Source organism: Larus michahellis, chromosome 19 (assembly GCF_964199755.1).
Source record: "Larus michahellis chromosome 19, bLarMic1.1, whole genome shotgun sequence".
NCBI classification, from domain to species: Eukaryota; Metazoa; Chordata; class Aves; order Charadriiformes; family Laridae; genus Larus; species Larus michahellis.
In genome coordinates, this window is record NC_133914.1 from 866,368 (window position 1) to 924,464 (window position 58,097).

Here is a 58,097-nt window from a genome sequence, read left to right on the forward strand (position 1 = left end):
CCGGGGCTGCCCCCTCGCTGACGCTGCCCGGCAGAGCGGTGCCAACACGCGCGCGGTGGCCTCGGCCTCTCTGGAGCCGCACTCCGGTCCCACTTAATAAGGCCACTGCGTGCATTATTTTATTAATGAGTTATTAAAAAGCTATCCACGGCAATGCTGCTGCGTACCAGGCATGGTGTCCAAGAAATATGTACTTCAACGATTGCTCGCCCCGTGCCAGGGTCTCGTGGCAGGTGGGGGACACACCATGCTGTCGGGGTGCCCGTATACCCCCAGCACATCACCCTGGGCTCCTCCGCTGAGCAGCTGGCCTGTCCCCGTGGTGCTTGGGGCCACCAACAATAGGTACGAGGCTTTTTATAGCCCTGTCTGGGCAGAAGCTGTTTGGTGGCTCCTTGCCCAGGTTGTGCTTGGCCGGCTCCGGCGGGTGAGCCGAGGGCAGAGGGGGATGCAGCAGTGGGGGTCCGCTGCTGCGGGGTGGGAGCCGGGTCCGCCCTCTGGTGGTTTTGGGGTAAAGTCCCCAGTCCGTGCTGCACGGTCCCTGGCCTGGGGGCTGCCTTGGCACAGCCTGGGTCTCCGATGGCTGTCCCCGCCTGCAAGGTGGCAGCTAGGGACATGGACCAGCTGGGACGCTGCTCCCATGCCAGCTGGGGCTGGGAGCAGGTCACTGGCCCCCACGGCACAGCAGAGAGCCGCAGCAGCGTGCCTCCCGGTAAGCATCTGTCTGTCCGTCTGTCTCTCCCCAGGGCAAATGCCATAGGATGACCGCTGCTGGTCCCCTCTTACTGGCTGTGATATCGTCTCTCCTGTGGCTCACGCGGGGCTTCGACCCGGCTCCCAGCGCCTGCTCCGCTCTGGCCTCCGGCGTTCTCTACGGCTCCTTCTCCCTCAAGGACCTCTTCCCCACCATCTCCTCCGGCTGCTCCTGGACCCTGGAGAACCCCGACCCCACCAAGTACTCGCTCTACCTCCGCTTCAACCGGGAGGAGCAGGTCTGCACCCACTTCTCGCCCATGGTGCTGCCGCTCGACCACTACCTGGCCAACTACACCTGCGACCCCCGTGGCGAGGCCGCCAGCCCCCTGCCCGCCCGCCAGGAGGAGGAAGAGGAGGAGGAGGAGGAGGAAGCCGAGCTGGAGCTGTGCGAAGGCGCCGGGCCCTTCACCTTCCTCCATTTCGACAAGAACTTTGTGCAGCTGTGCCTGGCGGCCGAGCCCGAGGCGGCCCCCCGCCTCCTGGCCCCCCAAGCCCTGGAGTTCCGTTTCGTGGAGGTGCTGCTCATCAACAACAACAACTCCAGCCAGTTCACCTGCAGCGTGCTCTGCCGCTGGCTGGAGGAGTGTCTGCAGGCGCCCGGCGCCCGCCGCTGCGGTTTCACCCACGCCGGCTGCAGCTGCCAGGCGGAGAGCCCGCCGGCACCCCGCCGCAACGCCACCCGGCACGCCGCCCGCACGCCCGCCACGCCGCCCGCCGCCGGCTGCTGCCCCACCGACCTGCATTCTGCGAATGCCAATGACTTCCACCTGCCCGACGTCCCGCACGGTGAGTGGGGCACCAGGAGGGGGGAGCCCCAGGGAGGGGACCCTGCCCTGTGCGTGCTTCCCGGGGGGCTGTGCGCGGGGCAGGGGGGCTGCGCCGTGGGTGAATCCTGCCCGTCTGCGCTCGCCAGGGCAGGAGGGTGCACATCGGGCGCTGTGCATGGAGCAGGGAGGCTGTGCCATGGATGAATCCCGCCCATGCACGCTCCCTGGGGCAGGAGGGTATAAATCAGATGCCGTGCATGGAGCAGGGAAGCCATGGGAAGGATGAATCCTGCCTGTGCACGCTCCCTGGGGCAGGAGGGTGCAAATCGGGTGCAGTGCATGGAGCAGGGAAGCCGTGCAAAGGATAAATCCTGCCTCCGCACGCTCCCTGGGGCAGGAGGGTGCAAATCGGGCGCTGTGCACGGAGCAGGGAAGCCGTGCCATGGATGAATCCTGCCTGCGCACGCTCCCTGGGGCAGGAGGGTGCAAATCGGGTGCACGGAGCAGAGGAGCCGTGCAAAGGGCAGATTGTGGCCGTTCACGCTCCCCGGGGCAGGAGGGTGCGAATCGTGCCCGGTGCACGCTCCCGGCTCCAGGTGCCCCTCGCCCACACGATGGCCGGGCTCAGCAGAGCTGCAGCTCGCTCTGCGCTGGCCGCGGGCCGGCCGGCCCTGTTAGCCCTGCTCCCCGCTACGCTGGCCCCGGCTGTTTGCCACGGCTGCTCCGGCACAGCCCGCGCCGCCCCGGGGCCTCGCTCGCCGCCTCCCCGGCACTGGGGCCGCTGTGCGCCTGACCGCGAGCCCAGAGCAGGAGCCCTGTCACTCTGCATTGGTGGAGACGTGGAAAACAATTTGCAGGTAAAATGACCCTTTCCCGTGGCAAATTACCCTTGACTGCTGCAGCCCGGGCGCTTGTTATTCCAGGCAGGATGTCACGGCACGGCGGCACGGCACGGCCGGGCTATTAACCAGGCGGAATGAAGCCATTTGCTCGTTACGGAATTGCAGAAACCTCGAGTGAAGATAAAGCAGCCGTGCTCGCCTGCACCCTGGGCAGCGGGGTCGGGCTGCCCGTGGCGGGGAGTCGCCTCGCCCAAGCGCTCCCGTCGCCTGCGGGGTGTCTCTGCCGAGCCCAGCGAGGCGATGCAGGGGTTGGGGGACACATCTGGCCAGCTGTTCCTCCTGCGCCAGCCCCGGGTGATGCACGGGGAGGAGCAATCCCCAACTTAGTTGTGCAGGGTCTTTATCCAGCAGATTAGGTGGTGGTGATGGGCTGTGGGTATATATATATATAATTTCATTGGGCTTTAGCATTTATTCCAGGACTAAATGTCATTACGGGCAGATCCCCCGACTAAATCCCTGGTCCGTTACAGCTGCAGGGTTATAAATCGCCTCATCCCAAAGGGAGCTGCTTGAGCTGATTTTATTTGGTTTTTTCTTCCTTTTTTTCGCCTTTCAATGGAACTCTGCATGGACGATTAAGAGCTTGGTGCCGGGTTCAGGTGCCATCCCTGAGCTCAGCCTGGCTGGATCTCTGCCCGGGGCGCCCAGGGATGCTGCCGGGGCTGACACTCGCCGTGTCCTGGGGCTGCTGGCGTGGAGCGGGGCTGGAGGATGCCCCATTCCATCGCTTCCGAAGGCGTTCTGCACCGCCTCGTGGCTGGTTTGGTGGGGGTCAGCGATGCCGAGGATGGCTCAGAGGGAGGATGCTGGGCCAAGTGCTGGAGACGGGGGTCCCCATGGGCCTGGCACAGGCGGGCACCGAGCTGCCTGCCGCCTCTCCGCAGACCGGCGTGCCGACCGGCTGCAAAGGCGAGAGCGCGAACTCCTGCTCCTTCCCCAAATTACATTTGACATTCAATTAAAACCTGGAGGCGCCCGGAGGTACAATGTTATTGCGGCGCCGGAGCCGCAAGGGTAATGCGCTGCCTCGGCCGCCCCGCGTGCCGCACCGCTGCCAGCCGGCGCAGCCCCCGCACCGCCGTCCCCCCCGGCCCTTCGCCTGCATCACCGCGGCCGGAGGAGCACAGAGCGCCCTTCATGGCAGCGAGGGGGGGGTCCCGGGCTCCCACCTGGCTTTCCCTCCTCCCCGGGGTGGAGAATGGCCGCCTTTCAGGGTGGCGGTGGCAGGCAGGGCTGAATGGCGCCTGTGAGCCCAGCCTTGGCGGGCGCCCAGCGCTGATCTCACCGGCTCTCCTCCGCCGAGCGCCGCAGCAGCCCGGCGACGCGGGGGTTGGCACCCGCCCAGCCGCTCCCGGGGCCTCCCCGCTCCCAGCCACGGCGGTGGCACCGGGGTCCCCGGCCCCCCCCCATGCCGTCCCCTCCATGGCGCGGCTCTCCCATGGGGCAGGGGCATGTGGCTGGGGCTGGGGATGTGCATCCCCCGTGCAATGCGGGTCCACGTGGGTGTAAAGCACGGATGGGCGTGGGGTTGAAACCTTGTGGGGTGACATTGGGCACATTGCAGGCATGCAAGGGGGATGTCTTTGAAGGTACAGCCCCACAGAGATTGTAGCTCTGGGGCCAAGCGGTTCCAGCTCTGGGGCTGCGTTTCCCCAAACCCGTCACCCTTCAGAAACCAGCCGCCGCGGAGGTGATGCCAGGACGGGGTCACTGCTGTCAGCTAGCAGGGACATGGCTGGCCTCGGGGGACATCCTGGGGTCCCCAGAAGAACCCCCCCTGCCCTCGCAGCCCAGCAGCCGTGCCGTGGTGCGGGGCGCTGGGGGACCCCCGGGGCAGGACGGGGTGTGGGTGCCGGGGCAGAGGGTGCCGGGCATGGCCGCAGCCGCCCTGCGGTGACGGCCAGGGATTTAGTGCTCTCAGAAGGAAATTGAATTTGGTGTCTCTGTCGAACACAGCCGGGGAGAGCGCCCTCGTATATCCTCAGGATTTATGGTTATCCCCGGGCGCTCGCCGTGACGCGCGTAATTCTGCCGTGCTGCTCAGGGGAGCGGGCGGCCCCATGGGAGCTTGGCCCCACAGATGGACAGACCCCCCCAGGGTAACCCCTCAGCCTCCCCGGGTCGCCCTGTGCCACGGAGAGGATGCGCGGGGACAGGAGCTGAGGGTACCTGGCTGCACCGACGGTGACGGCGAGGGACGGGCCCCGGCAGGGGTTACGGCAGGTTGAAGGCAAAAGTCGGTAAATTTGGGTCTGGTTTACAGCACTAATAAGTGTCAGTGCAGGCAGCGCTCCCTGCCTGGGGCTCCTATATCATCTCGGTGTGTTGCAATGGGAGCCGCAGCGTGCCCAAAGCGTGGCTGGGGGCTCCCCCGCCAATGCCAGGTGTCCCCTGTCACCTCCCTGCAGCCCCCTGGGGACATGGCCGTGCTCAGCCGGCAGTGCCGGGGCAGCTCGATGAGGCGGTTGTGGCATCGCTGGCTGCTCTCCTGGCTGGCACAGCAGTGGGGTGCCCATGGTGTTTTGGGGTGCCACGTGCCCAGGGTGGCATCGATGGTGCCCGGGTGACCCCTCACTGTTTCCCGCTGGCACACGGCATCCACTGTGCCGTGCCCAGGGCGAGCACTGGGAACTCCCCCGCGTCCTGCCCGCAGGTTTGGGGACAAGGGACCCTGCTGCAGGGCAGGGAGGTGGCCCGGGGGGTGTGGGGGAGGCTGGGGAAGGCGTCCCCCCTGCGCCCGCAGCCGCACCTCCCGCCGAGCCCTCCACATGCCAGTTAATTTCACGCCAAGTGCTCTTGATGGATCTCTTGTTATTTTTGGTGAGCCGAGCCATAAATTTGTGCCACCTCACTGCAGCAAGCTGTTAAGTGGGGACAGGCTGGGAGAGCACCTCTGCCCAGTGCGGCGGGGGCGCGGGCACCCTGCCCGCTCTGGGGACACGGCTCCCTGGGTCGTGCTCCAGCCGCAGCCCCTGTGATGGGGGGAGTGACGTGTTTGGGGGAGCCGTGACACATTTTTGGGTGTCTGCGAGCGTGCTCAGCCACGCTCAACCATCTCTTGCCCTCGGGGATGCCACGCAGTGCTCAGCGTGGGGCCAGGCATCCCTGTATCCCCCCTGCAGTGCTCCTTGACCCATGGTGGCCCGTCCCCATCCCTGTCCCCTGCCCACTCTCACTGGCACGCTTCTCTCTTCCAGGCAATGCGGTCGAGGAGAACCAGAAGGTGAAAACCCAGTGGCCGCGGTCGGCGGACGAGCCAGGCGTCTACATGGCCCAGACAGGTACCGGCGCGGGGACAGGCACAGGGTGCTGGTGGCACTGGGCTCGGGGGCCTGGCCATGGGCAGGGGTGATGGAGACGGAGCGACTCCCCTTGCTTCCTGCCCACAGACGGACTTAATTTGCTCCATTTATATATTTTTCCTTTACACCTTCTTCCGAGGGTTGTAAAGCAAAAGAAAAAAACCAAACCATTAATTGTTTCGTTCAAATGTATTTATTTGGCAAATCCATCTGGGTAATTTGAGCGCGCTGCTCCCCCCTCCCCAGCCCCCCTGATTTATGGTCGGAGGGCTCAGAGGCGAGCGGGAGATGGATGAGCCCCGGGGCTGGGAGAGGAGCTGCGCTCCGTGTGCCTGGCATGCAGATCTGCTCCCGGCCACGCTCGGGTGCTCACGGGGATCCTGCACCGTGTCCGGACCCTGCACCACGGGGGGCTGCTGGGCAGGGTGTGGGGTGACCCGGGGGGGGTGACACAGGCTGGCCCCGGCGTCCCCGTGTGACGCGGAGCAGCCACCCTGCTCCGGAGCCTTCACCCTGCCTGTCTCCAGGACAAATTGTCCCCTTCGGAGCCCTCCTCCGTATATTCCTTTTTAATTTAAACTGATGGCCTTTTCTTCCTGGCCTGTCCAATAGCTTCAGAGACATCATCAAGCTTAATAAGAGCTGGGTTGTTGTAAATGTCAGTGCTGCGCCTGGGCGGGGAGAAGGAGCCGTGCCGGGCTGCCCACGCTGCCCCGGCTGGATGCTGTCCCCCGCGCCGGGTGCGATCCCGTGCCCTGACCCCTTCTTCTGCGCCCCACTTACATCCTCAGTGTCACAGAACGAGGGAATGGTTTGGGTTGGAAGGGACCTTAATCCAACCCCCTGCCCTGGGCAGGGACATCGCTGTCACCCGTGTCACCTTGTCCTCATCCCTGCGCTCGCGGGCGCTGCCTGGCCGCTTTCCCGTCCCCCGTGGGTGCTCCACTCACGGGACCTCCCCCGGCCTCCCCGGGGCAGCGGCCGTCTCTCAGGCTGGGTGTCTCCCGCAGGGGACCCGGCGGCGGAGGAGTGGTCCCAGTGGAGCGTCTGCTCCCTGACGTGCGGGCAGGGCTCCCAGGTGCGGACGCGCTCCTGCGTCTCCTCGCCCTACGGGACTCTGTGCAGCGGGCTGCTCCGGGAGACGCGGACCTGCAATAACACGGCCACCTGCCCAGGTACAGGGGGGACACGGGGACACCAGGGAGGGGGGCTTCGCTGCCGGCTGGGGGGTGCCCACCGCTGGCTGGGCTCTGGTCGGTGCCCGAAGCGGGCGGGCGGCTGGGGAGAGTGGGGAGGTGTGTTGCTGGGGGGTCTCTGGGGGTGTGGGGTGTCTCGCAGGCCGGGGGGTGCTGGGGGTGTATGAGGAGGGGGGGTGGCTCTGCGGCGATGCTCTCGTGGAAGCAGGCGTTGCCCATCCCGCTGTGTCCGGGCATCCCTGGAGCTCCTGCTGGCGTTGCCCCGTCGTCTCATCTCCCCAACTCTGCCAGCTCGTGGGAAACCGAGCCGGGGGAGGCGTCTGCAATGGGTGCCCGGTGCCCCATCCCATCCCATCCCATCCCACCCCACCTCGCCACTGCTGCTGCCGGGGGTTTTGCCCTGGGAGCAGCTCAGCTGGCAGCCCTCTCCATCCTCCCTCCCAGCAAACTCCCGGCTTGCCCAGGGTGCTCTGAGGCTTCGTGCTGGGGGAGAAGTGGGGGCTGGAGCTTGCGCCAGGGGTCCCGGGGCCGTGCAGCTGCCTGGGCCGGCGTGGTGGGGGTGTCCCCACTCGTGCGGGGCAGGAGGGGCTTGTGCTGCCTGGTTCTTCACGGCAGGTCGTGGGCAGGAGTGGGCAGGCAGGACACTGGGCGTCTCACTGGGCTCTACACTGGCCCGTTTATCCGTGGTGGCATCCGTGTATCTTGCGTGGGACGCAGGAATTGGCAGGGCTTTGGGGTGCTGCCGCAGTGGCCAGGCTGCCCTGTCCGAGCCTGGGAGGCTTTGGGGGCTTTGCACCCCCAAAACACACGTGTGCCCGCTCCCCTCCGTACTGGGGAGCGCAGCCCTGTCCCGGCACTCCAGGGATGTCGCATCTCATGGAGGAGCATCCTTTATCCTAAAGGATATCCTAAAGCCTGTGTGCTGTGCGGGTCGTGCTCCCTGCCCGGGTGAGCTGAGCTCCCGTGGGTGCGACGTGTCTGAGGGGTGGCCGTGGCCAGCGCTGGGGCGAGCTGGGCTGTGCGTGGGGGCGGGGGGACATGTGCCGCCAGCGCTGAGACCCCAAAGGGGAGGCTGGAGCCGGGCAGGGAGCGGCACGGCTGCCCGCTCAGGGCCCTTGTGGTTTGGGCTCGGGCGTGATGGTGGGGCAGGCGATGCCGGCGGGACACAGAGAGGAGCCGGGCACCGTGCCTGGCTCTGCTGCGGAGCCCTGGCGCGGGGCACGAGGGGTCTGCAATGGCCAGGACCCCTCAGTGCCAGCAGGAGGAGGAGGATGCTGGAGCCCCGCGGGGCCGGGGGCGTGCGGCGACGGCGCTGTGCTGTGTTGCAGTTCACGGCGCGTGGGAGGAGTGGTCCCCGTGGAGCCTGTGCTCGGTGACCTGCGGGCGAGGGGCCAGGACCAGGACGCGGCGGTGCGTGGCCCCGCGGCGCGGAGGGAAAGCCTGCGAGGGCCCCGAGCTGCAGGCCAAGCCCTGCAATATCGCGAGCTGCCCGGGTCAGTACCTTCCTCTCCCCCTGCTCCTCCTTCCCCCCGGCAATGCCAGGTGACGGCACCGGCCGAGAGCCAGGGCCGAGCTCCCGGCGCGGGGCTGCAGCGCTGCGAGGGATGGGTGGCACCGCCGTGGGGACCCGGGACAGCCCATGGGCACATGGGTGCTGTGACATGGGGTGCATCCTCCTGTCCCCGCTGGACACCCAGGTGGAGAGCCAGCTCCATCGGCCATGCGGGGGGCTCGAGCTCCTGCCACGGGCAGGGGAACAAGCCTGGGGTCCACGGAGGAGCTGGCTCCTTCCCTCCCCATTTTCTGTGTCTGGTGTCCCTGTGGCAGGCACAGCGCTGGCACTGGGGTGGCACAGGGATGTCATGGGGCACCGGGGAGGTGGCTGGAGGCGGCAAAGGGGGATGGCTGTGGGGTCTGTCTGTGCGCGGGTGGCAGTGCCGTCTCCTTCCCTTCCTCCTGTGTGTCTGGGGTGGCTGCGGTGGCGGCTATGGGGTTTCTGCAGTGGTGGCCAGGGATGTCAAGTTGGGGCTAGCATCCCCGTGGCGACCCCACACGCGGCGCGGGGAGACCAGTGGCGGGCTGGGAGCAGGAGAGAGCACTCTGTGCACCCCCTCTGCAGCAGCTCCGGCAGGGATGTGCCATCCACGGCACGTGGGTTTTCCCGTGGCCGCTCCAAGAGGTGCTGCTGGAGCAATGAACGGTGATGGCAGCTCCTTCCCCCCATGCCCTGCTCCATACAGCGGGGGCTCCCGGGTTTGGCAGGGAGCAATGCCAGGGCTCCCGGGTTTGGCAGGGAGCGATGCCAGGACTGCTGGGTTTGGTGTGGAGCAACGCTGGGGGCTCACGTCGGGTCCCACGAGCGTGGCCGCACGGCAGGCTGGGCGTTGCGGTGCGGCAGGAAAGTAGGAGAAATCACACAGGGTGCGGGGGCCAGTCCTGGTGACAGTCCCCCCGGCTGGGACAGGGTTCGGCACTGGCTGTTGAGGTCGGCATGGGAAGAGTTGGCACGTCCGTAGGCTGGACCCGTTGCACGGAGAGCCCGTCGTGGGTCGCGGGGAGCTGGGGCTGGGCGCCCAAGGGGCCGCCGGCCGGTGGGGGCTGACGCCGCTCTCGCTTGTCCCCGCAGTGGAAGGGCAGTGGCTGGAGTGGGGCGCCTGGAGCCGCTGCTCCGTCACCTGCGCCAACGGCACGCAGCAGCGGACGCGCAAGTGCAGCGTCTCAGCCCACGGCTGGGCCGAGTGCCGGGGGGCCCACGCCGACGCCCGGGAGTGCTCCAACCCCTCCTGTCCCAGTAAGGCCCCGCGCGCTGGGGGGGAGCGGGGGGGACACCCACGCGTGCCGCTGGCACCGCGCGTCGGGGCACGGCCCAGCCATGCATCTGCCACAAAGCCGCTGCGGTGTCACCGCCGGTGACACGAGGGGGCCGGCAGCCCCCTCCGCTGCGGATGCGGGTACGGGGGGAGCAGAAGGCAAAGAGTGATGCCGGGGATCAGCAGTCGCCCCCCTTGTGCAGCCACATCCCAGCTGGAGGAGCGGGGGATTCGTCCCATGCCCTCACCCCTCTGTCACGCTGGGGGGACCCGTCTGTGCCCGGCGGCTGCGGGTGCCGGCGTGCTTTGGCCGTGCCAGCTCTCCTGCGTGCACGTGGGGCAGCTCCTGGGGCTGGGGCCGGCACTGGGGATGGGGGGACAGCGGGCAGGGGGGCTGTAGTCAGGCCAAAGGATGGACCCCGTCCTCACCCTGTCCTTCCGCCCCATCCTTGTCTTGTCCTTCGACCCCCGGCGTCGGTGGCGGGCGCAGAGGGAGGCGAGTGCTGCGCCACGGCCGCCGCGGCCACCGCAGGGAGGTCTCGGCTCTGCCACGCGCCGAGGGTGCCCTTGGGCTGCCGGCGGGGGAGCGGCCGGTGGCTGTGCGGCGGCGCTGGTCTCATCGGAAAGCGATTTAAATCATCGATCCGTGGATTTCATACCCTGCGGGGCTCTCGATTCGCGGCGTGGGGGGGATCACCCCGCTGGGGCGTGACGGGTGCCGCTCGCCATGCCAAGATGGGCGTCCCACGGTGTCCCCCTGTCCCCGCAGCCGACAGCAAGTGGGGCCCCTGGAACCACTGGAGCCTCTGCTCCAAGACCTGCGACACCGGCTGGCAGCGGCGCTTCCGCATGTGTGAGGGCACAGGCGTGCAGGGCTACCCTTGCGAGGGCACCGGCGAGGAGGTGAAGACCTGCAACGAGAAGAAGTGCCCAGGTACGGAGCACCCCAGCGCTACCCCGGTGCCCATCGCCCTGCGTCCGGGCGGCGCCTGACCCCCCCCTCTGCCCCCCCCAGCCTACCATGAGATGTGCAAGGACGAGTACGTCATGCTGATGACCTGGAAGAAAACGGCCGCCGGGGAGATCATCTACAACAAATGTCCCCCCAACGCCACGGGTGAGGGGCGCGGGGCGAGCACCCCCAACCCCCCCACGCCCCGGAGCAGGGCAGGGGATGGCGGGTGGCATCGGGGTGCTGGGCAGTGCCGCCTGTCCCCGGCGCGCGTGGGGGCAGTTCCCACGCCCGCACCAAACCCCATTCTCCCGCGCAGGGTCCGCCAGCCGCCGGTGCCTGCTGAGCCCCCACGGCGTCGCCTACTGGGGGGTGCCCAGCTTCGCCCGCTGCGTCTCCCACGAGTACCGATACTTGCATCTCTCAGTAGGTGCCCGCTCTGGCGCGGCCCTCCCCTCCCCATCACCAGGGGTCTGCTCTGTCCCCAGCCCCTGCCGTCCCCTCCAGGGCAGGGAAACCCAGCAGCTGCCTTGTTTCATCGGCAGCCCATGTGGGGAAACTGAGGCAGGGCTCCCCGGGTAGGGCTGGGAAAGGGGACCCCGTCCTGGAGCTGGACCCAGTCCGAGCTGCGCTCCCGTGGCCTCGCGAAATGGCTCTTGGGGTGGGAGGGAACCCCCAGACCCCCATGTCCTGCTGCTGCCCTAATTAGCGCTATTAGCTCTGCGGAGTCCCCGCTGCCCGCGCTCCCGGCATGGCGAGGGACCCGGGGACACACAGCACTGCTGGGGGGTGCTGGCGGCCAGCTGACACCAGTGTCCCCCCCCTGTGCAAGCTGCGGGAGCACCTGGCCAAGGGGCAGCGGGTGCTGGCGGGCGAGGGCATGTCGCAGGTGGTGCGGAGCCTGCTGGAGCTCATGGCCCGCAAGACCTACTACAGCGGGGACCTGCTCTTCTCCGTCGAGATCCTGCGCAACGTCACCGACACCTTCAAGAGGGCCACCTACACCCCCTCCTCCGAGGACGTGCAGGTAGCGGGCGGGGGACGGCGAGGGACGCCCCCGGGGAGGTGGCGGCGGTCGGTCCCCCCGTCCCCAGCCCCGCTGAGCCCCGTCCCCGCAGCGCTTCTTCCAGGTGGTGAGCTACATGGTGGACGCGGAGAACCGGGACAAGTGGGAGGACGCCCAGCAGGTGAGTGGCACATGGCACGGACGGGTGCCGGGGCAAACGGCTTGTCCCCACCGTGGGGACGCCTCCCAGCGGCTGCAGAGCTGGTCCCTCGCCCGCAGGTTTCGCCCGGCTCCGTGCACCTGATGAAGGTGGTGGAGGACTTCATCCACCTGGTGGGGGACGCACTGAAGGCTTTCCAGAGCTCCCTCATCGTCACCGACAACCTGGGTGAGCGGTGGGACAGGCGCGGGGCCTCAGCGGGTGCAGGGAGCCGGGTGGTGACACCTGCTCTGCCCTGCCAGTGATCAGCATCCAGAGGGAGCCCGTCTCCGCCGTCTCCAGCGACATCAACTTCCCCATGAAGGGGCGCCGGGGCATGAAGGATTGGGCCCGCAGCTCCGAGGACAAGCTCTTCATCCCCAGGGAGGTGCTGAGCCTCGCCTCCGCCGGTGAGGCAGCGCTGGGGCCGCGGGGGCCAGCACACTCTGCACGCCTGTGCACGCGTGTGTGCGCGCACTTGCGCCTGGGGTGCTGCAGGGGCGTGCACGTGTGTGAGCGCACATCTGGGGCTGGGCACACGTGTGAGTGTGCACATCTGGGAGCATGCGTGTGTGTACACATGTGAGTGTGCATGTGTGAGTGCACATCTGGGGCTGGGCTAATGTGTGAGTGTGCACATCTGGGAGCATGCGCGTGTGTGTACATGTGTGGGCGTGCACATGTGAGCGCACATCTGGGGCTGGGCACACGTGTGAGTGTGCACATCTGGGAGCATGCGTGTGTGTACACATGTGAGTGTGCATGTGTGAGTGCACATCTGGGGCTGGGCTAATGTGTGAGTGTGCACATCTGGGAGCATGCGTGTGTGTACATGTATGAGTGCACGGGTGAGCGCACATCTGGGGCTGGGCTAATGTGTGAGTGTGCACATCTGGGAGCATGCGTGTGTGTAAATGTGTGAGTGCATGTGTGAGTGCACGTCTGGGGCTGGGCACATGGAGCGTGCGTGTGTGGCGCAGCGCACATTCACACACATGTCTGCGCGTGCATAGCCGGGAGTGTGCACGCGTGCGCATGGGAACGCGTGTGAGCTTGCATGTCTGGGGCTGCACATGTGTGTGAGTGCACATCTGGGAGTACAGGCGTGAGAGTGCACATCTGGGAGCGCACGCGTGTGAGCGTGCACGTGTGCGAGCACGCAGGCAGCCTCCTGCGTGTGTCCGTGTGTGCCGTGCCTGCGTGTGTCCGTGTGTGCCGTGCCTGTGTTGGGGAGGGGGTGCGTGTTCCCTTGCGTGTGTTGGGGACACACGTGTGGGCTCACGTGTCCGTGTGTGCTCGCTGAGCCCACGCGCGTGCCAGGCACTGGATCACGGCGCCCTTCTCCCTTCTCCTCTCTCTGCAGAAACGGATGAGTCGTCCCACTTCGTCATCGGGGCCGTGCTGTACCGCACGCTGGGGCTGATCCTGCCCCCCCCCAGGTGAGTGGGGCTGCCCGCTGTCCCCCCATGCCGTGTCCCCGTCCCTGTGACAGCCGGTGCCCCTCCCTGCAGGCCCCCCCTGGCCGTCACCTCCAAGGTGCTGATGGTGACGGTGCGCCCGCCGACCAAGCCCGCGGAGCCCCTCGTCCTGGTGGAGCTCTCCCACATCATCAACGTGAGTGTCCCCCTCCTGTCCCTTCGCATGTCACCTCTTGGTCCTGTGTGGGTCCCACCAGCCCCTTCACCCCCGGGTGCTGAGAGCCACATAGGGGCTAGCAGCTCCCAGCCGGTGGCCACAAGCACTTGGCTCCTTGCCTGCGGTGGGGACGTGCCAGCGCCGGGGGAGCCGCCGGGTCCCCAGGGAGGTCCCCACGGGCCGATCACCTTCTTGGGGCTGGGAGCAGGGCAGGGGGCAAAGCACTAACTGTCCCTCTGTCCGCAGGGCACGTCCCACCCGCAGTGCGTCACCTGGGACTACTCGAGGACGTGAGTGGGACGGGGGGGAAGGGGGGGACAGGGACACCCCGGCCATGCCCTTGCTGGCGGGCGATGCTGGGCGCAGGGGCTGGGCTGTCCCAGTGCCCTGTCGGTCCCCGGGGGGGTGGCGGGAGGGACGGGGAGCGGGGCCAGTGGCTGCCCATGGCTGAGCCCCTCTGGCTGCGGGTGAATTGTGCTGCCACGGGATCGATGTGCCTCCGCGTGACGCCGGGGACGGACGCCGCCAGCCTGCCAGATGCAATTTGTTAGCGCGGAGCCCGGCGCTCTGGCAGGAGCGAGGGAAAGTAGGACACGGCGGGGGGAGCGGGGGGCACTGCGGGGCGAGGGGGTGGCAGTGCCGGGCTCCCCCCACCCCAGGTGCCCATGGGGGCCCTGCACCTCGGGGTCGCTGCTTCCAGTAGGGCTCCCGTGCCGACGGGGAGGCGTGTGGTTGTGACGAGTGCGCCAGGTCTCAGCCTGGCCCCGGGGGAGCTGCGTCCCCAGCTGTCCCACAGACCCAGTTCCCGGTTTCCCCGCCTTGCTGGGAGCGGTGGTTGCTCTCCCCGTGCGTGGCCAGCGTCCCTGCGGGGCACCCCGGCCCGGCTCCCTCTGGGGAGTCCCCGTGTCAGGGGGGGTCCCTGTGGCAGGGGGGGTCTCCATGGCAGGCAGGGAGCATCACCCACTCCCGGGCAGGTCGGGCTTTGGGGGCAGCATGTCTCTGCTGCGTGAGCCACGGCTCGTGCTGGGGGGGACATGGGTGCCGGGGGGGGGGGCCCTGGCACTGCCCTGTCCCCCCTCCATCCCCACTGCCTCTCCCACACCTGGCCCCCTCCTTCTGCACTTTGCCCCCCCCCCGCCCCCCCTCCACCTGGGTGGGATGATTAAAAATCAAGCCTTCGTGTTGCTCCGCTCCCCAGGGGGATCAGCGCCGGGGTGGGCGGGGGCAAGCGGGGCAGGGATGGCTTCACCCCCCCCGCCATGGGCTGGGGGGATTGACCTGTCCCCTGGCAGCGCCCCCTCCCTCTGCCTGCCCCCAGGCAGGGGCCAGCAAAGGGTTAAGTCGGGAGAGGCGCGGGGGGCTGCGTGTGCGTTTGATCATTTCAAATTGCTCTCCCTCGCTCTCGTCCCATTAATCAGGGATGCTGGCTTGGGAAACTGGGACACGGAGAGCTGCCAAACCCTGGAGACCCTCCCAGCGCACACCAAATGCCAGTGCCGCCAGCTCGCCACCTTCGCCGTCCTCGCCCAGCTGCCCAGAGACCTGGTAGGGGACAGGATGGGGACAGGGACACGCTGGGGACACGGGCCGTGGAGGGGGGGCGATCCCCGGGCTGTGGGGCCTGGCCGAGGTGGGGGTCCCGGGGGAGGATGGGGATGGGCAGGGGCTGCACCTCGACGGGGTGGGATGGGCACTGGGGGGGTGAGGGGGGTGCCTCCCACCACCCAAAAGAAGGGCTCCTGCACCCCCTGGCACCCCGAGGGTGGGCGTGGACGGGCAGGGGGCTGCCGCGGTCGAGAGGGCTCGATATGGGGCATCGCTGTGTGCAAGGAGGGGGGGGGGCAGCCCCGGGCGTCCCCCCACCGCATTGCTATTCCGCCCGCGTCCCCCGTTGGTATGGAGATGGGCATGGGTCCCCAGGAAGGCGCCTTGGCTGCGTCACCGCGGCCACCGACCCCCCCCGGCACCCGGGGGTCCCCAACCGGGGGGGTGGAGGGGCCCAGCGCGGGGCAGGGGGCTGGCAGGGAGCAGCCATGGGGGGGGCCGGGCTCAGCCGCTCCCACCCTGTTCCCCACCAGGCCATGGACCCCTCGGGCACCCCCTCGGTGCCGCTGATGATCGGCTGTGCCGTCTCCTGCATGGCCCTGCTGACCCTGCTGGTGATCTACGCTGCCTTCTGGAGGTGACCCGGGGACAGCTGGGGACCCGGGGGGCACCTGGGGCACGAGACCGTGTGGGGAGGGCGTGGCAAGTTGGGGGGCAAGGTGGGAGCAAAGGCTCAGCATCGATGTGATTAAACGCAACGTGGCGGGAAGAGAGTGACCCTGGTGGCTGCCGGGTGGGAGAGGTGCCTGGGCTGCCTGGCACTGTCCCTGGCCCAGGACAGCACCCACCCGCCAGCACCGGGCAGGGGACACGGGACAGGGACGTGGGACAGGCTGGCACCCCGGCCCCACGCTGCTCCTGCCCGCAGGTTCATCAAGTCGGAGCGCTCCATCATCCTGCTCAACTTCTGCGTCTCCATCCTGGCCTCCAACGTCCTCATCCTGGTGGGGCAGTCCCAGATGCTCAGCAAGGTGGGTGCCACCACCGTGCCCCCCTCACGGGGTCCCCGGGTGGGCGAGGGGGCTGTGGAGGGGTCCAAGCCTTCTTTTCCCAGCCGGTCGCCTCGTCCCTGCTGGCTCCCAGCAGCAGATTGGATTTGGATTAACTCGATCTCGGGATTAAATCCTTTGCGCCAGCGGTTTTGACACAGACCTTGCCGGGACGCGGGAGTTTAACCGCCGCGTGGCCGCGGTGGTGCCACCGTGCCTCCCCGTGACGTGCCCGCGTCCCCGCAGGGCGTGTGCACCATGACGGCCGCCTTCCTCCACTTCTTCTTCCTCTCGTCCTTCTGCTGGGTGCTGACGGAGGCCTGGCAGTCCTACCTGGCGGTGATCGGCCGGATCCGGACACGCCTGGTCAGGAAGCGCTTCCTCTGCTTGGGATGGGGTAAGAGCCCAGCAGCGCTGGTCCCAGCACGGGGTGGAGGGGAGGAACCACGCATCCCCCCTACCCCGGCACCCCCCCAGGGTTATCAGAAGGGGAAACTGAGGCACGATGGAGGAAAGCAGACCCCGGTGTCTTGGTCCCTTTGACGTGGCACCTTCTGACCAGCCAGACCATGGGGAGCTGCCAGAAGGACCCCATCCCTGTTCCCATCCATGGGGGCTGGCACAGGGGTGATGCTGGGGGGGACAGCGATGCCACCCCCCTGCAGCTCCAGCCTCATCTCCCCTCTCCAGGGTTGCCAGCCCTCGTGGTCGCAGTCTCCGTCGGCTTCACGCGGACCAAAGGCTACGGGACGGCGAGCTAGTACGTGGGGACGGGGGGACACGGGGACCGCTCCAGGCTGGCAGCAGTGCTGGGAGCAGGGGATGGGGACAGGGGATGTCCCCTCTCCATCAGCCCCTGACACGCCGCGGTCCCCTGCAGCTGCTGGCTCTCACTGGAGGGCGGTTTGCTCTACGCCTTCGTGGGACCCGCTGCTGTCATCGTGCTGGTGAGCTGACCCCGAGCATGGGACCCCCAAAAAGCCACCTCGGTGCGTGGCAGCTCCTGCCAGCCCCGGCTGGCGAGGGCTCCGTGCCTGGCCCTAACCCCGGCGCCGCTCTCGCCCAAGGTGAACATGCTGGTTGGCATCATCGTGTTCAACAAGCTCATGTCCCGCGATGGCATTTCAGATAAGTCCAAAAAGCAGCGAGCTGGGTAAGTGCCCTGCGCCCCGCGGGACTGTCCCTGGGGCTGGCGCGGAGCACCCTGTCCTGCCGCAGGGCATGGCGTGGGGTCTCCCCCGGGAGCGGGCTGAGGACGGGGCAGACTTCACCACACCAGTGGGCAGCAGGGGCCAAGCCTGGGGCAACGGTAGCCTCTTGTTGGGGGCTGCTGGAGAGGCAGTAGCTGGGGGGTGGTCACCCCCACACCTTTCCCCAGGGAAGGGGGAGCCGCGCGCTGCGGACCCCCCCTCCCTGCCGCCAGCGGAGGGGGCTGAGCCCTGCCCGCCCCGTCCCGCTGCCACTTGGCCACCCCCGCTCGTCATTAACAACTGCTGCCGCCCTCGACTAACCCGGCTCTCTCTCTCTCTTTCTCTTTTCCTTCTCCCATTTGCTTTTTTGCCTGTGTCCGTCCATCCATCCATCCATCCGTCTGTCCGTCCATCTGTCTGACCTATCCCCCCCGCATTCCCTGCCATCCTGCTGTCCCACCACCTTTGCTCCCTCCGCCCGCATCCCCGCGTGGCCCGGTCCTGGCCGCGGGGCGCCGGGGGGGTGGGGGGGCCCGCGTAGCTCCAAGCCCCCCCCCTGCGGCAGCCTGCTGCTGAAATGCACCAAGTGCGGCGTGGTGTCCAGCGCGGCCATGACCTCCGCCACCGCCAGCAGCGCCATGTTAGTGCCCGCCACGCGCCCGCTTCGCCCCCCGCCCCGAGCACAGCCGTGGACCCCACGGAGCGGGGGAGTTGGGTTCTGGGTATCGCCCCAGGGTGGGGGGACGGCCTCTGAGCTGGGGGTCCCACGGGCAGGGCGAAGGCTGTGTGCTCGGGGCGGCCGCGGGGTGCGCGTGTCCCACCGCGGCCATCACGTCTGCATGGCATGGCTTCCCGCAGGTCACGTCATCTCCGGGGTCGGGGCGCGGGGGGCTCAGCTCCTCTTCCCCGGGGCGGCTTGGGAGCGGGGAGGGCATGAGGGGCACCGCACCAGGGGCCACGGGCCAGTCCTGGCCCCGGGGGGCATCCCCGGGACCCTCTTCCCGGCATGCGAACCCCCCACGGGTGCTGGCAGAGGGCTGGGCTGTCACCACTGCCACCCTGCCCAGCCGAGGTCCCTGCTCCCAGGGCTTTAGTTGCAGCAGAAGCAGCCCCAAATGCACTGCTAAAAAAAAAAAATAAATCCCCTTTTCCACTTTTCTTGTGGCTGTGGGAGGGTGACGGTGACCCTGTGTCACCCCAGCACCCTCACTGCCTGTGCGGGGTCGGGGACAGGCGTGCCTGGGCCAGCTCGGTGGCACCGATGGCTCAGCCTGGGGTTGCGCCGGGGCTGCGGGGGGGAGAAGGAGCCCATGGGCCACCGTGCCCTAAGGCAGGCAGTGCCCCAAGCGCCCACCCTGGGGACACCGAGGAAGAGGGGACAGCGGTGGGGGCCTGGCGGGGCACACAGCCTCTGCAGGGTGCTCGGGTCTCCGTGCCGCACATGCACGGTCAGCCCCGGCCACGCTCGGGGGGCTGTGGGCGATGCTCGGGGGGCTGTTGCGGGGCAGCCCTGGCACAGCGGGCTCACCCCGGCCCCTCTCTCCCTGCCCCAGGGCATCGCTGTGGAGCTCCTGCGTGGTCCTGCCTCTGCTGGCGCTGACCTGGATGTCGGCCGTGCTCGCCATGACCGACCGGCGCTCCATCCTCTTCCAGGTCCTCTTCGCCGTCTTCAACTCCGTCCAGGGCTTCGTCATCATCACCGTACACGGGTTCCTGCGCCGAGAGGTGGGGTGGCCCCGGAGGGGTGTTGGGGAGGGGGGGGGGACCCCTGGCCGCGGAGCCGTGACCGGCTCTGTCCCCGCAGGTCCAGGACGTGGTGAAGTGTCAGATGGGGGGGTGCAGGAGCGAGGAGAATGAAAACTCGCCCGACTCCTGCAAGAACGGGCAGGTGCAGATCCTGGTGAGTGCGGCGGCCCCGGCACGGGCTGCAGCGGGCACCGGCGGGGCCGGGCAGGGTCCCCCTCGCCAAGCCCCTGCTCCCCGGCCCGGCCAAGATGCATTCATTTCCCCGTCTCTCCCTCTCTCTTTCTCTCCTCTCTCTCTCTCTCTTTCCCCTCTCTCTGTATTTTTATAGACAGATTTTGAAAAGGACGTTGACCTGGCGTGTCAGACAGGTGAGGTCCCCCCTGCGCTGGGGACGGGGGTGTCACTGTGCCACGCTGGGGAGGGACAGGTGGCGTGTGCCGGGGTGGGCGTGATGCCACCGTGCAGGGGGTCGGTCCAGCCTCCCTGCCCTCCCGCGGGACCCCCCCGGGGCCGGCTCTGACCCCGCTCCCGGCCCACAGTGCTGTTCAAGGAGGTGAACACCTGCAACCCCGCCACCATCACGGGCACCTTGTCCCGCATCTCCCTGGACGGGGACGAAGACCCCAAGCTCAACACCACCTCGGAAGGCGGCCTGGGCTTCTCCAGCCTGCCGGGGAACATCCCTCCCGCCAGCATCCTGGTCCAGGTCCCCAAGATGACTCCCAACGTGGTGGCTGGCTTGAGTGAATTGGGCGACCCGCCGGCGCCGCAGCTCAGCCTGGAGGCGCCGGGTCCCGTCTACCTGTGCACGGAGAGCAGCCTGCGGCCCCTGGAGTACGGCTGGCTACGGGCCCCCGAGCCCCCGCGCGAGAGCGACTACATGGTGCTGCCCCGCCGGACCACCAGCCTCAAGCCCTTCCCGCGGGACGAGGGCACCTTCAGTCCCGGCGCCGAGGAGGGGGGCCCCGGTGGGACGGGGTGCCCGGCGGCAGAGGGGGATGCCTACCCTGGCTTCGTCACGATGGACCACGTCAACGTGAACTTGAACCAGCCCTACGGGACGGTGAAGGCTCCCTACAGCCTCCAGTTCAAGCAGCATCCCACCGTCCGGCAGATCCTGGCCTCGGAGCTGTCGGAGCGCAGCCGCACCATGCCCCGCACCGTCCCCGGCTCCGCCATGAAAGTGGGGTCCCTGGAGGTGAGCGGGGGGCTGGGGCGCGAGCGTGCCCGTGGACGCGTGCGCGGGGAGGGAGGTGTGTGGGAAGGGGTTGGGCGAGCGTGCAGCGGCGTGCGTGCATGGTCAGGGTTGCATGAGTCGCCCCCGTGGCTCGCTGCTCGGCATCCCACCCTTCGCTTGGTGGTGGGATGGAGAAGCTGCACGTCCCCCCGGCTCGGCCGGGAGCCCCGTGTCTCCAGCCGGGCTCCGTCCCCGCCAAGTGGCATGGCTTAGGGCTGGCATGAGCACCCCCTCTGCCCTGCTCCCCCCACCTCCCGGACCTGCAAAGACCTTTCCCTCTTCTTCTCCCTCTCCTCCCCTGCTCCTGTCCCCGCCTGTCCCCTGCCAGAGGAAGAGGTTGCGATACTCCGATTTGGACTTTGAGGTAAGCCCCGCCACGGCAGTGGGTGTCACCGTCGGGTGCCATCCGGGGACTGAACCACCTTGTCCCCGGCTGCCTCTGGCTCACTGTCAGCAGTGCAGCAGCCGAGCTCGGGGGAGTTTTATACCAAGCAATAACGAGCGTTGGCTCTTGATTAAAACACCGGTGCCAAGGGGAGTGTTGCAGCGGGCCCTGCGCTCGTCTGCCGCGGGATGGTGGGGGGACGGAGGGGACAGGGACGGAGGGGGCTGTCGAGGGGCACGGGGCTGTCCCGCATGCTGACGGTCCCTGCTCTCGCCCCGCAGAAGGTGATGCACACGCGGAAGCGTCACTCCGAGCTCTACCACGAGCTCAACCAGAAGTTTCACACGCTGGACCGGTACCGGGCCCCGGCTGCCGGCTCCTCCAAGGTGAGGTCCTGGAGGCCCCATCCTGCCCCGGCACCGTGGTTTAACCCCAGCCAGCAACCGGGACCACGCAACTGCTCGCTTATCCCCCCCCGGCCCCGGTAGGGCAGAGAGAAGAGGGGAGAAAAGGAGGGGAAAAAAACTTGTGGGTTAAGGACAGTTTAACAGAACAGAAATGGAAGAGAATAATAATGATAATTATAATAACAATAGTAAAGGAGTATACAAAATAAAGTGATGGAACACCAATTGCTCTCGCCACCCGATGATCCGTTGCCCATCCCATCCCAAGCAGCAATCGCAGATTCCTGCCCCCCGGCCAACCCCCATGTGTACACTGAGCATGAGCGTGGTCTGTGGTACGGAACGTTCCCTTGGCTGGCGGCTTGGCCTGTCCGCGCTCTCCCTCGGCTTCTGTGGGAAGCTGAAAAAGTTCTGGACTAACGCAAACGCTACTTAGCAACAACCAAATCAGTGTGTGTTATCAACATTGTTCTCATACTAAATCCAAAACACGATAGTTACTAGAGAGGAAATTAACTCATCCCAGCTGAAACCAGGGCACCCCAGTCTGCTCCCCCGCATCCCTCCACCTCCCGCTGCGTGGACCGGGGCATCCCGGGGAGGACGGGGCATCCCGGGAGGGTGCTGGGGCTGAGCGCTGTGGTTCTTTCCGCAGCGAGAAAAGCGGTGGAGCGTCTCGTCGGGCGGCGGGGAGAAGAGCGCGGCCAACGTAAGTGCCTGAGCATCCCTGGGGACTGCCCCGTCCCCTCCTGCATGGGACCGGATTGCTCCAGCCCCCTCCGGAGCTGGGTGGAGGGGGGGTGGCAGTGCCTGGCCCATGGAGCCGTGCACGGCCACGCACCCCGGCCGCTTGCTGCAGCTGCCCCTCGCCCCGCAGGATGCGGCCGGCCCCGAGGAGCAGCAGCAGCAGCCACAGGCGCCGCCGGCGCCGCCAAAGCCGTGGAGCACATTCAAGGCGATGACGCTGGGGTCCCTGCCCAGCGCCCAGCGGGACCGGCTGGAGCTGCGACGCGCCGACTGGGAGAGCCCCTGCGCCGGGCTGGATGCGGCCGACGGCGACTTCCAGACGGAGGTGTGAGCCCTGCGCCCGCCGCCGCCATCGCCCCGGCATGGGACCAGCCAAGACGCTGGGTTTGCTCCCTCCTCCTCGGCGGCCGGCGTGGGGGGGTCCCCGCCTGGCCGGGGTGGGGGGTCCCCGCGGAAGGGACCGTGCTCCTGCCGCCTCTCGCCCGTCCTCGCGCGGTTTCTCCTCCCTGCCACCCTCCGGATGCGGGTGTGGAGGGGACACACGCACCCACCCCCCCCCGCCACGCTCACCCACCGATCACGCCTGCACCCCCCGGGCCAGGACCGGCCGTCGGGGCCGGCAGATCTTCGTTCTTTTTCTACCGGGATGTTTCTTCACGCCGTGCACCGTGTGCACGCGAGCGGCCGCCCACCCGGGGCCGGGCTGCCCTCGCCCCCCCCCCCCAACCCCGGGTGCCATGGCCGCCCCTTCCCAGCCCTCCCCACCCCCCCCACCCCACGGGGCAGGTGCTGTCGTTGTTGGAAATAAAAGTTCACTCTCTGTTGGTGCCGTGGGGCCGCGGCCACCGCCTCGTGCTTCGTGTCGGGGGTCCGGCCGGGGAGGGGGGTGGCTGCCACCCAGTGGGGACCCCCAGCCCGTCTGCTCCCGCCTGGTCCCCTCCCTCCCCAGTCTGTGTCCCCGCGGGATCCTGCTGGCCGGGGCTGAGCCTGCGCCCACATGCTGCCTTGCAAATGAGCGTCTTATCACGGGAGCCAAGAGCAGTAAATTACATGGTAATTAATCTATGAGCAAATTAGTAACTTCGGAGGCAATTACTGCGCAATCTGCAGAGGCATGTAATGTGGGGTGCCTCGCGCTGCTGGAGCATCCCTGGCACAGCCGGAGCTGGGCGTTGCAATGCGGGTGCCTCTGGGAATGGGGCGCTGGGGCAGGGGAGGCCGGCAAGCGCGGCAGTGGGGCCAGGAGCCACGGCCATGGATGCCGGGCTCGTGCCGCACCAGGCAGAGCGGGGGCAGGACTCGAGCAGGGGCAGGGCAGAGCTGGAGGAGACGACATCTCTGCATCGTGGCTCTCCGCATGCCAGGGACTAAGGAGGTGTGTGCTGTGGGAATCCACGGCATGCATCAGGCGCTCGGCTCACCGTGGCACCGACACCCTCTCGCCATGCTGTGCCGTGACGTGCCGGGGAGGGCCGTGTGGCCACTGCAGTGGTGGGAAGTGTGCCCTGGGTGCCGGCTATTGGTTCTCTCTGGGAGAAGCCACCAGAGCTTCCCCGCGGGCTCGTTTTGGTGAGGACAGGCTGCGGGCGAGCAGGCAGCACCCTCCGGCACTCACGTTTCGGGCAGGCGACTTTCCCACGGGGATGAAGCTGGTGGGAGCCGTGGGGCCGGCAGCGACCCCCAGCTCCTGGGGGATTCCAGCACTGCCGAGACCTCCGGGCAAAGGATGTTGCCCAGTTTGGACCAGTGGCCTCCAAGGTGCTGGTTTGTTCCTCCTCTGCTCAGCACCCTGCAAGCCCCGGGCACCCCGAGCCCCCTGGGTGCTGGGGGTCAGGGGCACGGCCAGCCCCCGCCGCCCCGGGCAGCTGCGCTTTCCTCTGCTGCAGCATCAATTAGTCCTCATCAGCGCAGGCCCGGGGCCGCGCAGACGGGATTGCGAGACGAGGCATGAAATTAGGCAGCGTAAAGGGGAGCGTCATTAACCCAACCCGCCCGGGGAGCGTGGGGCTGCCAGCGCCCGCAACGGCTCAACCAGCGCTGGGGGGGGACCGAGCATCCTCGCTGGGGGGGCCCTCGCCAGGGATGAGCCGTGCCTGTGCCCGGGGGAGAGGGGACCCCCAGGGGAGACAAATAGGGGTGCGGGGCCAGGGTGCTGCAGGAGAGGATCATGCATTTGGGGGTGCTGTGTCTGGTGGGGGGGCAGAGGGGTGGCGAGGCTGGGATGAAGTGCCCCAGCTCAGCCCGGTCGTGCCACCGCTGCTGCGTGGCCGTTCCCTCCCTGCTCCCGGCGTTCTGCCCGCTGCCGGCACCGCCACCCCCGCGGTTTCCCACCGGCTCCCTCAGCCTCCCAGTGTCTCGCCAGAAGCTCACTGGTTCCCACCGGCGTGGCGCCCACGGCGGAGCAGCGCCGCAGGGAGGGGACAGGAGATGCTGCTCCCAGCCCCAGTGCAGCCGTGATGGGGCACCGGGGCAGGATGCAGCCCCTGGAGTGGGAGGTCTCTCCCCGGCCTCCCAGGCTGAAGTGCTAACTGCACAACCCAGTTCATCCCAGCACCGTCCAGTTCAGGTCTGGGGGGCGGGAAGAAGTGGGCTGGGGGCTGCAGCACAGTGATGGGAGTGGGGAGAGAGCGACCACTCTTGGAGGAGGCGAGGGAAGAGCCAAATTCTTCCCCCCCACACACCATTAGAGTCGTCTCAAACCAAGCAGAAAGGGGAGAGGGGGGGTCCTGGCCCGGCACAGCCCCCTCCTGCCCCCAGGTTTGCCAGCACTGGGCTGGTGCCAGCCCCAGTTGTGCAACAGATGCTGGAGCCACGGTACAGGGGGGTCGACCCGAGCGTGGGGGCTTCGGCAGCCCACGCTGAGGGGGGACAGGGCTGCAGGAGAGGCGGCGGGTGGGTGGCAGGGCCCGGCACGGCGTGGGGCTGCCGTGGGGCTCGGGCTGCGAGGCTGCGGGGGAGTGCTCCAGGAGCGATGCTGTGGGTCGGGGGTACTGTCCCCTCCCCGGGGATGCTCGCCCCCCGCCTTGGCCCGTCTGCTAATTTTGCTAATAATAGCAGCCGCGTCCTCTCGCTCCAGTTGCTGGGAGCCTCCACGCACTGGGATCCCCCTGCCCCGTGCTCCGGGGGAGCCGGGGCCAGCTCCCTCCTCTCCCCCCCCAGCCAAACGCAGCCAAAAGAGGCAGCGTCAGGGTTTCCTGGGGCATCTGTTGGCAATTAGCAGCTTTTATTACTCATGGAGACGCCATATGCGGTGAGGGAACGGAGCCTGAGCCAGAGGCGCAGGCTTGCGGCGTGCTCCAACGCGGGGGGGGGACGGGGACGGGGGGCCAGCCCCCAATCCTGCGGGTCCGGGATGCGACTGGGGGGTACAGGATGGGTCCGAGGAGGTCCGAAAGCTCTCGAGCCATTTTCCATCTGCAGTTTCCATCTGAGCCAAGCTGCGCCCCCCTGCCTCCCCGTGCCAAAAATGTTCGGTTTGGGGGGCGGAAATGATGGAGAAAGCGCTCTGAGGCTGCGCGGGGGGACGGCGAGCTGCGCCGCTTCGGCATAGGATTTCCTCCAAAAGAGGCAAAACTGCTGTTTTAACACCACGGAAACAAACGGGCCCCGTCAAGCTGGAAAGAATCCCCGCGGGCGCTTTCCTTCCCGGCGAAGGCTGGAAGTGGGGGGGGAGAGGATTTTGTGCCTAAATTGGTGCAGAAATAAATGCTGAACCGCCGAAATCCTCGCCACAGGAATTCCCTCCCTCCTGCTGCCCACTGCCAGCGCTGTCGGCAGCTGCCTGCGCGCTGGCAGAGCCCGGCCGGCGTCACCCCAGCCCTCACCCCCCCGGCAGCGGTGGGTCTGGGGGGGGCCCCCACTTTATCCCAACCGCCACATGACGCTCGGGGTCGGAGGCAGTTTGTCTCCAGCCCGAAAATTGCCGGGCTCTGCTCCGGCTCGTGTTTCTTGGCAGCCGGCACGGCTGTTTCTTGGAAGCACAGCTTGCCTCCGCTTTTTCCGTGCTGGGTCGGTGGGCAGGGGCCGCGGGAGCCAGTTTTCCATCCCGCCCCGCTCCCCCCCCACTTGGCATCACTCCAGGGGATGGGGGACAAACTGCTCCCCCCCTTTGCATGGTGCTGGGGGAGCAGGATCCGGCCCCTTCCCTCCCCCCAAGACACGGATCCGGGCACCGGCAGAGCACGGGGAAGCAGGAGCTGAGGTTTCCACGCCGCGGCTGTTCCTGTGCTCCCAGGGCTGTGGGGTCCCTTCATGCCACTGGGTTGGGGACAACCTGTCCAGGGAGCGCCCTGGCACATGAGGGAAACTGAGGCAGGGGAAGAGCAGCGGGAGGGAGAGGTGCAACCCGCCCAAAGCGATTCACAGCTGAATTTGGGGGCCCTGGGAGCTGCTGGCTGTTAGCAAGGGGTCCAGCTTGAGGGCGAGGGGCGAGGCTGCCCCCGGGCTGGGCTGTGGGGCCGGGTTGTGGGGCCAGGCCTGGTGCTGGGGGAACCCGCCCCAGCTCACCCCACCCCTGAGAGGCACAAACCCCACTCGTGCTCACGCACGGGGATCGTTGCTGCTGGGTGGCCGCAAAGGAAGAACAGCTCGGGGTGAATAATTGTCCAATAAACAGGAATTATAAAAGTTTCGCTGTATTTCGTACCCACTTGCTTTAATTACCCTTAATTACTACAGCAGACAACTCGCAGGAGAATCGAGTGCTCTGTCACCGCATCTCGGGGGCTGTCGGCTGGATAAATGGCAGAGTCGAGCCGCTCCTCAAAAGCAGCGTCGCTTGGTTTCCCCGTGACAGCTTATTTACCATGGGCTGAATAAACATCAGTTGTTAATTAGAGCGCGTTTACTGAGATGCATGCGTCCCTAACACACGTTTGTACAGCCTCAGTGTAAATAGATTCATCACAATTTGGGAGGAAAGCGGCTGAGCAGGGACCCGGCGGTGCTGGGCATCCCTCGGAGGGTGGACAGAGGGATGGGGACATGGGGACACTGTGGCTGCTTTACATCCCCCAGACCCAAACTTGCGCGGGTCAGGTTCTGCCCTGGGTGGGCCAGCTCCCTGCCTGCAGGGGCTTGGGGTGGCCCGGCTCGGGTGGGCAGGGGACACTGGCACGGAGCTGGGCAACCAGGCCCCAGGGGCAGCGGGGCCGGACGCTGTGCAGAGGCAGTGTGAGCCGGGACGGGTGCCGGATGCCTCCGGGACTCGGCGGCGCTGGCAGGGTCCCGGTGCCGCTGGAGGGGCTGGTTCAGCTCTGGAACATCGTCATCTTTGCTGCTGGGGACATGGGGGAACCTCCGCCAGGCGCAGGCAGCGTTCCTGCCACCGGCAGCGGTGCCAGCGGGAGGGATGGCGGCGGAGACCCCAATCCGGGGCTCTGACCCCAGGCACGGACTGTCCCCAAGCCCCCAGGCACTGGGTACATCAGCTCCGTGGCACGGCGGGGTCTGGCTGCCCCGGTGCCGCGGGGTCTGCTCGGCCGGTGGAGGAGCATCCCTGGAGGGACACCGCAGTGTCCCTTCCCACAGTGGCAACCATCCCGGCCAGCGATGCGATCGCCGGTGCCAGCACCTGGGTCCCCTCTGCTCCCCGGGGGGAGGAGGAGCAGGTCCCCCGCTGCTCCTCAGGATGGACGGCAGCCGGGGGACGGCGCTCACGCCCATCCCGGGGATCGGGGCGCAGAGGGTCCCCTCCTCCGGGGGGGGCGGGAGGGGTCCAGCCCCGGGGGGAGGGGAAAGGCGGTCTGGGGAGGGCGCTGCCGGAGGAGGCGCCCAGAGGGGTGGAGGAGGAGGAGGAGGAAGGCGGGGATGGGACGGGCGACGGCTCGGGCGCCCCCGGGTTGGGGAGGCGGAGGGCGGGCGGCCGCCGGGGGGCGGCTGGGGCCCCCCCGGAGGGAGGCGGGGAAGGCGGCGGGGGCGGCGCGGCGGAGCTCCCGGTGTCCCGGAGCTCCCGGTGTCCCGCCGCGCTCCCACCCTCCCGGACCCGCCGGACCCGCGGCGCCGCCCGCTCCCTCCCCGCCAGCCCCGCGCCCCCCCCGGCCCCGCCGAGCCCCGCGCAGGTGAGCCCCGGGCCCGCCCCCAGCCCCCGCCGGGCACGGGGAGCGGGGCAGAGCCCGACGGCACGTCGTGGGGGCGCGGAACGGGGGGTTTCCCCGTAATTAATCATAATTCATCACCGCCCCGGGGCGGGCGGGTCGGGGACGGCGTCCCGGAGCCGCGGGGACCCGCCGGTGCGGAGGGTGCGGGGGTAGGAAAGGCGAGGAGCCGCCGGGGGTGTGTGGGGTGCAGGGGTGGGGGCAGGGGTGGGGGCAGGGGGAGCAGGGTGGGGGCAAGAGGAGCAGGGTGGGGGGCAGGGGGAGCAGGGGTGGAGGCGTGGGTGGGTGCAGGGCGTGCATGGGGGGAGCAGGGTGGGTGCTGGGGCAGCAGGGGCGAGTGCGGGGGGGAACAGCGTGGATGCATGGCGGGGTGCAGGGGGTGGGTGCAGGCGATGCCGGGTCTGGGGAGCCGGGTAGGCGCAGGGGTTGTGCAGGAGGTTGGGGGCGGGGGGGCTGGGGTGCAGGCAGGGCAGAGCTGGGGGGTGCAGGAGAGCTGGGTGCAGGCAGGGCAGAGGCAGGGCTGCCGGTCCCAGGGGTCCCCGATGGCTGCCCGTGGGGACGATGGCGCAGGGATGCGTGTCCCACTCGTGAAGCCGCCAGCAGAGCCGAGCGTGTCCCGTCTGTCACGGCGCCCGTCCCCGGCTGCCTGCAGCCCTGCCTTGCTTCGTGGCAGGAAGCAGGCAGGAGGGAGGCCAGGTTGGGGTGACCTGCAGGGCCTCGGGCCACCCCGGGTCCAAACGGGACCAGGAGATCAAACAGGAGGGAGCAAGACCTTCCCGGGGGGGGGGGCTGCCTGTGCAGGAGGCACCCGGTTCTGCTCTGGGGCACCACATCCTCCGCGTTTCCGGGTGTTTGGAGTAAATCTGGGTGCTGGGGTTGGACTGACCGGTGAATGCCGGGATGCTGGGGCTCGCTCTGTGTGCTTGGGCTGGGTTCGGAGCAGACGGGGGATCCTGCAGTGGGTGGGGGCCACACTGACCACCCAAAACCTGCTGGAGCCATGGCTGAGCATCAGCTCCGTGCTGGTGGCTTTGCTGGCAGTGTCCCAGCGTGGGTGAGGTTGGGGGACACGGGCCGGTGCCCACCACATGCCTGTCCCGCTGCTGCCTGATCTCTCTCCCCTGCAGGCAGCCGTCTTGGCCCCGAGCTGCTGCCGCGGGCACCATGAGGGGTCTCTGGGCCCTTGCACTCGCGGGGCTCGTCAGTGCCTGCGAAGGGAAGGAGCTGACACCAGCGGAAGGTAAGGGACACCGGGAACGAGGGCTTGGGGTCTGCTTGGGAGCGACCCCCTCCTTGCCTGTCCCTGGGGAGGGGAGGGCTTGGTCAGACCCAGGGATCGTGGGGCAGAGGTGGCCGGGGGACACCGTGAGCCGTGCCAGGTCCCCACGTGCCAGGACCACATGCAGGAGCGTACTGGTGGCCGGAGCGGCGGCTGCGGACCTCGGCTCCCGGCTGAGCGCCGGCTGCCCGGGCTTTGGGGCTTTGCTCAGCATCCCGTGCGGGCAGGGGGCCAGCGAGAGCTGAGCGAGCCCTGCCGCGGGGAGCCAGCCCAGGGACACCCCGCCATCACCCCCGCAGTGGCCGAGCACTGGGAACGCCCCGTGGCCCAGACCACGCTCGTAGAGGGAGCGGGCTTGGCCACGCTCCGGCCGCAGGGCGCTCGCTGCCAGCTGGCGGCAAAGGCAGAGCCGTCCGCTCCGGCAGCGTGTGCGGGAGCCGGGTCCGGGTGGGAGCGCGCGGGGGCTGCTCTGTAGGTGAGCCAGGAGCGCTCGGGGCGGTGGCGAGGATGCACAGAGCTCCTGAGGGCGTTTTGGCCTCTGGCTGCGAGGTGGGAAGAGGTTTGGCCATGGGGCATGCCAATGGTGGAGGGCGCAGGGCTGTCACCATGACAGGGGGATGATGACTGAGCCCATGGGGGTCCCAGCCAAGGTGTCCCTGGCTGCAGGGCCGCTGTGTGGGGGTCCCGGCGTGGGGCTGGCCGTGGTGCGGGGCGAGCTGGAGGCGGATGGCGGGGAGGAGCCGCTGGCAGCGGAGCCGTGGTTGCATCAGTCTTTGTGGGGGTGGAGCGGTGGCTCATTCCGGCAGGGCCCGGGGGCTGCCTGGCTTCATGAGGGACCCTGCGGCCAGCACCGGCACCCATTGTCCCATGTGACATGGCCTCCTGGCTCCCAGCCCTTCGTTAGGGAAACGAGGGTTGGGGAGATGAGATTTTCTCTTTGGGGCAGCGCTGGGGCCGGGAGAGGCTTCAAAGCAGCTCGCAGCCGGGGTGATTTATGCTTTGCTTTCCGCCCCCTGCCCCGCCGCGGATGATCTCACTGCCGACGGGAGGGAGCTCTGCCCCCGGCCGCGACGCGTGCCTCTGGGGCTGGCTCCGGTGTGGCAGCCCCCACCACTGCTGCCGTGCTGGGGGGTCCCGGGGGCGAGGGGCAGCTCCCTGCGCTGCCGCTGGCCGTGTGCGAGCGAGTGGTCAGCCTGGGGGAGAACCGCTGTGGTGGTCCCAGGCTCTTGGGCAGAGGCAGAGGTGGGGATTGGGGCCGCGGGGGCCAGAGACACCCCCCAGGAATGGCCGAGGGCTGGGGAAAAGGCAGGTGAATCGTCAAGGGCCGTCCCTGCTCCAGGGCTGGTGTGCACAGAGACAAAACAAATTCCTCTTTCGATACCCCCATGTTTCCTCCTCTGTCTCGCACCTCCCAACATCTGGCAGCATCCAGCGGAGGTGGATTGATGCTGCTAAAGCAGTCATATATCAGCACAGTTGCAGACAGCACCAGCATCCCCGTGATCGCGACTGACACGGCATTTCCTGCGGCTCAGCCTCTCGCCGTCCCCTGGCCGGGCCGTCGCCCCTGTCCCCTGGGGCCACCAGGTCTGAGGATGCCACCAGGAAGGGGCAGGAAGGCCAGTGGGCAGCGCTGGGTGCCATCTCCTCGCCTTGGGTGTCCACGGCGCCCATCCAAGTCTCCTGATGCCGATTCCAGCCGCGGGGCTGTTTTGAGGCAAAACACGCAGCAACTGGGAAAAGCATTTCACCTGGTGAACTTGCTGTGGGAGGTGGCCGGGGTCCAGCTCTGAACTCACCGCCCGTCCCTTCCATCCCTTCCGTCCCTTCCGTCCCTTCCATCCCTTCCAAACCTGCTGTTTGGCTCCTGCCGGGCTGTTTGCAAGGAGCCGGCGCTGCCGTGGGAGCCGTGTTTGCTGGATCCGTGCTGCCCCATGGCTGCCAGCAGCCTCGGGAGGTCGGGGGAGCCGGGGTGAGCTCCTGGCAGCACCCCGAGACCCGCTTGGTCTCAGGGAGCTCTGCGTGGTCCGACCCTGCTGGTACAGCCTCCCTGTGCCCCTGGGGACACTGCAGTGACATGCTGATTTGCCTCACAGGGGAGCCATGCCCGCAGCTCTGGGATGAGGATCTGGTTGGGGACAAGTATGAGAACATAACGGGTAAGGAAAGCCCCCCTCGCCCTGAGGATGGGGTCCTTGTGCAGCCCTGACTCCCCGGGGATGGGCTCTGCACCCTGCCCGGAGAGCGTCAGCCCTCCCAGGTCTCCCCTCCTCCGCTCTGTCCTGCAGGCTTTAACCTGATTAAAAGGTTCGACCTGCTGAAGATCTCCTCCATCAAGAAAGTCCGCAACCCGCGGGGGCCGGTGGTGCTGCGGCTGGGCGCCGTGCCGCTGGTCCAGCCCACGCAGTGAGTACGGGTGGCTCGCGGGGTGGCCCTCGGTGGCCAAAGCACCACCGGGCACCGTCCCCATGTGTTTTAAGGATGGAGCCTTGGCAAAACTCGTTAGGCTTTGCCCTTAACTCACGCTGCAGAGGCCAGGCAGCTCCGCGGCACCCGGGGGGGACGCAGAGGTGATGGTGATGCGGCCCCAGGGCTGCCCAAGCCACCTTCCTCCTAGAAAGTAAATCACGGGCTGCGGCGGCTCAGCTGGGTCGTGGCCAGCCCTTACGCAACCGGGGCTCTGGGGCTGCTCTGTGTCTGCTCTCCTTGGCTTGGCAGGCGCTCGCCGGGGTCTAGACAGGCTTGAAGCGCTGCACAGCTCCGCGCAGGCTCTGCTGGGTTCGCCGGGGCCGCGAGGGTCTGCTGGGGGAGGCACTCAGAGACCGGTCATCGGCTCCACTGTCTCCGGCACGTCCTGCCCGGCCGTGCCCGAGGTGCTGGCAGGGATGCTGCAGCGTGGCAAGGTGGGAGCAGGTCCACGTCCTTGGGAGATGTTCCTGGAGGAAGCGGCTGCGGTTTGCACGCCTGCCCGCCTCCACACTGCCTGTCCCCACATCGCCCCGGGGCTGGCAGACGGCTACGCCGGGCACGGGGCTCTGCCGAGGGCGAAGGAGACCCAGCCTTGGCTCCCGACCTGGGCAGCCAAGTCCTTAGATGGCTTCGAGATGGCGGATGCTCCAGGCTGGTGTTGCTCTTGGCCGGGTGCCTGCGGCAGCCCAGAGCCAGCCCTGGGGAACGCTCAGCCCAGGGGTGGCCCCAGCAGCTGGGTCGCAAGCTCCATGTGGGCACCCATGGGTGCACCTCCACCCCGGCCCCACTCCCCGGTGTCCCATGAGGGCAGCCCCGTGCCCTGCAGAGCGCAGAGGGGACCAGCGGCTCTGCCTCGCTCCTCGTGCCTTGGTCCAGCTCCAGAGCGGTGGCTTGGAAAATTGCTGGTGTGGTGGAGCTGAGGCCGGGAGCACAGCGGAGCCCGAAGCAAGTATTTCCAGTGGTTTACCGGGCTGCGGGCGAGCTGGGCACGGTCCCACCAGGGAACGGCTGCCATGCTCCCCGCCGTGCCAGGCGGGAGCAGGCTGCCATCAGCAGCGTCCCCTGCCCGTCCCCTGCCCGCCGCCTGCGTGGGAGCGTCCGTCCTGTGGGGGCAGGGACGTGTTTCTCGGCTGCCTGTGGACAAAATCCAATATTGTGGTTATAAGTGCGTGGCCCCATGCTGTAGCCGCCCTGGGAGGACTGTCTTTGGGGATGCGCGGTGGAGATGGTGGCTGTGCCGTGGGGCAGGGGATGGGGACGGCGGCTGGGGGCGCGGGGGCAGGCTGGGCTGCCCGTCTGCGCAGGGATGCTCGGTCCCCTCTGCCATGCGCGTCCAGCGGGTGCGAGGGGTGCGGGGCTGAGCTCTGGGGGCACGGTCTGAGCTCCCCATGGCGGGCCAGGACAGGAGGAGGCGTCTCTGCCGTCTGCCTCGCGTTCGGCTCCTGTGGTGTAAATGCCGGCGTCTCCGGCAGCCCCAGCCCGCCCGGGCGTCCGAGGCACAAACAGCTTCGGGTCCAGGCGCTGCCACTTGGAGCTGGGGCTGGATCCACCCCAGTGACATCCGCAGTGCCACCGATGGGGACAGACCCCACGGGACCCAGGGGGGCCGTTGGGGTGATGCTGCCAGTGGGTGCCATGTGGGTGGGGGTGTCGGGGCCGGTGCTGCCGCCGGCCTCGGTGCGAACACCAGTGTTGGAGCTCGGTGCAGGGTCCGGCCGCCCCTGACGCCTGTCCCCGCAGGCAGGTGTTTCCCCGCGGGCTGCCCCCCGCCTTCACCCTCGTCCTCACCTTGCTGCTGAAGAAGAACAGCACCGGGGAGCACTGGTACCTCTTCCAGGTCACCGACCGGCAGGGCTACCCCCAGGTATGGCCCCGGGGTGGCGGGATGCGCCGGTGGCAAGGGGACGGCCGGGAGCCGTCCCCGAGCGCGGTGTGGTCCCCTCTCTGCCCAGCTCTCCCTGGCCGTGCACGGCCCCGAGAAGAGCCTGGAGTTTCAGGCCAGGGCGCCGGGGGCCACGTTCGTCAGCGCCGTCTTCGCGGGGAAGGCCGTGGCGTCCCTCTTCGACGGGCGGTGGCACAAGGTGGCAGTGGCCGTGCAGAGCCGCGCCGTCTCCGTCCACCTCGACTGCGCCTCGATCTCCTCCAAGCCGCTGGCAGCCCGGCGGGCACTGGCCCCAGAGGGCAATGCCTTCCTGGGGCTGGATGCCGTGCGCGGCACCCCGGTCCGGGTGAGTCCCCGCGGGGGCGCGGGTAGGCTCTGCCGGGGGCGCAGGGTCCATCCCTGCCTGCCCCTCACCTGCCGCCCCCTTCCCACTGCAGTTCGACATCCAGCAAGCTCAGATCTACTGCGACGCCGAGCTGGCCAGGCAGGAGGGGTGCTGCGAGATCTCGGCCAGCGGGGTGAGTCCCCCCCGAGCCCCCACCCCGGTCCCAGCCGGGCCCTGGCATTGCCCTGCACCATCAGGGTTTTCCCCAGAGGGGAAACTGAGGCACGGCGAGGGCAGGTCTCTTAGCCAGAGCTCCCCTGTGGGTCACCTCGTGCTTGCGGTGGCCGGGGACACAGGGCAGCTCTCCACCAGCCCTGGGACATCACTCAGTGCCTGTCCCCGTGGCCAGTGCAGGGCACAGTGCAGGATTCATCCCTGCCCTGAATCACATCGGATGCTCAGGCAGGACTGGGGGTCCCGGCTCTCACTCCAGCAGCCCCCCATGAGCCCCCTCTCTCCCGGCAGTGCCTCACGGAAGCGCCCAAGACCCGTCGGCAAGCTGAGCTGATGCAGAGCAGCAACCTCATCGAGATCTCCCCGCAGCCCGAGGGCCGGGTGTACACCCGCTGCTTCTGCCTGGAGGAGCCGCTGGGCGCGGTGAGCTCCCGCGTCCCCCGCCAGCCCGGCATGGGCACCCATCCCGGTTCCCCCCAGGAGCCTGGCAGAGCTCCCCATCCCGGTGCGGATGCTCCCGGCCCCGCGGGGTGGGCAGCACTCGGCTGCTGCGCCCGGCGTCTGCTGCTGCCGAGCCGGCAGCCACGTTGCTCCAGCCCCCGGAAAAGCCCTGCCTCACATTTTCCAGCACGCCAGGCTCGATGCAAGGGGAGGGAGGGCAATGGCAGCGGCCAGACGCCGGGGAGTGAGGGGGGGGCGCTCCTGCAGCCCCAACGAGGGTCTGCACCCACTGAGCTGCCGGCTCAGGGCTCAGCTGGAGGCGGGTTGCACCCATGGGTGCCCCAGGGGATCACCCAGGATTGCCCAGGGGTGATCCTGGCAGGATAACCCAGGGGTGCATGGGGAGATGGCACCCATGGGTGCCCTTCTCTCTCCACAGGAGCCAGCGAGGACCTCGGGGAGGACCAGCCTGAAAGGAGATCGCGGGGAGAAGGTGCGGGGAGGTGGGAAAGGGTGTCCCAGCCCGGCTGCCCCCATCCCGGGACACTTGGCTCTGCTCCCCTTCCTCCCACCAGTGCCGGGGCTGTGCCGGGAGCTCTGTCCCCGTGGCATTCAGGAACTTTCTGCTGCCGGCAGAGCTGCTGGGACGCCTGCAGCAGCGTCTGCTCTGCTCCCCCAAGCAGGAATTGAGGCCCCTCTAAATTCGCCGCCGCTGCTGGAGCGATCCCAGCCGTGGCCAAGGGCCTCTTTGTTCCCTCTGAGCATGTTCAGAGCTCTGCCGGAGCTGGGAGGCGTCTCCAGCACACCCTCTGCCCCGTCCCCACATGTCCCCGTCCCCCCGGGGCTGCTGTGTCCCCGCCGTGGGATCCTGCTGGGCATCCCAGGGGTGCAGACTGGGTGTCGCGGCACAGGGGCTGTGGCGCTACAGGGGCTACGAGCCTGCACGGCTTTTCTTCTCACTCTCTGCTCTGCATCACTTCCCCACGGGGTGACTGGGGTCCCCCCGGGGACACCCAGCGAGGGGGTGAGGTGTGGGGCTGGCCCCGGCTGGGGGACGGGAGGCCCAGGGGGGCTGCGCTGAGCGGGGTGTGGGCAACCCCATCCTGCCCGGTCCCAGTCCCGTGGGAGCAGGCTGGAGCGGCTGGTTTGGCTCCGTGGAGCTGCGGTCAAGCCACAAAGCCGCAGGGAGAGCAGGGTGCCAGGCCAGCCGCTCTGCTCGCCTCCCTGGGGACGCGGCAGGGGGGGAACACGCTCTCCCGGCTTCCCTTCCCCACCCCGGGCATCCCCCTGTGCCCGCGGGCACCCCGGGGCTGGTGGGGAGGGTGCTGCTGGGGGAGCCCCCTGGGGTGCCCAGGGCAGCGGGGCAGTGGGTGCTGCGGGCGGTGCATGGAGCTGGTGCAAGACGCCATCCCCGTCTCTTCCAGTGCCCGCCCTGCTCGCCGCAGACGGCCTCGGCAAACGTGAGTGTGCCGCCGGGCAGCACCGGGCTGTGCTGGCGGGAGGAGATGGGGACCCCGACCCGTCTTGCTGGGGCTGGGGAGCTGGGGCTGGCAGAAGCCACCGGGGTGGTGGCCCGGGGGTGTCACCTGTGGCTCTACCATCGCCACAAGCCCCCTGTGATTCGTGACTCCTCCTGGCCTGGGGCTGGGCAACATCTAGCTGCGGGGAAGGTCTCAGATCCCTTCCAGATGTGGCCCCATTCCTATGGCAACCTCTGGCTGGAGGCGGGGGGCTGGTGGCAGTGGGGATGGTGGGTGTTCGTGACCCCACGTGCCCCATGGGGCTCCCAGGGTGGCACTTGGGGACAGGGTGTTGGGAGGATGGGGATGATGGTGGAGACAGGGCTGTCTCCTGCTGCTGTTTGGAGGCAGCGTGTCCTTGCGGGGCTCCGGGCGCTGTGGGACCCCTTCCTCTCTCTCCCTAGGTCACGCTCGGTCCCCCCGGTCCAAAGGTAGGTTTGTCACCCCCCAGGACACATGGAGCCCACTTCCAGCAGGGATGTGGCCACACAGACACTCGGCTGTGCCCGGAGCATCCCTGCCTGGGAGCCATGGGCCCTGCTGTGGGCATACATGGACGAGAGGACACCCGTGCCCCATCTCGTCACCCGCACCCCCGCTCTCTTGCAGGGTGGGAAGGGTGAGCGTGGCCTGCCTGGCACCGCCGGTGGCAAAGGGGAGAAAGGCGACCGCGTGAGTGTCCCCAGACGTGTCCCAGACAGGGACCCCCTGCCCTGGGGATGTTCCCTGCGGGGGTCCCTGATTCCCGGGGGTCCTGCTCCCCCCGTGGCCCCCCATGCTCTGCTATGGCCGGTGCAGGCAGAGCCCCTGAGCCGCCTCCCCCTTCCCACAGGGCGCTGACTGTGTGCGCACCCACCCCGGTGGCCCCATGCAGGTGAGACCCTCCCCGCCCCACATCCATGTACCACCACCCCCCGGCTCTGCTACCCACCCCTCACCCCACTCTCTCCTCCTCCTCCTCCCAGTGCGCCGAGGGGCCGCAGGGCGAGAAGGGGCAGCGCGGCGAGGTGGTAAGTGATGGCGGTGGATGGGGTCGCGGCATGGGGACCCACGGTGACACCCCCACCCCACATCTCGTGTGTGTTCCGGGCTGGGACATGGGGGTCCAGCCCCGAGGGGACAGCTCAGGGGGTGGTGGTGGGGTGAAAGGAGCGGTGGGGTGAGCAGGAGGGAAGCCCTCCATGAGCCCACCCGTGGGCACCCACTTTACCCCGCTGTTCCCATGCAGGGGCTCCCGGGGGCGGCCGGCGCTGATGGGCAGAAGGTAAGTCCAGACCCATGGCGGGTCCTGGCATTGCAGTGGGGACAGCTGCCCCGTGGGTCCCGGGACGGCGGCAGAGGTGCCAGGACCTGCCAGTGCCCACCCAGGCAGCAGGCATTGATGGCACGGGTGACATCCATCTGTCCTGCAGGGCCAGAAGGGTGAGAAGGGCGACGGGGGACTGCAGGGCAAGCCGGGACGCCCGGGGCGTGATGTGAGTAGTGCTGGTCAGTGCCTGCGCACCCCCTGGGGCACCCCCCGGGCACTGGGCTATGGCCGCTGGACCAGCCCACGCCATGGCGTGCACGGTGCTGCACGTGCTGAGTCTTCACACCCCGCTCCCCCCCCGGCAGGGCCGTCCCGGAGAGATTTGTGTGGTGGGTCCCAAGGGGCAGAAGGTAGGTGGGGGCTCAGGGGCGAGTGGGTGGGAGCTGGGGCACCCGGTGGCAGCGCTGGCACTGACATCCCCCCCCCCGCCTTCCAGGGTGACCCTGGCCTCGTGGGGCCCGAGGGGCTGGCCGGCGAGCCAGGGCCACCGGGGAAGCCAGGCTCTCCAGGGATCGGCTTTCCAGGCAAGCCGGTAAGGACCCCCGTGCCACGGGGCTGTGCCCAGGCAGTGTCCCCGTCTCGGCATGCGATGGCCACGGGTGGGCATCACCGCAGGAGGGGGCGAGGTGCCCCCCCAGAGCTCTGTGGTGGGTTTGGCTGGCTGAGGCAGCCAGGCAGGGCTAGCGCCATCCTCTCTTCCTTTCAGGGAGACCCTGGTGGCCCCCCAGGTCCTAAGGGAGAAAAGGTGAGTGGGGGTGAAAGGGGTCCCGGCCGCCCCCGCCCTGCCCGAGCGCAGCTCGGCGGCAGGCAGTGGGTCGTGCCGGGGATCCCCAGCTGGAGCCACATCCACCGCGGCTGAGTCAGCGCTGGCTCACAGTGCCGCTGGCCGGGCAATCCCCTGCTGGGTGGCCCAGGGCTCGGCTTGAGGGGGGCAGGAAACCCCCCCCTGTGGGGAGGAGGGTGCTGGGGGTGCCGAGGGCCGTGGCTTTCCCCTTTGCCGGGCTCAGGCTCTCCCGTCTCTGGCTCCAGGGCAGCTCGGGAGCTCCTGGACCCGGAGGATCGCCTGGGACGCCCGTGAGTACCGTGTGCCTGGAGCCAAAGCCCGGGGTCAGGGACGGGTTTCTTGGCTCGGGGTCGGGGCTGCTTGGCCGGAGCGGTGGGATCCGAGCCCAGGCGCCGAGAGGGGGTTTGGGAGAGCCGGTGGCCTCCTTTGAGGCTGGGACCATCCCGTGCTACGGCTTGTGGCAGGGATTGGGGGGTGCCGGGTGGCATTGCCAGGGCAATCCTTGGTCTCGGGGCTCACTGAAGCACGCTGTCCCCTGCCTTCCTCCCGCAGGGACCCCCCGGTGTCCTGGGGCCGAAAGGAGAGAAGGTGGGTGCAGCAGCAGGGTGGCGCAGTGAGGGCTGTGTCACGTCTTGCTGTGCCAAGGCCACGGGCACGGCAGCCCCTGCCAGCACGGCTGCACTGCGGTGCCCACCCCCTGGGCTCGGGGCTGCTTGGGGCATCTCGGGGGCCACCCCGAGGACCCCCCAGCCCGGGACTGCATGTCATTGTCCCCCTGGGCAGGGTGAGCCGTGCGAGGTGTGTCCCACCGTCTCCGAGGGGATGCTCGGTGCCACCGGGCTGCCCGGCAAGCCGGGACCCAGGGGAGCACCCGGAGCGCCCGGCAAGGATGGGGTCTCGGTGAGTCTGAGCTCGGGGGCTTGTGCGCAGGGTGGAGGGCAGAGCAAGGTCTTGTCGCAGCATCCCTAACGCTCCCTCTTTGTTTCCCCCTCCCCAGGACAGACCCGGCCCCGCGGGACCCAAAGGGGACAGGGTAGGTGATGTGGGGCCGAGGGGCGGGCTGGCTCATGCCCAGCCGGAGCCGGGGGACACTGAGCACCACCCATCCCGTGCTGGCAGCACCCGGCCCAGCTCCTCTCTTTCCTCCCCAGGGAGACCCCGGCATCCACGGGATGAAAGGGGAGAAGGTGAGTGTCCGTCCCTGTGTCCCACCCGCCCGCTCGGCAGGCAGCCCCCGCGGCCCCCCTGAGCCGTGCCCTCTCCCTGCCCTCGCAGGGGGACTCCTGCCTCTCCTGTGACGCCCGTGTCCTCGCTGCGCTGCTGCGGGGTCCCGCCGAGGGGCTCGAGGGCAAACTGGCACCAGCACCGCTGCAGCCGGGGCTGCCGGTGAGTATGTGGGGCTGAGCCCCCCACTCTCCTGGTGAGTACGTGGGGCTGAGCCCCCCCTCTCCTGTGCTGGAGGGGCACCCTGGCCACCCCAGAGCTGTGTGGGTGCTGGGTGTGTGACCGCGTGGGGTGTTGGCAGGGCGAAGCGGGGCTCCCCAGGCTGGCTGGCATCAAGGGCGAGAAGGTGAGCGACCCCAACGCCCACCCTACTTTCTGCACCCCCCGAGGGAGCAGGAACGGCTGCATCACCCCACAGGGTCGGGGCAGCCGCAGTGTCTACGGGGACTGACCGTGGTGTCTTGCAGGGGGATGGTGGCCAGGAGGGACCCATGGGCAGACCGGTGAGTGGGGGTGCGGGGGCTCAGGGTGGGTGCTGGGAGCCCAGGGGAGCAAGAGATGGGCGCTGGGGGCTGTACTCTCATCCCTGCCGTGGTTTCTCGGTGCAGGGGCTCCCAGGAGACAAGGGTGATCCAGGCGTGCGGGGGCTCAAAGGAGAGAAGGTGAGCCCTGCGGTGGGGACCTCCTGGGACCCCGCTCCCTGCCCTGTCCCTGGAACCGCCCCAGCTGAGACCCGTGCAACTCATTGCACGGGACAGCCCTGAGGTGGGGAGAGCGGCGGGGGGTGCAGGGCTCCGGTCCTGAAGCCACGCTCCGACCGGGATGTCCCCTCCACAGGGCGAGCCGTGCGGGCAGTGCCCTCCTGTGCCACAGGCCCTCGAAGGGGCAGCGACGGTGCTGGCCGTGCCTGGACCACCGGGGGAGAGGGGCCAGCACGGCCCCCCGGGCAGAGCGGTGAGTGCCCCCCCGCACGCGCCGGTGCCCATTTTGGGGGATGCTCTGGCCTGACCCGTTCCTCCGTTTTCCCAGGGCAGACCCGGTGACAATGGCCAGAAGGGACAGAAGGTGAGAGGAGCTGGGGAGGGGGCTCCGGTGGGGCTGGGGGTGGTGGAGGGGGCTGTGACCCCCCCTGGGCTGGGGGAGTGCTGTGTGCCCCCCTGCCCTGTGCCAGCCTTGTCCCCTCTCTGTGCCAGGGCGACGCAGGCAGCCCCGGGGACCCGGGCACCCCGGGCATGGCTGGTGTCCCAGGGCTGTCGGGTGAGCCCGGCATCAGGGGTCCGGCCGGCCCCAAAGGCGAGAAGGTGAGACCCCCCGGCACTTGTATCCTGTCACCGTGGTGTCACTCACCCCCCCCCTTCCCTCTCCCAAACCGACCTCCCCTCCCGTGCTCCCTCCTCTGCAGGGAGACGCCTGCGAGCCCGGTCCCGCTCCGCATGGGGACTTCTTGGAAGCGGTCGGCATCCCGGGAAAACCCGGGGCCAAAGGGGACCAGGGCCCCCCAGGCATCGGCCAGCCGGGCAGACCCGTGAGTGTCCCCTCCCCGCCGTGCCACGGGTGCTCCCTGGCATCGCGCCCTCATGACCCTGGTGTGTTTTAGGGGAAGCCGGGACTGCCCGGGGTCCAGGGCCCCGCCGGACTGAAGGGGCTGCAGGTGAGCGGGGCTGCGAGGGGCTGGACGCGGGGGGACCCGGGGGCCGCTCACTGTCCCTCTGTCTCCCCAGGGTGAGCCGGGACTGCCGGGGATCAGCCAGCCGGGGCCGCAGGTGGGTGTGCGGGATGCCGTGCCGTGCCGTGCCGTTCCAGGTGGCTCTGCCAGCTCTCACACACTCTGTTTCTCCCAGGGAGAGCCCGGGAGCGCGGGACCACCCGGGACACCCGTAAGTAGTGTTTCTCCAGCCCTGGGAGATGGGGCAGCTGCCAGCCCCCCTGTTCCTGCAAGCGGGGGGCATCGCAGCCCTGCAGCACCAGCCCCCCCCCCGGTGCCGGCAATGTCGGCGGGGACCCTGGCCAGGGTCCCTGGGGACAGTGCTGTCACCACGGCTCGCTGGGTGGGCAGGGGGGGTGGCTGGAGGTACAGGGGGGAGCTAACGCCTTCTCCTGCCCCCAGGGCCCCCCCGGACCGCAGGGACCCCCGGGGTTGGCAGCAGAGAAAGGTGCCAAGGTAAGGGAGCGTCCCCCAGCCCTCCCTGCCCTCCCCTGCCCCCCCCACTCCTGCTGTCCTTCCTCTGCAGGGATCTCCGGGGCTCAAAGGTGCCGTGGGACCCCCTGGGCCACCAGGGACCAGTGTCACAGGGCCACCGGTAAGTCCTGCCCTCCAGGATGGGCATCGCCGTCCTCCCCTGGCACCTTGATGCTGGCTAAAAACTGCCGTACCGTGGTCCGAGCCCGGAGCTGAGCTTCCTCCCCCTCCTCTTCCTCACAGGGCCCCGAAGGGCAGCAGGGGCTCCCTGGGGTGCCTGGGTCCAGCGGGCAGCCGGTACGTATGGGGGGTGACGGAGGGGCTGTCGGGCACGGTGGGGTGGGCCAGGGCCTGCCTGCTAACGCACGTCTCCGTCTGTCCTCCTCGCAGGGGGAGAAGGGCGCCCGGGGAGAGAAGGTGAGTCGGGGTCGGAGACAAGCCGTACCCCCTGCCACCCCGCCACCCTCCCTGCCACCCCGCCACCCTCCCTGCCCTCCCTCACCTCCTCTCTCTGCAGGGAGACCCCGGGGAGTGCGCCTGCCCACCGGCACCCCGCCAGGACCCCAGCTACGCCGGGATGCCGGTAAGTACCATGGGCACCCATGGGCACCCCCCCGGCTCCACTTCGCCCCCGCTGAACCCTCTTCCCCTTCTCTCGGCCCCAGGGAGCTCCGGGACTGTGGACCGGGATGTCCTGGCAGGCACAGCCGGGTCCGCAGGTGGGTGCTGGCCCCGCTGCAATGTGCCCACCATCCCCCCACCTGCCACCCCCTCACCCTCCGCCTCTCTCTGTTTGTGTTTTGGGGTGTTGCAGGGTCCCCCTGGAGCCCCCGGCCCCCCCGGTCCCCCCGGTGCCCCGGGCCGCCAGGTGAGCGATGGGAGATGTGAGCAGCAGCGGTCGGGCAGGGACAGATCCTGCCCAGCTTTTAGCGCGGGGTTTAAATGTTCAAGCTCTTTTCTCGGCTTTAGGGGATGCCAGGACACAACGGTTTGCCAGGACTGCCCGGACCAGCCGGAGACCTGGTAGGTAGCCACTGTGCCCGCAGCAGCCCCCCCAGTGGCCACCCATCCTGCTCCCGCCGGTGTGGGGACCGTCCCCTTCCCTCCTGCATCTCTTCCAGGGGCCGCTGGCCGTCATGGCCGAGAGGAACATCGAGGTGCTGAAGGTGAGAGCCTGGGGACAGGGCACCTTCCCGCTGTGGGTCATGCCCGGGGGGACCCCCAGCCCCTCGGGGTGCCCCTGACTCCCCACCTTCTCCCAGACCCTCTGCGGGGACTGCGCCCAGCTGCAGGCAGCCTTCGAAGCACCCAGCGGCGTCAAGGGAGAGAAGGGGGACGGGGGCATGCCGGGTGCCCCCGGCAGCGAGAGCTGTGCCCATGTGAGTATTGCCCACCTCCAGGTGGGAATCCCGGTGCCCGGAAAACCCTGATCCTGGTGGGTCTTGGGATGAAGGGCAGAGATGCTCCCAAGCCCCTGGGCATCGGGTTGCGCAGAGCAGCAGGCGCTTGCAGGGCTGGGCACGCTCTGGGCACGCTCCGGGCACGCTCTGGGCACGCTCCGGGCATGCTGGTGCTGCCCGGCGTGCAGGCAGGCTGCCATGCACAGCTCCCACCTGCCGGGATGGGGTCCCCAGGGAGGGCGACGGGCTTGTCCTGTGCAGGGGCTGGCGCGGGGTGGAGCAGGGGGTGCTGAGCACCCGAGGGGTGCAGGATGCGGGGCTCGGTGCCCCTCGGCTCCCCCGGTGCATCCTGCTGGGGATCCCCAGGTGACTCCTGGGTTCTCTTCCAGTGCTTTGCCCAGTTCCCAAGAGCGGAGGAGGCTCGGGTGAGTGAACTGTGCCGCCCGGCACCCTCTCCCTGTCCCCTGGGGCTGAGCTGCCACCCCGGTCTTGCTCCCCGGTCCCCAGGGTGCTGCAGGGATGGTCCCCGCTGGGGCAGGACCCGGCACCGTCCCCTTTTTGCGCAAGCATCCAGGGCTTTGGGGAGCGGAGGTCGCTTCTGGGGGCATTTGGCGGGGCTTGGCGAGGCTTGGCAGGGCTCGCCCGTGGGCAGAGCCGTCCCCAGCTCCTGACGTGTCCCCACTCCCCACAGGGTGACAGCCCTGACCCGGACTGCGTGGGTGATCCCGGGCTGCCAGGCGCCCCAGGCATCCCTGGCGAGAGAGGCGAGCAGGTGGGTACGCTCCCGTCCCTGGCGCTGCCCCGCTCCTCCAGCCACCCCCCGCCATCCCAGCCCTTCCCGGTGGCCGTGGAGGCCGTGGCTGGTCGGTGCCCCTCGGGCCATGATCACATCTAACCCCGCCGTCTCTCCCCAGGGCTCACCGGGACTGCGGGGACCCCCAGGGCCACCCGGGCCCATCGTAAGTACCCCTGCCCGGGGCGGGGGTTTGCCAGGCTGCGCGGGCATCATGTTGTGGTCCTGGGGGGCTTGGAGCCCCCCACTGCAAGTTGCCAAGGGCTTCCGGCGCCCTGCCCCGAGGCCACGGTGATGGGCAGAGGGCCAGGGCCATGGCGAGGTGGAGGTGTATGGCTGTTCCCCAGCGAGTCTGGAGACGGAGGCGAAGGCGCTGCCAGCCCGGAGACGGAGCAGGAGCCCGGCTTGGTGGGAGGCTGAGACCGAGCCAGCCCGTGCCCGGCCGCTCTGCGGCACCCCGCGGGCTCAGCCCAGGCTCCCGGGGGCCGTTTCCAGGCTGTGACCTCCCTGTTTCTCCCCTCAGGGCCCCCCAGGCTTTCCTGGAACGCCTGGCGCACCCGGACTGCCCGTAAGGACCCAGCACGGCTCTGCTCTGTGCCCTCTGTCGCTGCCGCTTGGTTTGGCTGTGTCCCCCGTCCCTGTCCCCCTTGGGAGCAGCCGCAGCCCCCCTCCCATTCCACCTCATCTCCATCCTCCCATTTCCACCTCCTCCATCCCCGTGCAGGGTGTCTCGGCAGACCTGGGGTCTGCAGGCTCGGGAATGCTCTTCCTGAGCTCGGAGTCCTGGTGCTGCCACTGCCCAGCCCCGCTGCCCCGTGCTGGGTCCCCTCACCACCATGGGACCCGGGTATGCCGGGGATGGCTGCAGCCCCCGGGCTGGCTCGGCTCAGCCGCTCTCGATGTTCTGGGGAGCTGCTATCCCGGGTTGGTGCCCACGGCTTGTCACAGCTCCCGTGGGGTGCACTGGGTGCTCCAAATGGCACCCGGCTGCTGCCCCTTCCCCGGCTGCCCCCGGGAGACTCCCCTCGTGGGGGCCAGGAGGGTCTCCCCATGCACCAGTGCTGCCTGGGCTCATCCTCCTCCTCCCCTGGTCCCCAGCTCCTCTGGGGTCAGCCAGCCTCCACCACCATCTCCATCTCGATCTTCATCACCATCCTCATCTTCATCCTCATCTTCATCTTCATCCTCCTGCTTCCACCCGTGCTCCCTCCCAGCACGAGGCGGTGGTGGGGCTGCACCGGCGGTTCTTGGAGGATCCTGCCCTCCCTCACCGTGCCGGCCGTGTCCTGCTCCTGTCCCTTCGTCCACTAATGTCACTGTAACACCGTGGTCTGTGTGGGTCTCTGTGGGTCTGTGTGGGTCGTCGCTCTGCGGTGTGCCAGCGTGTCCTGTCCAGCCTCCACTGCCTCGGCACCGTGTCACCTCACTAACCTGCCCCAGTAGTCTTGTGACACGGAACCCGGGGGCTCCCGGCTGTCACCTGTGTCACCCGTGCCCGGGTGTGCCCTGGGGGGACGGGGAGGCAGCGGGTGGCACCAGGCTGGAGCTGTGGTGTGAAGCGTGTCCTGGGCAGTGCCGGGAGCTGGGCACCCCCGCAGCCCCCCCAGGGCTGAGCTTTCCACGGCCCCGTGGCTCTGGGGCTGCCTGTGGGTCCTGCCCACGGGCCACAGCGGTGACCTGTGTCGGTGAGAGGGTACCCAGCCACCCTTGGGTGTTGAGCCCGGTGCACGTGGCTGGCGCCATGGCTGGAGGGAGCCCAGCCGGGTGCTGAGCGGGTCCTCCCTGGTGCCCGGAGGTGCCGGGCAGGCTGGGGCCGGCACGGGCTGGTGGAGATGACAGACCCTATGGGGTCCTTGGTCCCCGCGCCCTGCCTGGCCGTGCTGCCGGGCGGGCACAGCCCCGGGCAGGGGCCGTGGGGGACTCGCTGCAGCTCCTCTCTTCTCCCTCCAAAGGGTCTCCAGGGGGAACGTGGCCCTGCCGGGCTTGCTGGAGCCAAAGGGGAGCCGGTGAGCGGTGTGGGAGGAGGGGACAGAGGGGACACTGGTGCCCCATGGGCTTTGGGCACCTGGCTGGGGCACTGCAGGTGGCTCAGCATCGTCCTCCTGCACAGGGACCTCCAGGGCAGCCTGGCTACCCCGGCGCGACGGGTCCCCCCGGCCTTCCCGTGAGTACTGAGGGGAGCCAGGCAGCACGTGCCAGCCCCCAGACATGTTGTGTGTCCCCATGTCCCTCCCTGGTGCTTGCTGGGACCCCCGTGCTGCCAGGGCAGACAGTCGGGGACCCCAGCGGGCACTGAGCACCACGTCCCTGCAGGGCTCATCCCTGTCCCGTCCATCCCATCCCACACATTCCTGCTGCCCTATCCCTTGCCCGACTGTTCACTCCATCCATCTGTGCCCCAACTTTCTCTGTCCATCCCTGTACCCCATCCGTCCCCCATCTGTCCCCCCATGTCCCATCTGTGCCCCATGTCCCAGCTCGTCCCCTGTCCTGTGCCTTCATCTCCTTCCTTCCCCAGGGCATCAAAGGTGAGCGAGGCTACCTGGGCCCCCCTGGGGAGAAGGGGGAACTGGTGAGTCCTGTGGGGCCGTGCTCGAGGGGCTGGGGGCTCTCCCAGGTGCCCCCCTCACCGTGAGCACCGGGGCCTGAGGTCCTTCCAGCCCCATCCATGTGACCCTGTTCCTCCCCTTCCCAGGGACCCCCCGGCTTGGACGGCCTCCCCGGTCCCACGGGGCCAGCGGTAGGTGCCCACCCTGATCCTCCTGGGGGGCTGTGGGGAGGGAGAGGGGTGGCCGCGGGTGCAGCGAGGTGCTCCCCACCCACCTCACCCCCTCTCTCCGCAGGGACCGAGGGGCGAGCGCGGGCTCCCGGGCAGCGCCGGCGAGAAGGGGGACCAGGTGAGCATCCCCGCGGGGACAGGCATCCCCAGGACCCCCGTCGGGCAGGATGCGGCCGTCGGGGTCCGGCTCAGCTCTCGTCTCTCCGCAGGGTTTCCAGGGCCAGCCAGGCTTCCCAGGGCCACCGGTGAGTATGTCCTGCCAGGGCTGCGGGGAGCCATGCTGTGGCAGAGCAGGGTGTCCCCAGAGATGATGCTCAGCCCCAGCTGTGTGTCCCCATGTCCCCATGTCCCCATGTCCCCACGGGGCTGGGGAGCCGGCCAGGGATGGGGATTTCTCCCAGGGGGACACAGGCACGTCCTGCGGGACAGGGTACGGAGAGAGCAGCTCCAGAGCAAACCCATTAAAATGAGTTTGGAGATGGCAGGACGTGCAGGGCTGGGCTCTCCCACCATGATGCTCCCCCTCACTCAACACCCCTCTTCTCTTTAGGGGCCCCCCGGCTTCCCAGGGAAGGTCGGGCCAGCCGGGCCACCGGGGCCCGCAGCCGAGAAGGTGAGTGCCACCGGGACGGGCTTTGTGGTGGCGCCGCTCATCCCTCGGGCTGGTGGCCAGGTTTGGCCCCTGCTTTATGGTGCGGCCATGGCGTGCGCAGCCCCGGCTGCTCCCGTGACCTCCTGTGGCTCTTGCAGGGCAGCGAGGGCATGCGTGGCCCCACAGGGATGCCAGGGCCCCCTGGGCCCCCTGGACCCCCAGGCGTCCAGGTAAGACCCTCCCCGTGCTACCCTTGGGGGCAGAGGGAGCAGGACAACTGCGATCGGGGTGCTCCTGGGCGTGCTGCTGGCTGGACCCATTCCCCAGGGACCTGGGGTGGCCAGAGCATGTCCCTCAGGGACCCCCAGAGCCCCTCGGTGCAAACCACCCTCTGACACCCCCTCCTTGTCCTCGCAGGGCCCGGCTGGCTTGGAAGGACTGGACGGCAAGGATGGCAAGCCAGGGCTGCGGGTGAGACGCTGGGGCATTCCTGGGTGCTGACGGGGGGGCACCCACCCCATAAGCCCCCCAGGATGCCCCCAACCCATGTCTCTTTCTCTCCAGGGTGACCCCGGCCCCCCTGGGCCACCAGGGATGATGGGTCCTCCGGTGAGTGACAGCCTTCCTTGTCACCCTTCCCTGGTGCTCGGTGCCGGGCATGTCCCTGCAGCCAGGACCGGGTGTCCCCTGAGCCAGGACTGTCCCACCGCCTGCTCCCAGGGATGCTGAGCCCAAGGAGGGCGGTGGGTGGGCATCCCCCGCTCTGGCCTGGCGCTGCAGGATGGGGTCCCCAGCGGAGACCGGGGTTGGGGTCCCCCACCTCGGTCTGCTCATGGGAGCAGAGACCCCCACCCAGCTCTTCTCTCCCCCCAGGGCTTCAAGGGGAAGACGGGGCACCCGGGTCTCCCGGGACCGAAGGTGAGACACGGTGGCACTGGGGGACGCTCAGCGGTGAGAGCCCCGGGGCTGTCAGCCCCAGTCAGGGTCTCCACACGCTGTGCTGCCCACAGTGTCCCTTCCTCCTTTTAGGGTGACTGCGGCAAACCCGGCCCCCCGGGGAGCACGGGCCGGCCGGGAGCAGAGGTGAGTGAGGGGGTGGGTGGGCACGGGAGCCCTGAGCTGGAGGGGCCCCGCACCACCCCTCATCACGCTGCCTTTCCCAGGGTGACCCCGGACCCATGGGACCCCAAGGCCGGCAGGGACCCCCAGGGCTCATCGTGAGTTGGACCTGCCCCGCACCGCACACCGGGACGGTGCCCATGGCGGGGAGCGCGGCGGGGCCTCCCTCCAGCACGGGGGGCATCGCCATGGCCCCCCCTAGCTGACACCCTTCTCTCTGCCCCCCAGGGTCCCCCCGGGAGCCCGGGACAGCCGGGTCCCGCTGGCCTCGCCGGAGTGGTGAGTACTGGTGCCCGGGGCCGGACCCTGCCCCATCACAGCCCCAGCTGTGAGACGTGGGGGCCGGGTGCGTGGGTGGGGGTCACTGTCCCCATCCTGCGCTGACTCCGGTGCTCCCTCCTGCCTCCCCGCAGGGGCTGAAGGGCGAGCGGGGCTCCGCGGGGGAGCGAGGTCTGCCAGGGATGCCGGGACAGCCGGGACCCCCGGGCCACCCGGGACCGCCGGTGAGTGCAGTGGGGCGGGGGGGGGTGGCACAGACCCCTGCACCCTGGTGCGATGGGGATCTCGAGGGCGGCACCGCGCCGGTTGCCATCTCACACTGCCCCACTTTGATTTCGCAGGGGGAGCAGGGACCAGACGGACCCGTCGGTAAAGAGGTAGGAGCAGGGGCTCTGCGGCTCACCAGCCTGGCGGGATCCAGGGCTGGACCTGGCATCCTCCTGGTGTGGCCACGGTGTCCCCAGGGTGCCCAGGAAGGGGACATCCCTGCCACCCGCCTCCTCTCTGTCTCCCTAGGGCCCCCCAGGAAAACCAGGGACCGCGGGACCGGCCGGCCAGAAGGTGAGGGGAGAGCCCGGCCGTGCCGCCATGGCCATCCCAGCTCCCCCGGGTCCTGCTTGGGGCCGGGGGGACAGGGCTGAGCCTCCCCATGTCTCTGCAGGGTGAAGCTGGATCCCCCGGCGAGAGGGGCTACCCTGGGGAGAAGGGCAGAGCCGGCATGCCCGGGGGGCCAGGGAAGAGCGGCTCCATGGGGCTTGTGGGGCCGCGGGGGCCCGCGGGAGAGAGGGGCCCCCCTGGCTCGCCGGGACCCGCGGGCAGCCCCGGGCTGCCGGGACCCCCGGGGATGATGGTAAGGAGAGGGGGCCGGAGCATGGGGTCCCCCCACAGGGCCTGGTGGCGATGTCCCCTCCCGTGTGTCCCCAGGGGGATGTGGTGAATTACGACGAGATCAAGAGGTTCATCCGGCAGGAGCTGAGCAAGATGTTTGACGGTAACGGGGCGGCAGGGGTGAGGGCCGGTGGCACCCCGGCATCGCCTCGTCCCCACTGAGCGCGGCCGCCTCTCCCCGCAGAGCGCATGGCGTACTACACCTCCCGGCTGCACTTCCCGGTGGAGATGGTGGCGTCCCCGGGGAGACCCGGTCCCCCAGGGAAGGACGGGCTGCCCGGCCGGCCGGGACCCCCTGGTTCCCCAGGGATGCCGGGGCAGATCGGCAGAGAGGGGCGGCAGGGAGTGCCGGGCATGCGGGGTAGGTGCTGCTCCTCGAGGCATTCCCGGTGTCCCCAGGGCATTCCCAGTTGTGCCACGGTCTCACCCCTCTCCATCCACCGCTCCTCTAGGTGAGCCGGGCGCCAAAGGAGAGAAAGGCGAGAAAGGCGTGGGGCTGATGGGGGACAGTGGCCCCCCGGGACCTCCAGGTGAGCCCCCTCCCTCCGCATGGCCACCAGCCCCACGCTGGGGCTCGCTGCCAGCCCCCCACCCTGCCACCTCCCTCTCACTCTCTCTTTTTTCCAGGTCCCCAAGGGCCACCAGGCTACGGCAAGATGGGCCCCCCGGGCCCCGTGGGACAGCAGGGCATTCCCGGCATCCCCGGCCCCCCCGGAGCCACGGGGCAGCCGGGCAAGACGGGGCACTGCAGCCCGGCGGAGTGCATGGGCGCCATGCCCCTGGAGCAGCCCCTCTTCCAGCCCAAAAACGTCAAGGGTCCCTTCGGCTGAGGGGGGTCCCCATGCCCCCCCCCCCCCGCCTTTGCTGTTAATATTGTTTCCCCGCTGTGCCGGGGGCTGTGCCTGTCGCGGGGGGGTGCGGGTGTTGTACAACTCTGTCGCGATAGTGGGGGCAGGTGGATCCTGCCCGGCCAAATACACCCGTGCTGGTGCCCCCCGCGCCTCCCGCCTCCTCGCTGGGCTGCGGGACAGACGTCCGCCTTGTCCCCATCCCTGTCCCCAAGGGCTGAAGCCACCCCAGCCCCGGGCACGATGGGAGGATCCTGGGGGGAGATCCCAGTCCTGATCCTAGGGGGAACCTCACCCTGTCTCAGGGAGAATCCCAGAGCGGGTCCCAGGGAGATCCCAACCCTGATTCCAGGGGATCCCAGCCATGATCTGGGGGCATCCCAGACCAGTCCTGGGAGAATCCCAGCCCTGCCTCCGGGGGGTTCCCCAGCCAGCTCCTGGGGAGATCCTAGCCCCGATTCCGGGGGATCCCTGCTCTGATTCCAGAGGATCCCAGCCCTGCCTCCGGGAGGGATCCCAGCCCAGCTCCTGGGGCGATCCCTGCCCTGATCCCAGGAAATCCCAGCCCTGATCCCAGACATGATCTGCGGGTATCCCAGCCCTGCCTCTGGGGGGTTTCCAGGCCAGTTCCTGGCGAGATCCCAGCCCTGATTCTGGGGGATCCCTGCCCTGGGTCGAGAGGATCCCAGACCCGCTCCTGGGGAGATCCCAGCTCTGATCTTGGGGAATCCTAGCCCAGCTCCCGGCCCCGCTCCTGGGCTGATCATGGCCCCGCCTCTGGGGGGATCCCGGACCAGATTCCTGGGAGATCCCGGTCCTGCTCCCGGGGGATCCAGCCCTGGTGTTGGGGGACGCCACCTCCCCTCCTGCGCTGACCCCGGACCAGATCTCGGTGGGCCCCACTCGCTCGGGTGTCGTTGACGCCTTAAGGCCCCTCCGGGCGCGCCCTTCCTCGCGTCACCGCCCCGCTTCCGCTCAGCTGACCGGGAGGAAGGCGGAGCTTTCGCGCGACCGCGCCGCAGCAGCCAATGGGCGCGCGCGCCTCATATGACGTCATCGCGGGCGTGGGGGGGCCCGGGGCTGGGGGGCGGTAGCGGTGTCATGGCGGCGTACCCGGGGCAGGTGGGGCCGGGCCGGGGCCGGGGCCGGGGCGGGCCGGGGGGCGCGGAGTGGGGGCCGGGGCGAAGGACGAGGGGGAGCGCGGTGCCCGGCGCCGGTCTCACACCGGGCTCTGCCCCTTCCCCAGGGCTTCCCCGGTGCAGGACAGGCCCCCGGCGCGCCCCCGGCAGGGCCCTACCCCGGGGCTCCCTACGGACAGCCCCCGCCCGGGGCTCCCTACGGAGGCGGCGCCGCGCCCGGAGGACCCTACGGCCAGCCTGGCCCGTACGGCCAGCCTGGCCCTTACGGCGGGCCGCAGCCCGGGCCCTACGGAGGGGCGGCTCCCGGAGGTGAGTGGGGCCGGGGGGTGCCACCCGCGGCGGGGGGGGGTGTTCCCCAGCCCGGTCCCGGCCTTGCTCTGTGCCGGGAGGGGTCGGCTCGGGGCTCCTCGCCCAGCTTGGCTGAATTCGCTGTGTAAAGGAAATCGCGAAGTCCCAGTTTATTTTTTTAAAATCCGGCGGCGGAGGAGGAGGAGGAGCAGCAGCACAGTGCTGAAGAGGCCGCAGCCCTGAGCACCAGCAATAAACCTGCACAGCTGCGTGTCTGTCTCCCGGCGCTGCCCGGTTTATGGGGCGGCAGCCCCGTGGGTTGCTCTCCCGTCCCGAGTTACGCCCAGGCTCTGATTTACTTTCCCTTCTCTGACACCAGGTGGGACGTGCCAAGCCCTGGCCCTCGCTAACCTGTTTTCCCAGGATCCCGTGGCTGTGGAAAGCTGCTTAGAGCAGAAGTGCTGACCAACGCCTGGGCGTTGGCTGCGTCTCCATGCGCCATCCCCGGGGACGGCCCAGCCAGCCAGCCCCTCTGAGGGAAGGTGAGAGCCGCTGATGGCCTCTCCCCACGCAGGTAATGCCCCCCCGGGCGTGGACCCTGAGGCCTTCTCCTGGTTCCAGTCGGTCGATGCGGATCGCAGCGGGTACATCTCCGTGAAGGAGCTGAAGCAGGCGCTGGTCAACTCCAACTGGTCGACGTTCAACGATGAGACCTGTCTGCTGATGATAAGTGAGTCTGGGCTCCCCCTGCCTTCCCCCTGCCCTCCCCCTGTTCTTTATTCTGATCTCTTTGATCTGAGCCTCTGTTGGGGTGAAGCCCAGCCCAGCCTGCGTTCCCTTCTTACCTGAGCTCCCTTACCTGAGCAGCTGGCCGCTCAGGGCTCTCTGGAGTGAGAGCAGGGCAAACTGAGCAGCTCCAAGCACCCTTTTGGTGGAGTACCTGAGTCAGGGGCGCAAAATGCTGTTTGGGAGAGGAAACCCAGCTCTACGTGAGGCTGAGCAAGTCCCTGCTCCCAGAGGGCTGGGGAGCAAAGGGAGGGAGAGCTCCATTAGCGAGCCAGAGTCACCCTGTTCCCCGTCTTGCCCCGGCATCGGGTTTTGGTGCCGTTTTCTGTGAGGCTCTTAAGGATTCAGTGGTCCCAGTTGATCATAGTCCTGGTGAGGGAGAGCTTTCAGGTCTGGAGCCGGGTGCCGGGGAGCCATGGCGCAGGTCATGAGCTCGCTGGGAGTTTCTGCAGCATGTCCTTGCTCCGCTCCTCACTGCCCTGCTCCTGCTTTTTAATTGTTTCCTCCCCAGACATGTTCGATAAGACCAGGTCGGGACGTATAGATGTGTACGGCTTCTCAGCCTTGATGCGCTTCATCCAGCAGTGGAAGAATCTCTTCCAGCAGTACGACAGGGACCAATCGGGCTCCATCAGCTTCAATGAGCTCCAGCAAGGTGAGCAAGGGGCAGAGACACAAACCTGGCCCGTACCGAGCTCTCCGGGAAGCACTGTCTGGCTCTGCTAGGTGTTTGTTTCCAGCCCAGCGACTCCTCCTGGCGTCATCCCTGCAGCAGGGCTGGGTGTCTCCCACGCAGCTGGGGCACGCTGGGCTGGCTAAACCGGCCGTGGCAGAGCTGACGCTGATCCTTCTCATGGGGCAGGAGACGAGGAGCCGCAGCAGGGCTGTGGCATGAGCTTCCTTCCTTAAGGAAACCCAAAATTCCCCCTCCCCAAATGGCATGTGGCTAAAGCCTGTTTTCTGGGAGGAACTCTTGGGCGTGTGTGTCTGATGGAGAGGAAAAATGTCTGGAATTCGTGCCTTGGTTTGGTTCCTCCCTCTGGAAAGCCCTGCCCGCACACACCCGCGTCGGAAGTGGTGGGAGATGGGGGGTGTGCCAGAGCGCGGGAGGGAGGGCACAGTCGTTCTCCCTCCCGTTGGGAGGGTTTAATCTGAGTGTTTCTTGCTCCCAGCTTTCTCCCAGATGGGCTATAACCTGAGCCCCCAGTTTAGCCAGCTGCTGCTGGCCCGCTACGCCCAGCGATCCTCCAACCCCAGCATCCAGCTCGACCGCTTCATTCAGATCTGCATGCAGCTCCAGAGCACCACCGACGCCTTCCGCGAGAAGGACACGGGGCTGGTGGGCAATGTGCGGCTGAGCTATGAGGACTTCCTCACGATGGTCGTGACTCGCATGATGTGACGCCCTGGGCTGAGGGCTGCGAGCCGGCCGGGAGCTCTGCGGGGCTCCTGGGGAGCAGCAGCCGTCCCGGCCCCACGTGGGGATGTGGCCGAGCCTCCTGAAGAGTGAGTTGTTCTCCCCGAGCCGGCTTTCCAGCCTGCTCTGCCCGAGGAGCCCTGAGTCCCGCCGGGGCCCTCCCAGTTCCGGTTCCATGTCCCCACTCGATGGCAGTGGGTGCCTCCACGCCAAACTGGAGCCCGGCTCTGGGGCCGTGCCATGGGGTGGGACAGCCAAACCAGTAGCGAGCCTGTGCCATGCCTCCCAGGGAGCGCCTAGATCTTCCCTTGCCACACGCAAAATCATACTCAAACCCCACCTGCGCCGTCCCTCTGCTCGGCGGGATGTCTGCAGTGGAACACCCCTGTCCCGGCACGCTTTTGGGGACTCTCCGGTGACCAAGAGCTGAGCCTTCATTTGAAAAGCCGCAGTGATAGCAGAGCTCGTCCTTCCTTGTCTCCCAGACAGCCCTCCCTCGCCGGGAGCGCATCCAGCCCCTCGGCTGGGCTGGAAGGGCTCCGGCTTTCCTGGGGGACCGAGCCCGTTTCTCTCCGGGCTGCTGGAACGAGCCGCGTTGCTGGATCATCGGCCTCTGGTGTTGCCAATGTCTGTTTTGAAGCCGTCTCTCTCTGCCCCAGCCAAACTCGGAAACAGTTTAGAGCTTATTTTTACAGCTTTTGAATAAAAGGCGCTGTGCACTGGTGGCTGGGTGGTTTGTGTTTGCGGAGTGGCTCACAGGGACACTGCCCTGCCCCATGTCACCCCCGCGGGGCCAGCAGCAGCTCCGGGTGCGGGGAGGGGACACCTCCTCCTCCTCTGCCTGTACCCCTGCTCTGGGCGCTGCTCCCAGGGCTCCGAACACCTTCCCCAAGCTGGGTCTTACGCATTTTGTGTCAACTGACAGAAAATAAGGTGCTGGGGTCTCCTAGTGGGGTACAAGCAGGAATGTAAAGATTTGACCAACACAAAGGTTTTCTTTCCTCTCGTTCTAAAACGATCTCCCGGTGATTATCCTTCAGTTTGCCTTGATGAGAAATCTGGGAGATGCTTTTTGAGACGTGTTGCTACTGTGTATTTGAAGGAATTTTCATGAAAGAAAATAGTTAAAAGCCGGAGTGGCTTATCTGGTGCTTTTAGGAGCAATAACCAGATGTCGGTGTTTTCCTCAGCCAAAGGCAGGACTTTTTGTTCTGGAGCAGCCCCAGTCGTTCCAGCAATGCTTCTCCTCGTCTCCCCGTCCTCCGCGGGGTCAGAGCTGCCCGGCCCCTCGCAGGGCTTTGAAGCAGAGGTGGTGGAGGTCCCCCCCCGCGGGCTGTCACCCCCCCCACGGGCTGTCAGTATATATATATATATACGTATAAAAATACACAAAAAAAAATACGTAAAATGTCGAGTGTGTGTGTGTGTATGTAGACACCCGTGTGTGTGTGTATACACACAGACACACAGTAAGACACACAACCCTGTGTACACACACCCCATGCTGCAGGTACACGCACTGACACCCTTCTCTGTGTGTGTGTGTGTGTGTGTGTGTGTGTACACACATGCAGGTACACGCACTGACACACGGGGGGGGTGTAGATGTGTGTGTATGTATGTATATACACACACATATATGTACATATATGTATATACACACAGGGGTATATATACATGTGTATGTGTGTATATACGAATATATATTTACATATATATGTGTGTGTATATATATGTGTGTATATATGTATACACACATATATATGTGTATATATGTATATGTGTGCGTATATATGTGTGTGTATATACACATATATGTATATATATGTATATATATGTGTGTGTGTATATATAGGTGTATATATGTGTGTGTATATGCCAGACACAGTGTGTATATACCCATAGCACAGACACACTACCAGGTGTGTATATACACACACACTCTCTCTCACAGACACTGATGCTTATGTAAACACACGCCCCCCCGACACACACCCCGTTACACACAGCGTAACAGACACCCCCCGTGTACATGCACACGGACACACACCAACAGACACCCCGTGTAGCGACAGACACACACACACTAGAAGACAGTTTTGTGTGTGTGTGTGTCTATGCACACACTCTGATACACACCCTTGTGTGTATACACACACACAGAGTTTATGTACACATACCCCCCCCCAACAGCCAGCATTGCGTATACAGGTGCGTTCACAGACGGGCACCAACACCCCCGTGTACGTACAGCCGCACACCCCCTGTGTGCGCACCCAGACACCCCCCCGGTTGTGCCTGTAGCTACATACGGACACCCAGCTCCGTGTGTACCCACAGACACTGCTCTGCAGGCACACACCCTGCTGTGCACACACACGCTCGCTGCTGCTGAGATACCTCGGGGGGTGTGTGGGGGGGTGTGTGTGTGTGTGTGTGTGTGTGTGTGTGTGTGTGTGCTCCCACACATACACACTCTCACAGTTGCTGCTCTTGGTTGCCTTTTTTTTTTAATATACACGGCGACAGAGTGCCACTGCTGCTTGTACACACAGACATTGTCACACCCCACTGCTTGTGCACACACACACACACGCACACACACACACACGCGCGCACAGGGGCTGCTGCTCATTTATAGCCACAGACGCAAACAGACGCTGCTGGTTAGAATATATACGCTCTAAAGGACACTACCCTGTGTGTGCGTGTATTAAAGTATCCATACTCCCCCCCGCTGTTATTTTTATATATATATACACACACACACACACACACACAAAAGGGCACTACTCAGAGAGTGTTTGTGTATATATATATTAAAGTATACATATAGATATAAAAAAAATAAAAAAAATCTAGTGTGTGTGTGTATATATATATATAAAAATAGTATCTATAGATTCCCCCCCCCCAGATGCTGCGGGGTGTGTGTATTGCTGTTTATACTATAGCTACACACACACATGCATAGTCTAAAGGACACTACTCAGAGAGAGTATGTATATACATATATAAACTAGTGTGTGTGTGTATATATATATATATATATATATATATATATATATCTATCCCCCCCAGCAGACACTGCTGTTCATAACACACCCTCTCGCTCTAAAGGGCACTACCAGAGCGAGAGCGCCTGTGTGAGCGCGTGCTGGTCAGCACAGATGCAGAGCAACGGGCACTACTCACAGTGAGAGCGTGTGTACAGAAAAACAGTATATATATATGCCCCCCCCCAACAGACACTGCTGTTTATAATATATACACACTAAAGGGCACTATTCTCTCTCTGTGTGTATATAAAAAATAGTGTGTGTATATATATATACACACACACACACCCCCCAACAGACATGGCTGTATATATGTGTATGTATATACACGCACAGTGGTCTCTGTGTGCGTGTACATACATATATATATTATATATATACACATATATAAAAAAATCAAATACTGTGTGTGTATATATACACACACACACACACCCACACACACACACACCCACACACACACCCACACACACACACACCCACACACACACCCCCCCCCCAACAGACACGGCTGTCTCTACGCCTATGTAGGTATGTATGTACACACACACACACCCCCACACACACACACACCCACACACACACCCACACACACACACCCACACACACACCCCCCCCCCAACAGACACGGCTGTCTCTACGCCTATGTAGGTATGTATGTACACACAGTCTCTAACATACATACACTGCTGTTTACTCTCACACACACACACACACACCCCCCCCCCCCACTGTGCCTGTTTTGGGGGGGGAGGGAGTGTGTGTGTGAACAGCCTCTGTCGGTGTCTGTGTGTGAATGTGTGTATGAAACCACAGTGGGGGGGGGTGACAGAGTAAACAGCGGCGGGGGGTGTATGTGTGAGAGAGTAACCAGCAGTGTATGTATATATGTCTGTGTGTGACGGAGTAAACAGCAGTGTGTGTGTGTATATATATATATGTGTGAGTGTGTGATGGAGTAACCAGCAGTGTATATATGTGTGTATATATATGTGTGTGTGTGAGAGTAACCAGCAGTGTATGTGTATATATGTGTGTGTGTGTGTATATATATGTGTGTGAGTGACCAGCAGTGTATGTGTGTGTATGTGTGTGTGTATATATGTGTGTGAGATTAATCAGCAGTGTATGTGTA

The 58,097-nt window shown here is 67.3% G+C and overlaps 3 protein-coding genes across 13 annotated transcripts in view; all 3 read left to right on the forward strand.

The window, feature by feature from the left end:
- Window positions 1-22,659, forward strand: part of ADGRB2 (adhesion G protein-coupled receptor B2) — a 28,336-nt gene extending 5,677 nt beyond the window's left edge. For 2 of the 8 annotated variants that reach the window (XM_074563058.1, XM_074563063.1), the window contains exons 2-32: window positions 747-1,542; window positions 5,626-5,709; window positions 6,741-6,905; window positions 8,255-8,419; window positions 9,553-9,717; window positions 10,506-10,670; window positions 10,752-10,853; window positions 11,008-11,114; window positions 11,521-11,715; window positions 11,807-11,875; window positions 11,974-12,082; window positions 12,157-12,303; window positions 13,257-13,332; window positions 13,405-13,507; window positions 13,775-13,818; window positions 14,947-15,073; window positions 15,607-15,710; window positions 16,002-16,104; window positions 16,369-16,519; window positions 16,813-16,882; window positions 17,003-17,069; window positions 17,190-17,275; window positions 17,854-17,952; window positions 18,866-19,037; window positions 19,117-19,212; window positions 19,387-19,426; window positions 19,598-20,256; window positions 20,624-20,659; window positions 20,962-21,066; window positions 21,743-21,796; window positions 21,965-22,659. In XM_074563058.1, the coding sequence (XP_074419159.1) occupies window positions 762-1,542; window positions 5,626-5,709; window positions 6,741-6,905; window positions 8,255-8,419; window positions 9,553-9,717; window positions 10,506-10,670; window positions 10,752-10,853; window positions 11,008-11,114; window positions 11,521-11,715; window positions 11,807-11,875; window positions 11,974-12,082; window positions 12,157-12,303; window positions 13,257-13,332; window positions 13,405-13,507; window positions 13,775-13,818; window positions 14,947-15,073; window positions 15,607-15,710; window positions 16,002-16,104; window positions 16,369-16,519; window positions 16,813-16,882; window positions 17,003-17,069; window positions 17,190-17,275; window positions 17,854-17,952; window positions 18,866-19,037; window positions 19,117-19,212; window positions 19,387-19,426; window positions 19,598-20,256; window positions 20,624-20,659; window positions 20,962-21,066; window positions 21,743-21,796; window positions 21,965-22,165 (4,647 nt within the window). In that variant the 5' untranslated portion in view covers window positions 747-761 and the 3' untranslated portion in view covers window positions 22,166-22,659. The remainder of the gene's footprint in view (window positions 1-746; window positions 1,543-5,625; window positions 5,710-6,740; window positions 6,906-8,254; window positions 8,420-9,552; window positions 9,718-10,505; window positions 10,671-10,751; window positions 10,854-11,007; window positions 11,115-11,520; window positions 11,716-11,806; window positions 11,876-11,973; window positions 12,083-12,156; window positions 12,304-13,256; window positions 13,333-13,404; window positions 13,508-13,774; window positions 13,819-14,946; window positions 15,074-15,606; window positions 15,711-16,001; window positions 16,105-16,368; window positions 16,520-16,812; window positions 16,883-17,002; window positions 17,070-17,189; window positions 17,276-17,853; window positions 17,953-18,865; window positions 19,038-19,116; window positions 19,213-19,386; window positions 19,427-19,597; window positions 20,257-20,623; window positions 20,660-20,961; window positions 21,067-21,742; window positions 21,797-21,964) is intronic. The other 6 variants (XM_074563059.1, XM_074563061.1, XM_074563060.1 and 3 more) reach the window with 6 other exon arrangements.
- Window positions 22,660-27,637: 4,978 nt separating this feature from the next.
- Window positions 27,638-50,418, forward strand: COL16A1 (collagen type XVI alpha 1 chain). Of its 4 annotated transcripts, none has more exons than XM_074563232.1 (71): window positions 27,638-27,893; window positions 29,057-29,169; window positions 31,305-31,367; window positions 31,497-31,614; window positions 33,418-33,541; window positions 33,630-33,905; window positions 33,997-34,077; window positions 34,410-34,541; window positions 34,999-35,052; window positions 35,984-36,019; window positions 36,484-36,510; window positions 36,689-36,751; window positions 36,912-36,953; window positions 37,045-37,089; window positions 37,308-37,343; window positions 37,492-37,554; window positions 37,694-37,738; window positions 37,825-37,920; window positions 38,095-38,133; window positions 38,418-38,462; window positions 38,725-38,760; window positions 38,956-39,072; window positions 39,170-39,205; window positions 39,324-39,359; window positions 39,448-39,558; window positions 39,698-39,742; window positions 39,864-39,899; window positions 40,005-40,058; window positions 40,234-40,350; window positions 40,426-40,461; window positions 40,590-40,697; window positions 40,799-40,921; window positions 40,994-41,047; window positions 41,118-41,159; window positions 41,238-41,273; window positions 41,504-41,557; window positions 41,628-41,696; window positions 41,819-41,872; window positions 41,966-41,992; window positions 42,093-42,158; window positions 42,241-42,294; window positions 42,390-42,443; window positions 42,545-42,598; window positions 42,697-42,741; window positions 42,838-42,954; window positions 43,365-43,400; window positions 43,667-43,747; window positions 43,890-43,934; window positions 44,292-44,336; window positions 45,721-45,774; window positions 45,879-45,932; window positions 46,287-46,340; window positions 46,464-46,508; window positions 46,612-46,665; window positions 46,757-46,792; window positions 47,098-47,160; window positions 47,298-47,369; window positions 47,557-47,610; window positions 47,704-47,748; window positions 48,013-48,057; window positions 48,169-48,222; window positions 48,303-48,356; window positions 48,487-48,537; window positions 48,672-48,761; window positions 48,879-48,914; window positions 49,054-49,098; window positions 49,199-49,387; window positions 49,462-49,528; window positions 49,610-49,786; window positions 49,878-49,955; window positions 50,053-50,418. In XM_074563232.1, the coding sequence occupies exons 1-71, from the start codon at window positions 27,643-27,645 to the stop codon at window positions 50,253-50,255; spliced, it is 5,157 nt and encodes a 1,718-aa protein (XP_074419333.1). In that variant the 5' UTR covers window positions 27,638-27,642; the 3' UTR covers window positions 50,256-50,418. The 4 variants fall into 4 exon arrangements, with proteins under 4 accessions (XP_074419333.1, XP_074419334.1, XP_074419335.1 ...); XM_074563234.1 differs by lacking the exon at window positions 27,638-27,893 and adding an exon at window positions 27,980-28,081; XM_074563235.1 differs by lacking the exon at window positions 27,638-27,893 and adding an exon at window positions 28,097-28,107.
- Window positions 50,419-51,269: 851 nt separating this feature from the next.
- Window positions 51,270-54,627, forward strand: PEF1 (penta-EF-hand domain containing 1). Its single transcript, XM_074563198.1, has 5 exons — window positions 51,270-51,395; window positions 51,520-51,721; window positions 52,275-52,430; window positions 52,998-53,141; window positions 53,659-54,627. Exons 1-5 carry the CDS (start codon window positions 51,321-51,323, stop codon window positions 53,886-53,888), a joined length of 807 nt encoding a protein of 268 aa, XP_074419299.1. The 5' UTR covers window positions 51,270-51,320; the 3' UTR covers window positions 53,889-54,627.
- The last annotated feature ends 3,470 nt before the right edge of the window (window positions 54,628-58,097 follow it).

Excerpts from the sequence above, each read along its gene's own strand:
- COL16A1 (XM_074563232.1), top strand. The coding sequence starts at position 27,643 with ATGGGACGGGCGACGGCTCGGGCGCCCCCGGGTTGGGGAGGCGGAGGG. Across the intron at positions 34,078-34,409 it reads GCGAGATCTCGGCCAGCGGG|TGCCTCACGGAAGCGCCCAA; the intron begins GTGAGTCCCCCC and ends CTCTCCCGGCAG. Across the intron at positions 38,134-38,417 it reads CAGGTCCTAAGGGAGAAAAG|GGCAGCTCGGGAGCTCCTGG; the intron begins GTGAGTGGGGGT and ends CTCTGGCTCCAG.
- PEF1 (XM_074563198.1), top strand. The coding sequence starts at position 51,321 with ATGACGTCATCGCGGGCGTGGGGGGGCCCGGGGCTGGGGGGCGGTAGC. Across the intron at positions 51,396-51,519 it reads TGGCGGCGTACCCGGGGCAG|GGCTTCCCCGGTGCAGGACA; the intron begins GTGGGGCCGGGC and ends CCCCTTCCCCAG. Across the intron at positions 53,142-53,658 it reads CTTCAATGAGCTCCAGCAAG|CTTTCTCCCAGATGGGCTAT; the intron begins GTGAGCAAGGGG and ends TCTTGCTCCCAG.